This window comes from Alosa pseudoharengus, unplaced genomic scaffold, assembly GCF_046254945.1.
Source record: "Alosa pseudoharengus isolate Yale_2024_CS ecotype anadromous, Long Island Sound unplaced genomic scaffold, YU_APseudo_1.1 YU_APseudo_1.1_scf_19, whole genome shotgun sequence".
In the NCBI taxonomy this organism is placed as follows: Eukaryota; Metazoa; Chordata; class Actinopteri; order Clupeiformes; family Clupeidae; genus Alosa; species Alosa pseudoharengus.
In genome coordinates, this window is record NW_027468657.1 from 22053568 (window position 1) to 22123884 (window position 70317).

At 41.9% G+C, this 70317-nt stretch overlaps 2 protein-coding genes across 2 annotated transcripts; both read right to left on the minus strand.

The window, feature by feature from the left end:
* Positions 1-24425: 24425 nt before the first annotated feature.
* ccdc69 (coiled-coil domain containing 69) lies at positions 24426-39797 on the minus strand. Its single transcript, XM_076292014.1, has 9 exons — positions 39468-39797; positions 34733-34802; positions 33296-33474; positions 30610-30697; positions 26888-26961; positions 26686-26787; positions 26011-26130; positions 24897-24994; positions 24426-24629 (listed from the first exon to the last, which is right to left on the minus strand). The coding sequence occupies exons 1-9, from the start codon at positions 39486-39488 to the stop codon at positions 24446-24448; spliced, it is 936 nt and encodes a 311-aa protein (XP_076148129.1). The 5' UTR covers positions 39489-39797; the 3' UTR covers positions 24426-24445.
* A 5957-nt stretch (positions 39798-45754) lies between these two features.
* Positions 45755-48932, minus strand: LOC143132464 (ganglioside GM2 activator-like). The gene is made up of 4 exons (XM_076292015.1): positions 48650-48932; positions 48392-48544; positions 47376-47558; positions 45755-46605 (listed from the first exon to the last, which is right to left on the minus strand). The coding sequence occupies exons 1-4, from the start codon at positions 48749-48751 to the stop codon at positions 46450-46452; spliced, it is 594 nt and encodes a 197-aa protein (XP_076148130.1). The 5' UTR covers positions 48752-48932; the 3' UTR covers positions 45755-46449.
* Positions 48933-70317: the final 21385 nt, after the last annotated feature.

Below are 70317 nucleotides of genomic sequence, written 5' to 3' on the forward strand. Positions count from 1 at the left end.
GGGGAGAGAGAGAGAGAGAGAGAGAAGGAGGAAAGAAAGAAAAAAACTTTTGATAGGTTCGTCTTATCCACAAAGTGGGATCATTTGAGGAAAAAAACATATGCCCGGGCATCTGTTTCCCCTGACTCCTCGCAAACCGCAAACTCTCTCCCGAGTCTCTCGAAGCGCACCAAGCAGTGTTTTTTAAACACAGCGGCCATCTGTCTTCCTGTTCTTCCCCCTCGCAATAGAGCTTTTCTTGGCACGTGTACATGGACACTTACCTCTTCTTCCGACAAGATTGTCTCCCAAGGCAACTTGGTGGCAACTGTTCCTCCAACTCCCCAAAGTGTCCATATAAAGAGTTTATATAAGCATTGGGCCTCGTTTTTGGTGTGAATCTGTCAAGTGTGCCTTGGATCCGAGATGGATCTCACTCTGAATATTACACATAAGGGTAAATGCCAGCATATGACATGAAGTAAATATTTTCCAGGGCATGTGATTCCACTTGTGACTCCCTTCCAGAAGGTTCTAGGTGAACGAAGGAAAGAGAAGGAAAGAGAAGGAAGAAGAAAAAAAGAACAAAAAATGCCGAAGTGAAGTGATGCAAAGTTTTTCATTGTGAATACCTTTTTTTCTTCTCTCCCTCCTTTCATCCTCAACGCATGCCTCATTTGGAAGTACAAGAGAATGGATCTAAGGGGGACGGGGCGAGTGCGACCTTTGGAGGAAATGAGAGGACAACTTAATTAAAGCTTTCATCTTTCCACTTTTCAATCCCTTCAATGAATGAGACCTTAAGAGGGCTGGTGGAGGTTTTGGGGGGAGTTCTGTGTCGAGGGGCTTAAGTTGAAAACGGGGAGGGTGCGACTGCTGGGATCCCGTCTCCATCGCTGGAAGTCCACTCTGTTACAGGGCTTAAGGTTCTCATTACAGGGCTCAAAGTTTGCAGGCACTAGGCTGACATTCAGGCGTGGGCCAAGCCATTTAAGATTTGAACACATAATTATATAAAGCAGCGCTGAAACTTCATGATAACTTTGAGGCACGTCGAGTTTCATCGCTTTAAGCTTTTTAAGACAAAAATAAATCAGATCTACTAATCATTACTAAACATCACCTAAGGCTACTCAGGGTGTCCACTTAAAGCAGCCCTGCACGAACAGTTCACTTGCCCCCATGGCTTCTTTTCACCAATCTCCTTAACAGCGTTGCAGCGACCCCGCTTCATTCTCATGCAGAGCGGGGTTGACCTCCTGAAGCTTTTAACAGCAATATCTTACTCTGATGAGGTCAACGATAACAATTGCACAAACGCAGGGGGATAGGGGTTGCAGGGGATAGGGGAGAGAGAGAGAGAGAGAGAGAGAGAGAGAGATGGTGAGAGAGAGAGAGAGAGGTGGCGAACGTCAGAGGAAATGACCAGTGTGAGCTTTACTAATTGATGGCTATAATGGCCGCCAGGCCGAGTCACACCGGCACAAATGACTCGGGTATTTGGAGAGCGGAGGCAGACAGGAACTCCCGCCGATCTGCATTGTGGCGACGCCGCATGAGAGGAGAGAGGCGGCCGGTTTGAAAACAGCCGGTAGAAAAGCAGCACGCCGGGATTAGCTCGTTCCCAGCGGTATGGGGCTGTTCGGAGGGTAACGTCATTAGATGGCATTAAAGTGATTCGCTTTTCTTCCCCCATTCTTCTTCCGAACATCCACAATGCCCAAGGGATTTGCTGGAAAGCAGATTTAATTGACAGAATGCGTCCTTTATTGATTTCTCCTGACAAACTGATGTTGTTCTTCAAATCACTTTGAAATGTTGAACATGGGACAGGGTTTATGGTTAGCCTGTGTAAACATCTTCTTAAATAATAATTAAAAAAAAGCTTGAAAGTAAATGTTAAGTAGCAGGTGATAGTGTTTACAGTTGTGATCAAATGGGCCTAAATGATATATTTTCAGTGAGCAAATGACCTGACCGTGGACAAAAGGTCTTTGAATCCATTTGTTCTGTGTATAGCAATTTTCTCAAATTGTGCAAGAACCGCACTTCAGTGAGATGCAGGAATCCCAGTAATACTTAGAACTGAAATAATTAGAGGCTCAGCAGCCGCATCGGAACACAAAGGAACAAATGGCATCTCATTACAAAAGAACAAACTGCCCTTGACTGAAGCAACTCTCCAGTTTCCTCAATGAAATCCCAACATTTCCCCCTCTTTTTTTCTTTTGTAAACTCCTTGTTTTCTTTTTTCTGTCTCTCTTTCTTTCATTGCTATTCCCTCTCTCTCTCTTTCTCTCTTTATCTCATAAAGTGAAAGAAAGGAGCTGAATCCAGCCTCTCATTGCTACCGATCCCTCCTCTTCCTTTCCACCTTAGCCTCTTTCTCTCCCTCTCTCTCTCTCTCTTTAGAAGAGGGGAGAAGGAAGGAAGGCGGGAGAGAGAGAGAGGGCTTAGAGAGAGAGGGAGGGAGAGAGAGAGAGAGAGGGCTGAGAGAGAGGGCCCCCGGCTCCTGAGTCTGCGGCTGCGTTCTCTCTCTCCTCTCTGGAGAGAGCGGGCTGTAATTAAAACGTGATTAAGAGGCCGCTCCTGATGAATGGGTTCCTAAGTGCGCCACACTGAGCCGGGGCCTCGCTCAGCAGGCCGCTTTTAATTGATTCGGCCTAATCAGCGTGCCGAATTAAAACAGTCACAGTTGTTTGAGGATGAAAAGGAGACGAGAGGAGAGGAGGGGAGGGAATGTGTGTGTGTGTATATGTGTGTGTGTGTGTGTGTGTGTGTGTGTGTGTGCGTGTTGAGGGGAGGGGACTGGGGAGGAGGGAATGTGTGTTATTGTTGTGGGGATCCGGCAGAAGGCCTGTGTCTCCCTGGAACCCAGCGCTGTCCTGCATACATTAAGGGCCAGGGCCACACCAGACCCATCAGCGCAGTTCCTTTGGCCAATGCCAATAGCCGTTAGCATCTGAATGTCATGGACCACAGGAGAAACAGAATGGCCTCCATGCTAAACAGAATGGTTTCCACATGCAAAAGTATGCCATTTACAACAGGTAAATTCTCTTAATGACCAACTCTGTTTTGGAGATTGAGGAAATACTTCAACTTAAAATTAAAATAACAGCCTTAAAACACTTGAGTTCAGGGCTACTTGTTAAACAACGGCAAACAACAGCAGTTCATGGCCGTGCCCTCGCTAATGGTCTTGATCACGCTAAGTACGCCTGTCCCTTTGGCATCGCCCTCTATAGGTGTCGCTCTGGGAACACAGTCCTTTTCCTTTACATGGCCTAATCTCTATTGAGAGGGCGACGCTGCACCCCCACTCCCCACCTCTCAGCCCCCTGGAGCTCAAAGGGGGGGGGGGGGGGTTGTGTGTGTGTGTGTGTTGGAGGGGGCTGATGCTCAGAATTGCCCCAGGCTATGGAGGTCTTGACCACCTCTCCACCAGGTCTGAAGGGCTGGACCCAGGCCAGAAAATCAAGGGTTTGGGTAGGGGATGAGGATGGGGGGCACTGGTGGTTGGGTCGAGGATAGTGTGGACACGCATTTATTAAATAGGACAATGAGACAGTGCTAAAAAGCTGTGAGGGGTAAGCGAGATGATTGTCATGGTTAAAAAAAGAAACAGAACAAAAATGAGAGTGATGATAAATGGGAGAAAAAAGTGAAAAAAATAATACTGTCACAGGGTGAGATGAGCCACAAATGAAGTGTTTTCCATTCAGCCTGGAATTATCCTGATTCGATGTTGATCTTTATGGTGTAAATAAATTGGCAAGAGATCAGACGCCCTATTGGAAGGGGGCTAATTGAACACCAGATAATGAGTAGCATTTGATGATACTCTCATTACTGCCAATTAGCATAATTAAAACTATTTTAATCACCTCGTCTCTGCAAAAGAAGGCGATGATTAGCCACAGATCAAGCCAAGCTTCTGCAGTGTATGAAGTCCAGTAGAGACAGATGTTTTGCACTTCGGAGCCCTTTTGCTTGTCCCCAAAGGCGACTGAGGTTTGCTGAATAAAGCCAAGCTGTCTGTGCAGATGGTGGCTGCGGACAGTTTTTATGGTCACTGGAGACCGTCTCGAACACGCAGGCAACAGCCACGCACCACGCTAAGCCCCCTATTAGGCCAGAATGAATATGTCAATTAGCTACTTCAAGCTATCTCAATGGCTTGCCCACTGAACCAGTGTTATACATATGATATGTAATTTTCTCTCCCTTGTGGATCCTGTATTAGGCAGCAGACCTTAGTGACACGTTTTACACACACACACACACACACACACACACACACACACACACACACACACACACACACACACACATTTTTGACACCTATACATACACGCACAAACACACCTACATGTACACATACAGGCAGATACAGACACAAACACACACACACACTCTCACTTCCCTCTCTTCCCCAGTAGGTCTGAGCCTTGTAGCAGACACACTGGGAAACACTGAAGTGATCCTTGTGTGAAGCCTGCATTATGTTAATTGTGACCCACAGGCGCTGTTAGAAGGCTTGGTATAATTATCCGTGTAATTGTCTAGTATTTTGTAAAGTGCCAGATCGTTTAATTCAGGATTAGCACTTCTCAAGTCCAACGGCCGAAAGACTCGGCTCGGGCTGTACCTAGGCTCAGCACGGCTCTCCCAGTGGGGAACACAAGATATTCATAAAGTGGAAGGCTTTTTTTTTTTTAAAGAAATCTCCTTTTTTACCTGTTTTATTTACTGCATTTGAGACATTTTGAAATGAGAAGGGAGGAATACGGATTGGTAAATAGAACAAGATGAAGAGGACATCAAGAAAGAAAGAAAGAAAGAAATATAACAGAGAGGAAGAAAAGCAGATTTAACATCATCGTCTGGCCGTGTTGAACTTGACACCTGGCTTTCTCCACCTGTGCTCATCCAGACTGTGCTGCCTTCCCTCGTGTTTGTGGACAAAAATGACAGATCCTTTTCCTTGCCGCCCAACACCTTAATCTCCTGCCTGCCTTCCTGCCTGCTCAGTCTTGTGCTGGACACTTGGGGTTCCCCTGTCCAGGGCCAGGCTCAGTCAAGCTTCTCTTCATGGTTGTATTAAGGGCATTCACAGACAATATGAGCACTCCCATTCTTTGGCCTTTAAGCCTTTGCCATTGCAGTTTTGTATGTCAGCAAAGTTAAGCAGTGTTTTGAACAGCCATGACAGCTGTCAGCATGCAGGCTCTATGCCGTTGCATTGGTTACATAGATACAAATTAAGGCCATTATTATGGTTATTATCATTATACAATCAGCACACACCCATCCCAAAGCATTTGCAGATCAGAGAAGGTATAAGTATGGATGCTGTTCCATCTCATTCATAGCAGAAGGGCTAGAGCTTTACTGTACTGCCGTGACTGACTGGATCAGGCAAAGAAAACAAAAACAACACTAATATGAAGTCAAGGATTTGTCATTTTTAGTCGTTGTTTATTCAGAGGAAATTGACAGAGCATTAAATGTTTTTACCACAACCGCCTGGGTGGGTATTTAGACAGGTGTGCTTTCACTAAACATTGGATATTAGTAACCACAATAATAACAATAACATGAAGAAAAGGTCAACTAAAAACACATCTGGTAAGTGATGACTGAATATTTTTCTTAAATATAACTTATCTTCCTGAAGAGTAGAATTGGACTTATCCTGAACTTATTAAGCTGAATTTATCATAAACAAATTTAAGTCTTTTAACTGTGATATATATCTGAGACATTACAGACATTGCTATTCATAAATACACTAATATTGCATTCAAATAGGGTATTGAATACTTCAATTTGTAAAACACTTATTTCAGGTATACCATTGAACTTGAGTGTTATTGTACATTCTCTGTGGTTGATAGTGCTTTTGGTGTGAGGCTTTTACAAAAGTTGTTGAGAAGACATTAGTCAAAAGATGTTCCAAATAATGTAGACAAAGAATTAGTCAACAAACTAGCTGTTGGGGGGGGGGAGAACAGCCTCTCTGGGCAGGCAGAACTGAGACAGATACAGAGTCAACTGATATCCGAATTGTTAATCAGGATTAGAATTTGGATTCAACTTAATGTATCTTATCAATATCCCATTCACTGTGTGTTCACAACAGTCTAAAATCCTTTAAATGAGGTTACTTACCAAGTACCAAATGAATGCAGAGCAGCCCAGTCTCAAATCAAGATTACCAAGTAAGCACTAAGTGCTAAACATAATGTTAAGTCTTAAACTATCTGTATCTGTAGTATATAACTTCTGCCACATGTCAGAGCACAGTTGGGAATGGAGGACAGTTGGGAATGGTTTAATGTGCCTCTCTAAGGCAATGTTGTATGTATAGTTTTGTTTATTTTTTTAAGGTGGAGATTACATTAATTGTAATTTAAATGCATTAAATTACATGCTTATAGTGCATTCTATAGTCTGCGTGCTCAATTCTTTGCCGTTCCACCCTTTAATTCCCTACAATTAAACACGTGTTGCATTGTCTGTTCATCCTTTGAATGACAACCCATGTCTGGAGTGAGTTTAACTAGATGTACCGCATAGCGGTACAAAATATGACCGCCGCTCTGTCCTGTACATCCGTTCCGCGAACATAAAACACACTAATCAATTTGTATCCATCTTCTACTCAACCCCCACTCTTGAAACTTTTGTGTATGCTTGTTTGGCATGCCTGTGTGTGTGTGTGTGCGGACCGCACAGCAAGTAGCCTACCGGCGCTGTGAAGGTGAATAGATTTGTAGCACTAGCCAAAAAAGTTGTAGCATTGTTATAAAACCTTTAAAATCTCTAAACAATCACAAGTAGGGCAGTTAATCACAGTTCATCCATTGCAACTGGACTGATGAAAGGTCATGTACACCTGTAGGCTACATTGTATTTGGGGAAAGCAGAAGGTATCAGTTTTACATTTATTTAGTTATTTATTTATTAACAAACAAAACAATACCTGTCATTTCCATGCAGTTTTCAACAGCTATCAAGAAGAGAGGTCATGCCATGGATTTTTGTGAATGTTTCTTCTTCTACATATGCACGATTTTAGTCATCTTTAGTTCATATGATATTCAACTTTATTGTCAATGCACAAATTAAATACCAATAGTCTAAAACGAACCAGAACCAGATTTGTACCATCTAACCAGTGGTACAAATAACTGACATGTCCAAAAGGGCCTTCATGAAATGCGTCGCTAGACTGTTCAGATTTTAACGGGCCAAGTTGAGAGCTGCGTCCGTTATTGTTCGTTGCAACTACTGAATCCATGGTCAGGGACCAGCAGCAATGTCCTCACGGACCACGAGTGCGCCGCGGACCACTGGTTGAAAACACCTGGCTTACAGTATCAAGCGGACTTAAGCTGCCACCTCTTATATTACAACGAAAAGTTGTAATATTTCACCCAGCTGCGTGAATCACAGAAAGCGCAAATGAAGTGGCCACTTCTAAATGGGACCCGCTGTACAGTAGCTGAAGGTCTGTGGCTAAAGCAGCCATAATGAAAGTGTTATCACTGTTTGGATACTTCCCACACACACATTCTTTTTAATCGCATAGACACTACAACTACCAAGCTGGAATCAAAGCACATCGATTCACCTCTCACAGTTACACCCTAAACAAGCACTTCAAACAAACAAACAAGCGTCTCAGTCTCACGCATGTATAGCCATAGGCAAAACTGTATCAGACGTAACGTTAGTAAATCATCCATCGCACAGAATGATTTTTGTAGCACGTGCAATAGGTAGGCTACAGCCCTGCCCTGGATACATCTCTCAAAGTGCGCTCTAAAACATTTGGTTTAAAATGGAGATGTAGCCTAGATCATCACTGGTGCGTTAATAAATCTAGGCTACATTGTGACGAGTTGACACAAATTATTCACTTTGACGAATTTATGTAGTCTAGTCAATTGAGCCATGCTCTTCCTTAACGTTACTTGAAACACCTTTGAAAATAGAGGATTGTTTGGAAATGAACGTTAGCTCAGATGCTTTTTGAGACTTTTTGTGGTCGGCTAATGCAACATTTTACAAAGCACTGACAGGGCCGCCAAGGACTGTGAGCGAATCAACAGCAGAAAAACCTATTTAGCAAGCAGACATTTCCCAGCCTTTTTAGGATGCTTCTTAGACAGGTTATCTTTCAGGTAGGTTAGGCCTAAATTTTCCATTAGAAAACCACATTAGCGAACGCGTTGTGACTAACTCACTTAGCTCCTGTAGGCTATAATGATCAGAAAAGAAGATGACAGTCAAAAGATACATTACAGCGCTGGTATCAATGTGCTTGGTAACCACATTTATGGTTTTCTACAAATACACTGGTCAATAATCAAATTGGCCTCCATCACTCAACCAATGCTAACGGTAGGCCTAGGCCTAACATTATTTTACCTAGGTCGTAGGTAGGCCTATACAACTTGTATAAGATTAACGTACCTGCAGTTAAAACCAAGCATGTCCGATAAACATTTTCAGATTTATTTCGGTTTCAAGAACAAATGGGAATTACATTTCATGTGAAAATCATCCTACCCTTGTAGGAAGCGTCTTTCCAACCCACTTTAGATTAACTTCCAACAAAATGATGTCTCACTGCAACGATGCGCCATCTGGTGGACAAACAACTACGTAACGCCAATACTGGAAATGCAGCCAATGATGATGAATATTTGGTTTTCCTTTAATCCTACTGAATTTGTAATTATGTATCGGCCGTTCTAATTGCCGATACCGATAGTATGTGCGTGCCTGTGTGTGTGTGTGCGTGTGTATGTGTGTGCACCACCATCTACAGGCCAATGACTGTACAGTCACTAAATGTACACATAACTTAACCCTTAGAACCCTAAGCTGTTTTTAGGACATTTTCACTACCTTTATTCATAAGGATTTATTCTGGTCATTGTAAGTGCCACACACACATATTATATATTGTTTTTTTCAGGAGAGTCGAGGCTATTCAGATCTGCCATCATTTCATGTATTAATACTAGCATTTTTTTTTTTTTGATTTTTAAAGAATTAAAATATAAAAATTGTATTATAAAAATTTTTATATTTCGACATGTATCTCACCACAGCAAGCTCACAGCTCTACATGCATTTCATGTGTGTGTAGGGCAGACTGTCCTGAATCGGGCAATATAATTGCCATGTTGGAGGCATACTCTGGGGCTGAGCAATTTGCAGAAATATTTGCTGTGTGATTTACGAAAATAAATGCCATTTTTTATTTAGTGATGAAAAATGACCTTTCTGCGCTCCATATCTGTGACACGAACTGATCTGACCTGACTTGACCCGAGGTTGCGTGTTAGCCTGCATGCCTGTGTGTATGCAGTCATAATAATTCTCAACTCTTTACTGCATTGCCATGAACAAAGTAAAGGCAAAAAAGGTGTTTATTTGTTGAACAAATTGGGATGCAATGTGAGCCTTGAATTGGATGCCATGCAGGAATTTGCTAGGATCTCAAAACCGGAATATGAACATGCTTTGCCATAGAGAAACACATGATAGCATTGGATTATAAACATGCTTTGCCACAAGACAAAAACGTGGGGTAAGTCCAGCTATATGAAGTTATTTTTTTGCTGTCACTTCGTCTGTTTTATAACCCAGAAGGATGTACTTGGTATCAAATGATAGCTCTGAGTCTCCTCTTTCATCTGACATGCGTGTCATATCTATGCGATCACGGGTCCGCGAGTAATTCAAACGAGAGTAATGAGTGTGCAGCGTTGGTTTGTGTACATGACGTTATTATTTTGCAGTCACTTCGTCTGGTTTTATAAGCCAGAAAGATCGATAAACATGGTACCAATGGATAGCCCTGTGCCCCCTCTTTCATCTGATATGCTTGCCATATCGATGCGATCACGGGTTCGCGAGTAATTCAAACTAGAGTAATGTGTGTGCAGGTGAACGCAGAGAAGTATAGACTGTAAATATGATGCAATTTGATTTAATTTCATGATTTTTTTTAATTTTCATACTTGATCGTAGAGACAAGTGTGTAGTCTCGTTGGAAAGCCCCACTTCTGCTCTGTCGTGCAATAAAGGTTTCATCTCGCTGCGATGAACCGTTCTGGAGCAATGTAACAGAGAAGAAAGGGTGTGTTTTTTGACGCACTTTGCGTCAATCGGGTTCTAAGGGTTAATTTTTTTAGACCCCCCCATGGATGAAATTCTACGAAACTTGGCATACCCCCAGAGAATGTCAGGTTAATCATACACATAAAATTTGGTGCAGTTCTGAACATCTTAACTGAAGAGAGGGGCGATTAACCCATTTACTCCTAATATGCCTGCTAAAAACGCCTATAGAATCCTATGTCATTCTAGACTAAATAACCTTATTTCCTGAGGGTTTTCTGAAAAAATACTAAGAATTGTCAACGTCTACCAAAACCTTAATATCTAAGCCTCTGTACACCTAGAAACATGAAATAAAAAGCATGCTGCGCTACGCAGCAACCAGCGGGAGAGTCAATGCTGCGCTATGCAGCAATAGGCGGGAGATGGAATGTTGCGTCGTGCAGCATCCAGCACAAATGGGTTAAAGCAGAATGATATTGCATTTTCATTTTTTACCGGGGGGATGCAAATCACAAATGAGTGATTATAGGCTAGGTTGATGTGGGCCCTTGAGACCAACATACCATAAAAAATTATTCATCCTCGGTGTCACGGTTCAGGTAGTTATTTAGGAAAAAGTGGATTTTTTGGGTTTCGGGGCCTGGGACCAAACAAAATTTCCGTAAAAGTCTAGGGGGGCTACATACCCACCAAATTTCATGTGCCCCGGTGTTTCGGTGTCCCGGATATCGTTGACCAAAAATTCAGGAAGTAGATGACGAAAAAAAAAAAAAAAACTTTGACAATCCCTATATGACCGCTTCATATAGGGATTGCGGCAGTCATAATAACTCATCATACAGGATCATTTAATGTGTCATTTAGCAGTAAATGTGTAAAGAGTATGAGTAAGATATTATTGCAATTCAGGTGTTGTTGTTGCTCAGGGTTGGACTTCTTTGCAGTGTCATCATTAAATTTGACGTTGTTGACTCACCTGGTATGACTTCCCATAACGCCTGACTGGGCATCAGGTACATGCGTCAGAGAGCGGAGATGTTGTTTCAATCGTATTACGACTGTCTGCCGTTGTAATGACAGGTGTAAAACTAAAGTATTGTGACAATTGACAGCATTAATGTCTGGAATTCCAGCGATCCTGGAGGTAAAGGCGTAAGATGTAATCAAACCATTTCAGTGCGGCTGCCTCACCCTGTGAGTCGGATTAATGGTGTGCCACTCAACCATACTTACCGTTGCTAAAGGCATTTTTTTTCGCCTGATTAAATAATTTAATAAAAACAGAGTCTCGCGTCATGCTTTGACAGGCTGGTGGCCACCACTTGACGAGAATGCTGCTGTGTTTTTTTCTTCCCCGTGTTAAAATTAAATACCCTTCATAGTCAGCTAATGTGTCAATAAAATAATGCCAGTATATGCACCAATGAGTTGTGCTGTGGATGGAAAGGACAGGCAAATATTGCAATGGTCTAACCAGGCCATTTCAATAGTCTGTCCAGGGAATTTGCTTGCTGTCCAGTACTAAGGGATCAGCCTTTCAAAGTGTTGAAACATGGTGTCTAATACCAGTCACAGGGGGGGGGTTGTAGAGGTCAGTTTTCAAGGCCCGATGCAAATGTGGAGTGCTCTCTGGTCAGGTTTGAACAAATAGTTTTGTTTGCTTGTATCACCAGGCTTGACATCAGGGTCGACATCCATCACTTTCATTCTATCATTTCCTTTCTTCTCTCTTTTTTCATCAGAGGGCTCTTTTTAGTCCATCTCTCACTCCATCTTTCTCACTCCATCTTTCTCACTCCATTCCTCCCTTTCCCGTTTTCCCTCCCTCAGTCATATTAAGAAGTCTCATTTGTGTTTGATAATTTACATATTTTTTTTTTACTCTTCGCTTAAATGTAACAAAGCTCCATCTCTTGGTATCAAACCCTCACCGCTCTCCCTCACCTCACAGCTGTCTCTCTCTCTCTCTCTCTGACTGCATTAATGAACTGATCTCCATCACTCTGTACACTGAACAAATACATTGAAAAAAAAAATGCTTGAAATGTGTGAATGTAGCCCAGCTGAATGTCAGTCTCGTTGGCATTTGTTAGTGATCTTGTCTGTCTGGTGTTATTATAGCTAAGCCAACAGTGAACTGTCTAGGGAGTGTGTTTGAGTGTGTGTGTATGTGTGTAAGAGAGAGAGAGAGAGAGAAAGAGAGAGAGAGAGAGAGAGATCAAGCCTGGAGCAACAAAGTGAGACAGTTGTGTTTCAGGTGATGCTAATCTGACAGTTATGAATTGTCAGATCCCAAAACCGCCTGACAGTGAAGAGTTTTTAATTCAAACATTAGCTGTTTAAATAGCCTATACACTGTTGACTGTGGTAAACACGACAAGCAAGAACCTGGGGAGGTGACTGGACAAGCTGCTTGCAGTTTCCACAATAAAAGTCCTATGTACACACAACAGCACTGAGTGACTCAGCTGTTCTCAGCCCAAAAAAAAAAGAAAAAAAAGAAAAGACAAATAAAGAATCACTTTCCCGAAAACTGAAGGCAGGTATTCCGGTCAAATGTAGAGTGATTTACTGATCCTTTTTAACATGCATTTTAAGATAGAGTCATCAGCCACTCTATGTGGTCTACATCATTGGGAACCACTGACATTCCAAAACGCTTACCACAAACTGTGCTGACAGATCATTGCTAAGGGATTTTTTCCACTCCAGTTGAACTGCCAATCTGAGAATGCTTAACACATGTGGAAGTAACATGTAAATAGATTGTTCCTTGGTTCTTTTGACAAGGAAGAAAAGTCTTGTTGGTGCAGCTGCAATAAATGTAATTTCCTCTACAACTCTTAAAAATGCGATTTCCTCTAGAACTCTCAAAACAAGCTTAAAACACACACGCACACACACTGCCTCAATGATCTTTACCCTTAACCGTGCAATAATTTAAAAAGTGTCAATGCCATCAGTGTTGAAAGGATAAACTGTGGGTGTTTGCCTGCGTAGAGCCATCGTGTCCTCTTGCCTTTGTTCTAATTAACGCCTGTATGACATTCTTTATGTCAGTTTCGGATGCCAGACCGCTTATTTACCTTGGGTGCAGGCCAAGCGGCCCCACAACAATGTACTTGTGCTTGCAGCTCAGTCAGGTGGCTTGTTTGCGCGCCTTTTAGATATTTGACGGACACCTGGCATCTCATCCGTCTGCACAGTAATGAGCTTAAGTGACACAAATAACAGCTTTGTACAGTTTCATAAAGTGGTGGTTTGTACGCAAGTTAACTCGTCAAACAAGAGCACAAAAGCACTGGCGTACGCCTCAGAAAACTGTAACTGCACCTCCATGTGAATGTAGAAAGCATTTATAATTAAAGCTGACAGCACATCCAGTGTCTGTTTGTACAGACAAGTTATTTTAATTGGACTATGTAAGAGAAATGACAAAATTGTATTACACAATACAACTAATACACGACAGACAGGCAGGCAGACACACACACACATACACTGTGTTTGCCAGAGCTAGTGGGCTGTGGTTTAGATGTTGACCTCAGGCCTTTTCATCCCATGCTGAATCACACTATTAAAGGAACATGTCATGAAACGGCAAAAACACAAAAGGAAATGATCCTCTATCCTCTCCACCTCTCCCCCCAGGGCTTTCATCCACTGCTCTTTGCACACACTCGGTGATTCCCGTACCCCCGTAAGAAACTCACCACCTCTAAGGCTCTAGCTGCAGGTCTGGGTCTCTGTGAGGGATTTATTGGGAAGGTGTGCGTTAAATATATCATTATTTTCACATTTCCTTCCTGCAGTCCCCCCGATCTCACGGCCTTGCCTGGAGCTGGGGCCGGGCGCTTGTGTGTGCGCCTACAGCACCCTTATCTGATCCAGACCACTTTGGAGAGACACCTGTGGAATTTCGGACGATATATTACCACCTAAGTAGTCATAAAAAAGAGATTTAGGATCATACCAAGGCAACGGTGACAGCTGGAAGCAACGCTGTTAAAAAGCCCCTGTAAATAAAGAGAAAAGCGGGGAGGAAGAGTTTTTACGACGGTCCGACGTGAATAGGTGCGGAGCACTCCCCCTCCAGCGTAACCTCAGTGGACACGGAGATGGGAGAGCCAGAGAGGAGACCGCACAACACAAACCCAACGTCCCACTATTATACTATTTAGGGTGCACATAGAGATGGTAGCACCAGAGAGGAGACCGCACAACACAAACCCAACGTCCCACTATTATACTATTTAGGGTGCACATAGAGATGGTAGCACCAGAGAGGAGACCGCACAACACAAACTCAACGTCCCACTTTATTTAGGGTGCACATAGAGATGGGAGATCTAGAAAGGAGACCGCACAACACAAACTCAACATTCCACTATTATACTATTTAGGGTGCACACCAGCTAGACAGGCAAGCATGCCTGAAATCCCCAGGCTCCCTTGTTTGTATTAAACAAAGAGCATAACCAATGGACTACTTTAGTTTTCTTTCCTTGTCTCTCATACAGACGCAAGCACTCAGACAGAGGCACACACACACACTCTCTCTCTCCTCTCCATCTCTGCAGCAACCTCCTTCACCTATTGTGTCTTGGGGGACTTTTTAAACCAAAGACCCATGCTGTCAGTTGGCCTTTGATTTGTTCACTCGTTTCTTCTTTGCTCTCTCTCTCTCTTCTCCTCCTCCTTTACCTGGCAGGCCCAGTTGAAAGCCTGTTTATTTGACACCTAATGTGTTGACAGGTGTCAGGGCAGGGAGCCTCTTCCTTTGTGTGTGTGTGTGTGTGTGTGTGTGCCTGGGGCCAGGACTCGCCTCCCTTGCCCTGGGGGTCTTCCTGTGGTAGAGTGTGTTTCCAGAGCAATCCCTGAAGGTGACAGGCCCTTAAATAGAGGGCTTAACCCGCCTCAACGGATCCCTGGTGTGCACAATTAAGCCTTAAACACCGTGGTACGTCTCCTTTGTTTGTTTTTTTTGTGTGTGTGTTTTTTTTTTATTGTGTTGACATGATATTGGGTTTGTTTTGTTTCAGGAAAAGTCTTGTATATCTGATGTGGCATGTAAGTAATTCATTTGAATGTTAGACATGGAAAAAACAAGTAAATTGACTTTATTTAAATTTTTTTTATCAAAGTGTATCTGACAATATGTATTTCAAAAACGTCATAATATTACAACACACACACTACAACACATGCATACACGATTCACATACACTAGATCATATCATACATAAACTTGATTCACTGGAAATCCTGTCTCACTGAAGTCCTGCCCCATTCTAGAGCACATACATTAAACTAAGCACTTGCACCTGTGGCTGTAGTTCTGCTAATTGATTGCTTGTTGAAAAGCTCACCTCATACATTGTGAGTGACCAGGCAGGAAATACTTTGGTGAAACTCTGCCTTTGAAGAGCTGCTCCTATCGATCATTGGCTTCAAATTTGTTGCATTTCACCAGAGGTGACATGAACTGACAGGATAAGTGAACTAGACCAAAAAAAAAAAAACCTAAAAATGAAGTGGACGGGGGACGACGACGACGACACACACACACACACACACACACACACACACACACACACACACACACACACACACACACACACACACACACACACACACACACACACACACACACACACACACACACACACACACACACACACACACACACACACACACACACACACACACACACACACACACACACACACACACACACACACACACACACACACACACACACACACACACACACACACAGACACACAGACACAGAGAGTCTTCTGCCTTCTGCAGGGTGGGAATGTAGTCAGGCTGCATTTTACATTGCTGGCCTGTCAGAGCCAGTGTAAGCCCCAACACTCACAAACTGCTCTGGCCCTGTGCACGTCTCAGGACTCCAGATGTGGCCTTCACTCTGACCAGACCCAGAGAACACTCGTACTGTAAGTGTTTGTAGACATGCAGTCAGAAAGACCCAAACTGTTCTACTGGTCAGATATTTCATATTGATCTTATTCCAAGAGCATGAACCTGAAGAAGAGATTTCACAACAATCTTAAAATAAGTGGTGCCATGGAGACCCTTTACTGCAAAAAAAAAGTCCCCTCTCCCAAACCAAATTTTCTGAACATCAATAAAAAAAGTTAGTTCACCAAAAAAGCAAACATACAAAGAGGATCCGCTAACAATATCTTCACCATAAGGTGCAGATATACAGGGGACAGGCCCCACCAGAGATGTGATAGTAGGACTTTTTGTCAGCACAAAAAATGTCTTCAATAAGGAGAGAGAGGAGAGAGAGAGAGAGAGAGAGACTTTATTGATCCCCAAGGGGAAATTCAAGGTCTCAGTAGCATACATCACACACAACATGCACTTACAGCAGAAATGGTAAGTATAAACATATAACAAAACTCCACTGTACAATAGAGACAGTAGAAGATAAGAAAAACGAACAAAACTATATATACTATATAAATTAAATAAAAAAATCCACAGTGTGCTTGAGAGTGATCAAGCATGAGACGCTTGCAGTGACAGGGCCGGGACTGGCCTGTAGTTCTGTGTGCATGGTAAGGTGCTCAAGAGAGTGAGTGTCATGGTGAAGGTGCAAAAAGTAGTCCAACAGTAGTCCTGTAGTTCTGTGTGCATGGTAAGGTGCTCAAGAGAGTGAGTGTCATGGTGAAGGTGCATTTATGGGCATGTATTGCAATGCTATGCATGTCCTGTGTCACTGGGCTCAAGAACATTCTTTTCTGCTAAAGTTTTATAGCCATGCACATCTAGCCTGTATGGTGAAAAATGTAATTCTAGTTGGCTACTGCTTTACTTGAAAACACTTTCTTTTTTTTGCATTGCATCTACTAAGTTATGTGCTTCAGAAGTTATCTGCTACTTCAAAAGCAAGTCAAATTGCTTATTTACAATTCTTCTTTACATAAAATAATCAATTTGGTTGTTAATAATGCATAATTCATTATAGTATTAAACCTACATGTAAGATTATGATTTGTATTATTTTACTTTTGACATGTTATCTTTATGCGTCACCCCTCTTTGAGTCTTTGCCCCAACCTGGCCAGCCCATAATTTTCGCCAGTCTCCCTTTCTTAAAAAAAAAAAAAATTGTCCAAAGGAAATTTTGCTGTTTTCTTCAGTGGCATCCATTAGGTCCACACACACATTCACATCTCTTGGGAACTGTGGTAACTACTGAACTATGTGGTAATAATGCATCCATGGTTACGCACAGTGTAACATTCTAACTTCCTGTCTGTTGCCGCAGCAATTAAATGTCTGGTTACGCACTCAGTGTAACATCCTATCTTGCAATGGAGCAGATAACACAGGCCATCACCTCTTGCTCTCTGCATATGACTGGGTCACTTACTATTCCCAGAACAATACACTCTAAGTCATTTGATTTTAAAGTGACATTATGCAAACTTTTTTTTTTTATAACATCCTCAAATTCATGTAAAGAAGAGATAGCCATCCAAGCTATTCACTAGAGTTTTATCCTCTGGATCGGAACAGGCTTTACTTGACATCACCAAAAATACTAATGTAACTCATCAGTTTGCAAATCTACTCATCAGTGGCAGCTATGCGGTTATTGGTGTTGAAAGACAAGTCTGATGCCTATAAGTTAGACAGCTTGCTAGTTTTAAATACTTGACTTGATGACTTTGCCAAAATTATCGTTCAAACTGTTTGAGACTCTTCACTACCAATTGATACCGATCTGTCCCACTTTCTCAACCAACCCCCACCACCATGTCCCCAGATAATGCTATTTGGAGACAAAGGCCCTGAACATCTCTACTGTTAATGAAGCCATTAGACACAGCAACTGAGCCTGCCAGCAAGCGACGCCATAAAACGTCCAGGTGGAAAATCTCAGGTGGCAATTTTACTACCACACTTCCTGGTGGTGTAATTAGTCTGCGCTGCTGTATCTTCGAACAGGAAGAGCCTCACTGGGGATCGCCTCGCCATGATCACCGGAGACCTGTCTAACAGAAGAACCATCCCCACAAGACTGCCGTTTCATGTTTAGGAGTATTTCAGGAATTACTGTTCCAGTGTCAAAAAGAGGGTTTGTTGAGTTATGTGAGGGACACAAGTAAAGTACAAAAGGAGTTATCCCCCTAGCAAGCCAGAGGGCCAGAGTGTTTTTTCAGCATTACAAATAATAATTTATGTGCTTTTTGTTAAGGCCAAATTGCCCTCCCCCTCCCTGAGGAAAAAAAGAGGTGGTGGTGGGGGGGGCACCATTAACCAAACTCTATTTCTTCAACATGTTTATACCTGTATGAGAGCTATGCCAAAAATGCTATGTCTCACAAGGCTCTCTCCCCTGGGCAAGCGAAGAGACACATCTCACTACGTCTGCATGGGTGAGGAGGGTTTTTTTTACCTGGTTTTACAGCACTCACATCAGAGACAGAGAGCACTCATAACTGTCTAATCAGCGCTGTTAATCTGACTGAACCACACATTCCCCATTAGCCGTCATTTCAGCCCCAGCGACAAGCAAATGGCAGGCGTCCTTCTGCCAGATCTACAGATGATAACACATGTGACAGTAGGTTTTCTTCTTCTCTTCTGCCCTCTCCCCCCACAGACTTCTTGATTTATGAAGATATCTAGGTTTGGGTAATGTAAAGACAGGGTTTTTTTTTGTAGGCCTAGACACAGTTTATCATCCTAAAATGTCAAATTTTAAGCCCTGGCTATATTTTTTGAATCAGCTCTTTGACAGAAAGGTGTGGAGTGAAGAGGATAAGTCAGACAGACAGAAATGCAAAGTTAGACACATAAAAAGGCACACAGAGACACACACAAAACAATTTTAAAAATAATAAAAATCCCAGAAATGTCAGAAGAGAATACTCAAACCTGTCAGCAATCCTGTCTGCTTTGTGAACAAATGGCACCTCACACAAGCGTGGAACATGTCAAATCTCGACTATGCCATAGCCCATTCATTTGCGCGACTTGAGTCAATGATTATATTTCAGGAGAGCTCGACGAAGCCTGCACCAGCTCTGATTTATTGAGCCATGAGATACGCAACAGTATTAATCCTGACAAATTTGGTGGGACAGCTGAACAAATACGCCGGAGATCTTATCACACATAACCTGACCACGAGCTGAGCCCACAAATGGGTGCTGTAGGACAAGCTGTGCCATTACAGCCCTCTAGTGGCCTCATGTGGTACTGCATGTGATAGGTCGCAGGCTGCTGGAGGAAGAAAACTGACGCCGGCGTTGGAGAGGCCTATACACTTGACAGTGACAAGTTAACCAGATATATGAGAGTAACAATGTGAAGTTAACTCGACCTGGGCTATGTGAGTGGGTATGGGATATATATGGTATATGGGAGTTGACGCATGGGATATATACGCTATATGGGAGTTGATGCATGGTCGGAAGGAGGCTCACAAGGAGAGGTGTGACTCGGGCCATCTGTACAGACAGCTATGGGCGTGTCTGCATACGAACAGATTCACACACATACACTCACAAACTGCTAGTGGTAATCAGAGAGAGGGAGAGAGTGGATTTCCCCTTTCTTTAATTCCTTCTCCAGGTGTGTTAGTGAACCCCCCCCCTCCCCCAGCACACACTCACTCACACACACACACACACACAGTCCCAAAGACATATCATCCACATACTATGTACGCTATTGTCAAGAGGGTGGCAATGATGACAAAAGACTGTGCTTAAAAGAAACAAAGACTGTTTCTCAAACTCAGCTCCTACACTCCTTTCTCCCTCTCAGGGATTGGGAGCGTGAAGCGAAAGAGATGTTCAAGACTGCTGACATGGAAACTGAGTGCAGTGCACATCCAAAACTCACCCCAGGAAGCTTGAAAATAACACGCTGAAAACGAGGGATGGGGGAAGAGGGGAGAGATGGAGAGAAAGAGAGAGAGATGGAGAGAAAGAGGGGGAGGAGGGTTAACTACACCTTTTAATCAAAGCTGTTTTCCTAAGGGTGCAATTTTCACCTTTTTGTTCTAAGCCAAAGTGACAAAGAACACCTCTGTAGCCACAAATAGCACAAGGCATTCATGCTCCGATTTCCTCCCCCATTCCCTTTACTCCTGAACAGATCTTTTTTTCTCATTTTAATTTCCACCCCTGGCAATTTCAGGGTCATCTTTTCTGTAATAAAATAATGGAAATTGTAATAAATACGACACTAAAATGCATTTCACACATACTGGAGTTGAGGACGAAGGGAGCAGATGTACCAGCAACACATAATTTCCAATGTTGATAATGAATATGGGGAAGATTCTTATTATGGAGCAATTAACAAATTATGAAGCCAAGGAGAGGTATTGTATTATATTCGTGCGGCTAATAGAGCACAGAGGGACCTCTCACAACGCAGGTGTGCCCAAAACAACCCTCTAACCACCACTCCCCTGCTGCACACACACACAAACACACACACACACACACACAGGTACAAGCAACCAGCACACAGACATACACACATGGAGGCAACGGCACAAACACACACATAGAAGTAACAGCACACGGACATGGAAACACACACGTATAAGCAACAACACAAACAAACACACACACACACACACACACGTACTAACAGCACAACCACAAACAAACTTACAAGCAACAGCACTCACACACGTGCAAACACACACACAAGCAGTCAAACTTTCTACTTAACTCTCGCATGCACACACACACAAAAACGAACAAACAAGACAAGGCATAACATCCCCTTCAATTCAGACAGCCGGAAAAGCCAGTGACAAGGAGAAGACAAAAGGAGTATGTGACCTTTTTAAAAGCGCCATTCCCATTCCCATGGCCTCAGAAGCAGCTCTGCAGGCACAGCGAGGACACACAGAGGAAAAGTCAAACTCTTCAATGCACATACTTGCACAGGAAGTCACGCACACGGCGAGTGAATGGTGCAGAACACACAAACACTACAAACGGCTGCAAGCAATTAAAACAGCGGCTCCTAAATAAACACACTGATTAACCTTCTAAAACAAGTGGCTGGCCGTGTTAATTAGGTCAGGCATTAGTGTCATTATGGTAGATTGTTGCAATGTTTTTTAACCTGCTGATAAAGTACTGCAATCAAATCATCATTTAGTCTTGTACTGGCAAATGGAGCAATCAGTAGTTTGATGTGTAATTGTCAAAATGTGTTAGAAAATCGTACCGTTTGATTTCTAAATTTATTCCCTTTAATGACCTAAATGGGGGGTCATTTTGTTCTGCAATGCAAAAAATTTCTAAATGAATCCTTGAGATGGTTGTTGTTCTTTATTTGATTAATTAGTACTAAGGTTGATTTTGTAATGAGGCATTTGATTTACACTTGTTAAGTGGAGCCTCTAAGTAAAAGCACACACTCCATGCTGGTTCACAATCATACATGAAGAGAATTTTTTAACCTACTTGGTTTGGTTGCTGAATTTATATGTCATTAATATTGTATTCCTTTAATACACTGTGTGCTATAGTGTGTGTGTGTGTGTGTGTGTGTGTAATTAGCGGGACATGTTTTTGCACAGGTGGGTTAACATCCAACCCGACACCCAAGAAGCAGCAGGGTACAGCAGAACAGTGATAAGTGATCAGTGCAGACAGGCGCCCCAACCCCCTGCCCTCCTCGCACACACACACACACACAAGCAACAGCGCGCGTGCAATCTCTCTCTCTCTCACACACACACACACACACACAGCAATCTCTCTCTCTCTCACACACACACACACACACACTCACACATGTGTTTGTCCGCCCCATCCCATCCTTGGGCCGGCGTGTGAGGGGATCCCAGGTGGCAGGCAAATGCCCTGGGAACTGCCTGACATCATAACAGGAGGGCTTGACCTGCACTTCTCGGTCTGCTCAGGCAGGTATTGTCTCGACACGCCGGCTGGCCATTGTGAAACGGTGATCTACTTACACACATAGGCAGGCCATGGCTAAAAGGGGTGTGTGTGTGTGTGTGTGTGTACATTTGTATCACTGTGATGGGAGTGTGAGTGTGTGTGTGAGTATATATGTGTGTGTGATGGGAGAGTGTGAATGGATCTCATTGCATCTCAGAGGCAAGAGCTATGGAAAGAGAGGTGTGTATGTGTGTGTGTGTGTGTGTGTGTGTGTGTGTGTGGGGTCAGACAACCTGTCAGTAAATGTCAATCAATCCAGCAGGCTCTCCCCACTGTGCTTGTTACCTTCTGGAGATGAGACAAAGGAAGAGCCGTCTCTGCAGGTCAGTCACACGCCGTCTCCAGTCGACTGGACACAGTGAAAGTGGGGTTAGTTAGGGCGAGGCCCAGAGGTCCATGCGGGGAAACAAAAGCCAAGATGTTAACAGAGTAGTTCTCTCATGCAAAAGGTATCAGTTAGCAGGAGCCAGACCAAAACTGAAGCGAAAATGAACAGACAAAAGAGAGGGGAGATGGGCAAAACATGGGCAACTTATCGTGATGTTCTAAAGTGAAATGGAATAAAACCAGTTCATTTACACATTCTGTAATGTTTTTCTGTAAGGCTCAAGAACAGAACACTGGGGTAAAACAGCACAACTGAATTGATAGTTCTGCAATCTTTTCCTTCAAGTCACTGACCAATGAAATGAACAGTATGTTTGAGGTTATAGACATGACTGTTCTAACGTCGGTTACAGGTTATTATGTAGAAAAAAAAAAGATGATGAATTATACTCAGATAAAAACATGCAAACAACAACATGCACTCACACAAAGCAAACATCCAACAACTCTGTTTAACCTTCTCGTCATAACAACTCAGTGCTGCCCCCTTGTGCTGCTGATGTGCATTTCATCTCACAGCATTACAGGAGTACACCACTGAAAAGGAGGACTTTGCCGTTTTCTGCTAAAGCAGTAACAAAAACATTCTAATGAATTTTCAGATTTTTTTCCCCTCCAGGTAATATCAGCCAAATTGCCATCGAGTTGCTTTTATTTGAAATTCTTAATCAAAACGGCACAACTGCAATTGCATTCATATTACCTAACAACTAAACCCTTTATGAATTTCTATAGGGAACAGGTAATATTGGCAATTGCATTTCTACCAATGGTCTCCCTATTTTCTAAATCTTTAGTTGTGATAATTTGCACAAGCAAAAAGAACATAACCATGGCTCAGATGCAGCCCTTTATTGTGACTTGATTTTCCAGACAAACAAAAGGGTCAAAGGCACCAATTAAAAAGGTAGAACTAGCATAGACAGACAATGGTAAAACTATAAAATAGGGTTAACTAAGGGCAAATGGTCACATGAGCTGTAAGGGACCAAAAAAAAAAAAAAATCTGCATGTCTCCACACACACACACACACACACACACACACACACACACACAAAATACTGATTGGAGAAAGTGCCAGTGCATCTACAATTCTGCATGCTTCAAATTCTACATTCAGAAGTGCTCTTGGCTCTTACAAATGAGTTAAGTACAATTGTTTTTGTCTGCAATCCAACCACAGTGACTGTGGAGCAGGAGTCTCCTACTTAAATCAACAAAAAGAAAAACAAATATACAACTGCAACAGAAAGGAAATACAATTCAAACTAGTTCTAGTTTCTCTCTTGGCATGGTTTTATACACTGCATAGCTCTTTTTTCCATCACTGAGTGGCATGTGCTAAAAAAAAAAATCTTTTCATGGCAAAACGTAAATAAACAACTAGATAAAACAAAACAAAAAAAAAATCTAAATAAATCTGACTAAAAAGTAAAACGTTTAAAAATGAACAAACAGGATCTAAAAACAAAAGTACAGAGTCAAACCACAAACTCTCTTGCTCCTCTGTGAGAGCAAATGTGAACACCAAAACCCGTCAGAGGGAGTCCTCTAGTCTAGGTGACCGCCAGCTTCTAAAGGCACAATCCAGACAGACAGTCAGTCAGTTTTAAAGGCTCATCCATGTTAATGGCTCCACACTCATCACACCAGACATGGCTTTTGAAACAACACCCCCCCCCCAAAATAAATCAATCCAGACCGAAATCACCACACCATGAGGCACCTCACTCTTGTATGTGCATCAGTAGACCACTAGAGGTCAATGTGAACACTTTGGTTGAGGGTTGAGGAGTGGAGTGGAGTGCTGTGATCCAGGGAGCATTCAGTAAAGTGCCCCCCTCCCCCCCCCCCCAACACACACACACACGCAGTGCAGTGGGGCAGTTTGAGGCAGGGGCAGTTAAGCCCAGGAGGGGGGGCGGGGGGGGGGGGGGGGTTATCGAAGTCAGCTGGGGGACACCTCGGAGAGGATGGGAGGCCGATGGAAAGCGGGGTTGGAGGAGGAGGAGCAGGAGTCGTGGTGTAGCAGTTTGAAGAGCAGCTCCTCCTTCTCCTGGCGCAGTTTCTGCGTCTCCAACGACTGCTTCTCCAGAGCCTCCTGCAGGCTCAGCTGGTCTTTAGACAGCTCCCTGCACACACGATTCATTAACGATCATTAGGACCATTATAATCAATCACAATAAATCACAATATGCCCGGCACCACATATCTGTATAAAACAGTAAATAAAACATGCTTATTCTTATTCCTTTTCCATTGTTAGCATTTAAATGTAAGATGCAGAATTTTACATTTCTGATAATTACTATACATCCACTACAGTATTTGACGACTGTACTAAAGAAACTAAAATCCTAGCAAAACTAGTGAATATTGAACATTATAATGCCACGTACTGGATGAGGGACTGGTAGTTCTCTATCCGAACTCTGAGGTCTTCATTCTGTTGTAGGATGTGAATCACCTGGTCCTCCAGTGACAGATTCTTTTCAACCTTTAAAGGCAAATAAATGGCCTAGTTTAACACAATGGATTTATTCCGACGGTCTACATTACACATGCCCAAACACAGACCACACAGCACACTTTTACTGTATGGAAATAAGTACAATTAATGAGTCACTGGACATCTGTGTCAGGTTCCAATTTGTTTATCTGGATTTGTTTACCTATCTAGTGCAGTATCTCAATGAAGACCTTCACTGTGGCAGTCCAGTAATAAGATTATCATTAGGCTACGAGTGGCCTACACAGGCAGATGTAATCCCTTAAACAGTCACGGTTCAGAACAGGAGGTTACATAGTGCCACAGATCCATGCTCACAAAATCCCACAGCAAGATACCTTTTGATTGTAAAAACAAAAAACAGACTGTCTGGACCTTTAAACAGACCACTGTTTAAGTTCAGAGCCCTTGAGATAATTTATGGATGTGTCATGAAAAAAATCCAGTGTTAAACATATCCAATCCAATCCAATCCTATCCTGTGTACGTATACACATGTATACATATTATATTTGGTGAGAAGTCTGAAATGCAAACACATATTGGATTTTTAAGCACACCATCATGACCCTGCTGAACATGTACAGCAGTTTTGCTACACTACAGTAAGTGCAAAGAACCCTAGACATTCTTTCCTGACAAATGCATAAATACATGGGTTGAGCATGCACATCTTAATTCTGACCCTTTTACACACACACACACACACACACACACACACACACACACACACACACACACACACACACACACACACACACACACACACACACACACACACACACACACACACACACACACACACACACACACACACACACACACACACACACACACACACACACACACACACACACACACAGAGACACAGAGAGAGAGACACACAGACAGAGAGACACAGAGAGAGAGACAGAGAGAGAGAGAGAGAGAGACACACACACACACACACACAGACACACACACACCCCTCTCCTGGCTTCCCAAAAAAGGCCAGCAGCACATACCAGTGTGTTCATCTGCAGAAGCTTGCTGCCCAGCTCCTGCACACGCTCAGTCTTCATCTCGATGACAATCAGCAGACTCTCCTGCTCCCGCTCCCAGAATTCCCCGGGGCTGCCGTGAGTCTGAGGGGAAGGATCCGACAAAGAGGAGGAGAGGGCAAGGCAAGTTAAGTTAACTCATACAGTACACAATTCATACACAATGATTTATTCAAAGTGATTTACACTTGAGAACAATAAAGGACTGAGAGGTCCCTCTTCGAGATAGAGATAGAGATAGAGATAGATAGATACTTTATTGATCCCCAGGGGAAATTCAAGATTCAAGTGAATTAAAGAATGAGAGTACGTGCATTTATCAGAGGAGTGTAAGACTACAAGGAAGAAATGTATGAAGATAGAAAAAAGTGAGAGGAAAGAATCAAGTCAAGATCTAATACAGAGGCTGAGAGAGTAGCACCCAGTGTAAGTATTCTTAGGCGGTATTTAACTCCATACAAAACATGCACAATCCATCATCACATAATCACAATATTAACACAGTTGATATAAATCAGGACACTCATGTCAATGTTCTCTGGCCATTAGATACGTCATTGATGAAAGAGGATAAAAATAGAGGTGGCAACCTGATGACTCTGTATGGGTTAGTTATAAGGGCCCATCCTCCACACTCACCTCAATGTTCCGCTGTAGGTCTCTCTTCAGCGTGGACTCCTCTACTCTCCGTTTCACCTCAAGGAACACCTTCAGATCCACCAGCAGCTCTTCTATCCTCTCCTGCAACATGACAGACACAGACACACACACACAATGAGGACGCCTGTTAATTTAAAACACATGATAAATGAACTTCCTAGATAGTGGATAACTGCCTCACCTTCAGCATGTTCTCTGTGGCTTCATGTGCAGCATTTAAGGCAACTTTCTCTTCTCTGTGGAGGCGCTTCAGCTCTATACCATGAAAGAAATGTGTGATTTACAGTTCGTTTTTATTATAGGAGATCCTCTAAGCCTCCAGCAAAGACCAACCAACTGGTTTGTATTAAAAACACATTCCTACACCCTGGTACTAAAAACACTTGATTTAGGGATGTCCGCTCTCCCAAATCATGACCTTCATCTGGTGGGAATAAACAGGAGCGTTTTGACCAGATAAAGCCTGTGGGCTTCCCTTTCAGTGGAAGAAAGCCTCTAAGGCCAGTGTGCACTTGTCTATGGCGTCCACAGCTGCCTTGTGCCCATCCACAAACATGGAGCTGTGGAGATCTAGGGGGCATTGGTGTGTGAGTACTGTAGTTGAGATGATGATAGATAGATAGATACTTTATTGATCCCCAAGGGGAAATTCAAGGGTCTCAGTAGCATCACACACAACATGCACTTACAGCAGAAATGGTAAACATAAGTATAAGTATAAACATATAACTAAACTCCACTGTACAATAAAGACAGTAGAAGATAAGAAAGATAAGAAAACTAACATACTAAATACACTATATAAATTAAATTAAGGAAGTCCAATGTGCTTGAGGGTGATCAAGCATAAGACGCTTGTAGTGACAGGGCCAGGACTGGTAAGGTGCTAAAGGGAGTGAGTGTCATGGTGAAGGTGCAAACAGTAGTCCAACCATAGTCCTTAGTTATGTGTGCATGGCAAGGTGCTCAAGAGAGTGAGTGTCATGGTGAAGGTGCAAAAAGTAGTCCAACATTAGTCCAACAGTGCAACAGTAAGGTCTAGAGACCAGCATAAATAATATGGACAAATAGGGGAGTAAAGTATAATGTAGACAAGGTAAAATAAAAAAAACTATTTCAGTGCAAGAACAGGTTGAGGTAATAGGGTTATAGCCATTCATTCATTCAGTATTGTAGCAGAAGCCTGACCGCAGCCATTGATCATGTGTGCTAATATAGCATAAAAAACAGTGTAGCAGTAAAACAGTAGTGAAAACATTAGGCTGTGTACATTAGTAAAACAGTAGTAAGCAGTAGTGGGCAGTCAGTACTCAAACATGGACATGGAGAGGGTGGAGAGGCAGACAGACTAAGCAGAGAAGTCTATGGGCCCGTCCCAATACCTCCCCTACCCCTAGATTTTTGCCCTAACCCTCGTTTTTGCACGTGCACGTGTAGGGCTAGGGTGTCCCATTACTATAGGGAGCAAGGGGAAGTGCTATTTTGCCCTTAAAATCAACCCTCAAAACATAGCCAGGACCGATGCAGGCTTAAAACGAAGTGGGAGATGAAATTACCCTGGATACCGTGCGAGCTCAGCGAGCCGGCCAAATTTTTCATATATTTTCGCAAATAAGCATATTAAAATTTCGGAATATGTTGGAATATGTTAGCTGGATGCACATCTGATGGACTGTTGAGTTTTGAACACTAATGTTAGAAAATATCTCACGAAGCTATCTGACGATGTTCATGATATCTGCTGAGTGCTTTGAGAGAGTCTGCCCATCAAATAACGTTATATATCTGATCTGGGTAGTTTCGTCAATATTTAAGGTGGGTGTTCTGGCGTTCACATGAACACGAATATCTTTGTTGATTAACTAGACGTAGATAAACCAGCACAGCCCACACAACAACGACCGCTGGAATGGGCATGTTCCTGAATGAAAATAGTAGCAGGCTACTACCGGTAGACACGTCGGCGCTGCGCGTGACGTAGGTGAGCACGTTCGCTACGCTAATTTGCATTTAGTGGTGTCCCAATTTATAGGGAAAGATCTTCACCTCCACTTCCCTTGTCGAGGGGGCTTTAATGTTGAGGGCAATCAAAACCAAGTGGAAGTTTTAAGGGCGGAGAAATGGGACGGGCCCTATTTCTCCTCTTCCCTTTAGTGAGGCATTGAACAGTTCAATGGCCCTAGGAACAAATGACTTCCTCAGCCTTTCAGTTGTGCATGGCAGTGAGCGAAGTCTCCAGCTGATCAAGCTCTTTTGGTTTTTGATAGTACTGTAGAGCGGATGACATTCATTGTCCAAGATGTTGATCAGTTTGTTTTCTGACATCCTTTTGTCAGATATTGAAGTGATGCACCCGTTATGTCCCTGTTTCGGGTGGAGACGGCCCCATCAGTGCTGTAGTAAAGATCAGATCTGGTTTGACTGGGACAAACACCAGCATTGTGCAGTCTGCAGGTGTGAACACAAAATAACTTGAGACTAAAATGGCCCAGAGTTCATAACAATGCTCAAGGTACGCACTGAACAAGGGCCACATTCAGAGAGTATATTCTGACTAAAAGAAACTCAAAATAATGGGCGTCAGTCTCCTATTGTTAGTCCATTAGCTATACAACTAAGCCCCCATGTCTGAGAGATTTTATTAATTTAAATGTATTAATTTAGCAAACATTTTTATCCAATGCAACTTACACATGTCAATTCTATTACAAGTGTCTTGTATTGCTCAAGGGCACAACGGTGGAAGCCGGGAATTGAACCCATAACTTTTCAGATCAAGTCTGGGAGAACTATCAAATAGTCTAGTGGACTCATAACTCCCCAAGAACAAAACAAATGGCAGTTTCTTATTGCACCTCGCAATATTTTGTAACGCAGACACAGAATCACTTAAAAGAAGGTATCTTACTAGCCTGGCTAGCGCCACCACTTCTCAATGAGACGTGGTCTGGGAACCAAACGTTCATTTTCTCGTATTTGAAAAAAATGCCCAGATCCGTTTATTGGGTGCCACGGATGTCTATCAAATGCGTCTGTGCATAGCTCATCATCGTCTTGCTTTCCCCCCTGTTCTGTGATTGGTTCCCTATCTCAGGCGAAAATTTGCTCCATGGTCTTCAGGCTGCCTTAGCAGCGTGAATCAAATCGCGCGCAAGACAGCATGGGAACACCCAGGCTAGTATCTTACTCATTAGAGAATAATATTGGAGTTTGTAAAAGGGTACAATAACATCACCAAACTGAAACAACACATTCATTGCCATAATGTGACTGAATGAAGTGTTGTATTGTACAATTAAACTAGCTCAGATACATTACAGATTACACAGATGCATTTTGAAAAAAAGAAAGCTACTTGGTCTCTGGGTGGCGTATTCTATTGTTATTTAATTTGTAGATTCTAACACATCGTCTCATACAGATACGGTGCATACAGCAGTATACTTGGTGCATTCATGTTAAAAATACCACAGGTGTGTGCATTATTGATGGCTCTTAGTCTTAAGGGGCATTCACACCAAGAAAAATAACTATAACTATAACCATAAGGATAAAAGCGTCTACACTGACCAACGATAAGAAAAGTATTTTCTTGTGTTAATGAATGGGTTCTGATTGGCTGTTAGCTTTTTATCGTTATCAAAATCAGTCTGAAAGTAATCAACAATATCGTTCTTCATGTCGTTATCGTTATAGTTTATGTGTGAATATCGTCATTCATATTAAAGAGAACAATATTTTTTTTTATAGTTATCGTTCTTGGTGTGAATGCCCCTTTAATGTCTAACACAGAACAAGACTTGGATACTGATCAAATAGACAGGTAGCTAGAGCCAACCAGGTGGTAATGCAGGCAGGAAGAAAAAGAGGGGTAGGAAGAGAAGAGGAGATGGTCCCACTGACCTTCAGTCGCGCTGTGATACTCTTCTGTCGTCTTTCTCATCTCCTCCTGGTGGGCTGCATTAAGCTTGGCTGCCGTCTCACTATTTACCTGAGGGAGGGAACACACACACACACACACACACACACACACACACACACACACACACACACACACACACACACACACACACACACACACACACACACACACACACACACACACACACACACACACACACACACACACACACACACACACACACACACACACACACACACACACACACACACACACACACACACACACACACACACACACACACACACACACACACACACACACACACACACAATTCAGTTCACCCTAACTGAACATAGACACCAAGAAATCTATTACTGTACATGCAACATCAATTATTGTGTAGAAACTCTTCTACGAGTAGAGAGAAAAACACACGTCATTATCACATATTATAAAGATGCACTTAAAAAAAAGTTCCCACACTAAGGAAGGCCTGCATGTTTAAAATGGGCAACGCAGGTGTATGAGAGACAGTGACTGATCGAGTCCTGTCTCTGTGATTGACACTAAAGCAAGAGTTTTAACCTTGCCACTATGCCTTACATAAGACATCCTTTATTCATGGGCAAACACCTGCTGAGAGGGGTACTTCAGGTCAACACGGTCTCTTTTGTTCGTCTCGGTGCGTAACTGAGGACTTGTTTGACTATATATTTACACAGATCAGGTCTGTCTCCTTTCTAAAGACCAGGGTGGACGGACGCACCTTCCAAGAAAACAGGTCTGGCCTTGTCAGGTCGGGGTGGTGGGGGACACTTTCAAAAGCAGGCCCGGCATGTCAACGCTTTAGCAGCGTAAACTTGCACACACAGAGAATAGGGGCGGCAAGAGCGGGCATTGTGGAACACGTGGAAACAGAATGGGCATTGAACGCTGCCAATTATTGGGTAATGGAAAAGGCACAGCGTGTTTATGGGCGCCGCCAGCTGCACAACGCATTCCCTGACGTCATCGCTGCCGTTGTGTTATTCGTTTGAGCAGACGGGGCGCTTGAAGCTGCACGTCTTTGGGAGTCCAAAAACCTCTAAGCAGGTGATTCCACACACAGGCCAGGTCTCAGACCAGAGATTGAAGAATGGGTCTTCAAAAAACTGAAAGTTCCTTAATTATTTTCCCAAATGAACCTTCAATGGTGTTACTTCTATGAAATAAAAAAACACTGTCTCAGTAAGGTTCTGCTTTAAATGTACAATACAGGGCAACTTTTAACATTGACAGGCAGTGATGTTGGTCGGCCACTTTCCCATTTGTGTTACAAAACCAGTTGTCATCCATGGGTAACTTGTTGCAATCATCCCATCAGAACACTAGGAACAGGACATGTGATGGTCCAGTGACATTGTTTGCAAAAGGTATCCCATGTACAATCACCCTTGGAGTGCAGTTTATGTTCTGGGATTTCTCCATGCTATTGGCATCTCACTACTCTGGGGACTGGTGACAGTCTCTGTCTCATGCCTTTTTGACCTAATGGCCTGTGGCCTATGGACCATCAGAAGAACATCCTCCTTTCTTTAACCATACAACACAGATGTAACTGCAGCATCTTTAGCCCTTGAGAGCATTCTTAAGGGCTCTGTTATTCCTCAATGTTTGTGGCTTGATACAAAGCAAACAAACAAAACAAACTGAAAAGCTATACATTAATCAATGGCAACTTTTTTCCCACACAATTATTCAATTCAATTTCATCACAAAACATGAAGAGTGAAACAGGAAAAAATGAAAACAAAATGAATAAAATGAGGTAGACTTAATAAAACAATTTTTACAAACAAAAAAACAACTGTTTGCAGAATTCAAATAACACTCAAATCTGGAGATAAATTAAGATTAAAGGGGTGGTTCAGGATTTTGGACATAGGACCTCATTTCCAAGTAAGCAAGTGTGATATTTATCAGTGGAGACCGTTTTCAACACGTTTCATTCAGTCCTTCTAATTGCAGAGTTCGCAGGTGCTAGGCTAGCGCAAGTCAACGGTATGTGCTAGCCTGCCACTAAAAACAGTCTTACCCACTCCAAAGTACACCCGAGGCAAATAAATTATAACGCCAGACTATCGATGTAAATGTCTGTATTGAAAGTGTTATTTCTAACGTTATTCTATCCTTGCATTTCAACGATCGCATTACATTTTGAGGGACTAGTTTCTTAGCAGCGGCGGAATTATACTTGCTCCGGTTAGTAGTACTGCGCCGAAAAGTAAACAGTAAAGCGCACTCCAATGGGGATACCTAGTAGTAGCCTTGGTAATAGCAGTCCGCCGCTGAGTTGCAAAATGACTACTAACAACTTCAGGGACCAAAGTATAACTATTGCAACGCGATGCAAGGGTAGTTGTATTTCTTACACTATTCTATCAACACAGACATTTACATCGATTGTCTGGAATTTGCCTCAGGTGTAGTTTGGAGTGGGTAAGACTGTCTTTAGTGGCAGGCTAGCACATACCGTTGACTTGCGCTAGCCTAGCACCTGCGAACTCTGCAATTAGAAGGACTGGATGAAACGTGTTGAAAACGGTCTCCACTGATAAATATCACACTTGCTTACTTGGAAATGAGGTCTTATGTCCAAAATCCTGAACCACCCCTTTAACTCCATATCCATATGATCATCTGTACCTTCTCAGCGATGCTACAGAGGACCTTGCAGAGCTGGTCGTTGTGGTGGGCTTTGAAGAGTGCATCTCTCTCAGGACCCCCAGGGGCAGCCAGGAGAGCATGGAGGACCTTCAGCTGCTTCTCATACTGCTCCAGCTGCTGCTCCACCCCTCCACCCACCTCAGCCAATGGGACCTTGGCTAGACGGAACACATGGAGAACCAATCAGGGATGTTAGAATGCTGATGACCATACCCAACCTTTAACTATAACTCACAACACTTCATTGACCAAGGCCTGGATTAATTGAAACTGTGAGTAACATAGGACATTGACAAACAAGACAAATTAAAATAAGAATAAGGAACATGCATGAATTCAGATGTAAACATGATGTAGATTCTTTACAAAAAAATGTGAATTGTGAGGCAAAGGTTCAAATGCTAAAATCTAATCTCTCCAACCAGTGGGCCTTTTTTTGACAATCCTTCACCAACCTGGCCTAAACCATGGTCAAAGCCATGTAATATGACCTCACTCAAATGCAATGTGGACATAAACAGTGACCAGCCAGACATGTTAAATAGGACAAGCGGCCTTATCTTGCTTCAGCACTCCCGAAAGGTTAACAAATGACCATGGAAGGCGTAAAGAATTCCAAACTATCTATTTAGTCTAGGTGTCAAAACACCATTGGAGGAAGTAGATTTGCTTTGTTTGTTTCCTTTCTCTCTCTCTCTCTTTTTTACAAGACATACCTTTGGCCAAGGACATGAAATTATACAGTAAGGGTGCCAGAATAGCGTTAGTCAGACAGGATGGAGCTTGTAAATCACAACCGTGACAAGACCATCCATTTTCTCACCGAGATGTGGAATGTGCTCACTCAGTCATTGTTAAATGGGCTCCCAGCTCACCCGACTACCTAGCAATTACAATTACCAAATACCTGAGCGCCTTATCACACACACAATTACGTAATTCATTTTCGATCATGCAATCAGGAAAAATTAGGGGTGTTTAGGTACGACATCACTTCCTGTCTGTTGCTTAGTGTGTTTCAGATACCTCCGGCTGTTCTTGTGGTGAGTGAAGAGGCCCAAGGGAAGTTTATTTATGTAGCGCAATTCATACGCAGACGTGTCAAAGTGGTGTAAAAACACTACAAAACAGAATATGTTCAGTGGACCAAAATGGCTGATTTAAAATAGTGAAGAGTGCATTAGGTTAACATTAGTTAGGTTAAAGGTAGCTTGTATTTTACGTAAAAGGTGACATTTTCTCTTAAGGTCTCATTTTGTACTATAGCTTAAACGGCAGTCCTCATCACGTGTAAGTTGCTCTGGGTAAAAGAGTCAGCTAAATGACAATTCAATGCGATGCAATGTAAATGCAAGTTAACAGAGTAAGAAGAGTTAGCTTGTGAGTGTAGATCTGCCGGAGGAAACCATTGCTCACCACTTCCATCCTGAGTGCTGTTGTTCACCGCCCTCTGCTTCTTCTCTCCCACCTTCGACTTGCTCTTCTTCTGCGGAGACACACAGAGGCAGGGCTTGGGCCTTGTTTCAATGGAAATATGCCGTACACAGCTCAATAGCAGGACAAGCCAGGCACAGGAAGACTTTAAGATGTCAATGAATTGCATCAGGCCATAGATCAAACTCCACTGTTTGTTTGGGAGCTAGTCAATAAGGTTGGGCTGTCAACACCTTTTATTTCATTTATCCCCTGCTAGTTAGGTCACCGTCTTGTGGGCATTACAAAATGTAATCCACCTCCTGGTCAAAAAGTCTCTCTGCTTCATAAGCAATAAAAATGTACACAACAGAACAGGTCACACGCTATTGCAAAATAGGGTCATGAGAAGTTACATAAACCACAGTCATCCTAGCTCATCATGGCCGATTCAGAGGTTGGTCATTAAAAACGGAGAACATGGACCACACCTCAACGTCTCCAGCTGCTTGACTGGGTCATGATTTTTTCCACAGGACCTTCACCCCTTTACCATTTTTAATAGTGTTGTTCAGACTTGTGTCAAATGTCAAAACAAAGCAAAGAAACAAACAAACAAAAAAACTGCCTTATGTAAACAAGCTTGGACAACAAACAAGCTGTTTATTCTGGTTTCAATTGCCAAACAATAGCAACTAGCCTATAATCCTGGAGAGGATATCTGTTTATGGGTCTTAAAACAAGATGCTTTGGTCACTGGCCAAGTTTAGGCTACATACTCATCAAACCAGACTCCTCCAGGCAATACAATGGATTTTGTCCATTGCCAAAACAGCATCACTCAATAACTTGTAGGCTACCTCAGAATTTAGTTTAACAGTGTTTCAACAGCTGAAGGCACTTAAGATTTTATGTTGGACTGGCAGCAAGAGGAACAGTGAGGAAACTACAACAAGTGTAGGCTATTACCTGAACAGTGACATATAACACATACTCTGATAACACAAACAAAGTATGACAACTCTAAACTTTTAGTGTAGCTGATCAATAAAAGTGTGTGTGTGTGTGTGTGTGTGTGTGTGTGTGTGTGTCTTGATACTCATCAAGCCTACAATTTGAAAAGTGCAGCTCACTTCCACCTTATGACACTTGCTTTCAGGAAAGCACTTTTGAAATTTCTGACTCAAAGCACTGAGCTCATCAAACCATCATGCAAAGCCCCTCCCTCCCTATAGCCGTGTCCTTAACTGTGATACGCCACCTCATCACTCACAGTGACAAAACAGATGTAACTCATTTCCTCTGAGCCGGTGCAAAACAATGATGTAAGCCTGAGCACTCCACAGAACCTAGGTCTTATCACAGATTTCTTCATCGATGTCTATCGGAGAGGATAAACAACACTTGGGCAACAGACATGATAAGGTTTACAAGTAGTATGGAATTCTGTGATTTTTTATTTTCATGGTTCTCTAGCCATCTGTTAAGTTTGTGCACTAAAAACAAACAAACAAACAAACAAAAACACCAGTGTCCCTGGTCCTTGCACTCTGAAAATGTGAAACATAGTGTCTCAGATTAAACCATAAACCGTTTCAACCAATCAATGCGTTGTTCAAGGAGCACGGAGGGGAGGGGGTTTCATTAGATTGGCTGTTGAGTTTAAATATAAATAACCCTTCACCAGAATCGTGGTGGACTGCACCTTTAAGTAACAATGTGTGTCAATCTATACCCCAAGTTATTCTGTCTCCATGGGAAAGTTTGCAGCTTATGTTACACTCTGAGCTGCTCTTTAAGTGCAGGAGACAGTGAACTCCCTCTCAGGTATAAACAGAGGCCTTCCATCCGGTGGTCATTACATAAACATGTATAAACACAGCACAGATATTAGACTCAGATGGACATGCAGGACACAGATTAACACACACACACACGGCTGGGTGCTTGCCATGGTAGCCACCATGTTTGTTTGAGGAGAACAGGGAGAGGGGGGTGGGGGGTGAGGTTTGTATGGTTTCTATGGCAACTTGTACAGTTCTCCCTAGAGTATGTGCAAAGTCTAGCCTACTCCCTGTAACATACAGTCTAAAGACAATCTACAGAAATTGTTCAGCTCTTTATCTGAAATAACCCTCCTAAAAGAGACCTGGTGCACTTTGCGTTTTAAATAATTGCATTGAAAAACATAACAAAAATTGACTATAGGCTAAATATTTTCAAAATGTCTGCAAGACACCAAACCTAGGTGATGAAAGCATTTATTTCCTCTTACAGACTTAACCAAAATAATCCCCCCCCCCCCTTTTAATGAGTGAGTGAATGTGTACATAATAACTAGCAGACAGACTGGATGCCCATCTCAGTACATTTCCTAATTGTTCTCAGATTCACAGTAACGAGACATGGTTTAAAAAAAAAAAAAAAAAAACTCCCTCTCTCCTTCCTTGAGTATTTGACTAGGACATCATTCATACTGCCATGCCTTTCCACACATTTTTAACAAGCACGAGACTCCTGGACCCAGCCAGTGTTTATAGTCCTGTAGGGATATATTTGCCAGCCACCTGAGAGAATGTGCCGTTCTACAGCAAAGCTTAAGGCTTCCTCGGTCAGGGCAGCCCTGGCAACGCCAGTGCAGTCATTTAGACTTTTAAAACTCCTGTTAATACTCCTGTGTTAAAATGGTGAGATGTAGGCCTATCGGGGTCACACACAAGAGCTGAGCCACATCCCCTGCAAGATATCACACATACTAGTTTGGGAGGCATAAAACAGACTGGAGACATGACAGGAACATAAGCTGGGCCAGGTGGCAAAAACCACAAGACTCGTCTGCTTTTAGCTCTGAACATTTTTTACAAGGCATTTGTCATCTCCCTGACAAAAGTTGCTTCAAAGCATCAGTTATTTTAAAGAGTGCCTCAATTCATCAAGACTGTCAATGTATAGAATGAGGCCTCTGGATTCCACCCAGTGGCATTTCACCTCTGAGATCACAAAGTGCTCATGAGACAATCCTAGGGCAGTGTGCAGAACACAGAGCACAAAACACCATCACATGAGACGGCTTGCTGTGATTTTAATGTTTTCGCTTCTTTTCATAACTGTATTTTTCACAATAATGTTCCACTGTGTTGTAGGCTACCCTGGTGGGACAGCTATATTTCACAGGCCACATGTGAGCCAGGCTGAGCTGTCCCCTCATCAAGTGTACTTGATCTCCTTTTAAACTTCCTCTGGGGTGTTGCCAGTAGGAAGCTCTGTGGATACAGTTCGAAATACTGAGAATGCCAAAGAGGAACAAACTATCACATGCTAGGCTAACTCCTGTGAAGCAGCAGCTCATTGTATGTCTCCCAGCCATATCAAAACACAATACAGAGTCATGACACTAGTACTGCACTGCACACAACAAACACCCAAACAGACCAACAGTATTGACACATAAGTGGCGTCAGTCCAGGTCACGCCACCTTTGATTGATGCTGTGTTTGTTACATAAAATTTGGCTTTGCCACCACAGAGCTGGCCTATTTCTCTTGGCACTCAGAAGCACGGGCACAACAAATGCCCTTGTCGCCTAATGAACAACTGGCAAGCTCACACGTTTCCCAGACTGGTGCCGGAGTGAGGCTGGCTGGAGGGGGGAAACAGAGCTGCCCTAGGACATGGCCGACGTGAGTTTGTGACCCTCTATTCCTTGCAGAGGTCTTACTATACCACACCACAGTCTACATCTCCAGTTGGTCATGTCTACTTTGGGAACATACTGCTGTGCCTTAGCTGCCACTATACCACACCGATGTGTATTGTGTGCGTGTGGGAGGGGGCAGCACTCTTAACAGAATACAGTGCACAGCTTGTGAGGAGCACAACACTGGCTGTGACATTAAGTCCAACAGTTTCTAAATCCACAAACAATCTGGGCTAATCAAAGCTTTCCACTGACGAGAGATTTAGGACTGTGTGGTCTCTGCGCAAGTGTAATAGGGCTGGTAGTAAATATAAAAAGGGTATGGGTATTGGGTAGAGTAATTAAAGTTCATTTAAATATAGATTTCTTGCAACACATGGAGCTGTGGCCTCATGTGGCACTACAAAGGTATTAATCCATCATTTACAGAAACCTTACCAGACGCCACGGACAAATTAGTTTGTGTATGCTGCATCAAGTGTAGGCGTGCAGGTAGGCGAAAGCTCTTGACAGCACTTTGATCAGAGGAACAAGACATCATGAATGTTAGAATCCTAACTTACACGGAAATGAACTGATTTAGCAATCATCTGGCAGTGTCAAGTTAACGAATAGCTGACATTTGAAACATTTGGTATTTAATTAAATTGCCATTGATAGTTAAGTTGTGAGATTTTAAGAGCCCATGTGTGCCTAATGAACTCACATTTAACGTTAGGCTACACTATTTTTTAACGTGGTAACTTCAAGTGTAAGGGCAATTGTGTGCATACAAAGTCTTGCTAGCCAGCGCTAGTTAACCAACAGCAATAATTCACACTAAATTATAAATGTGAAAAGATTGAGCAGTATCACTAATATTCTGGGTCAGGTTACAATGTTTCAACACTAAAGTTTGCTGTCAAACGTTACAAAGGAAACAAACGTAAGAAAGGAAAGTTAACGTTAGAGTTTAAGTTGAACTGACAAGAGTTGAGGTCTCCGACTCAAAAGAGGGGTCTTCCACCTTTTATATTTTCCAAATTGAATAATGTTACACACCTTGCTCTGGGCACAACCCATTGCTGAGCGCCCGACCTTCTTGCCTCTACCCGAAAGGTGAAGCCAGCAGTATCTTCAGCTCCTGCGTTTGGACCAGTCACAGAGTCCCGCTATATGTACCACTACTACCCTCCCCACGAGCCAGTTTGATTCCTCTCAGCCGCCTCGAATTAAATTAAGGCAACATGAAACCCCTTGCGCACAACTTTGTCAAACTGTGAAGATGCGCCCCGAGAAACCTGTGTTATTGCTGCCTCATTAGTTGAGCAAGGTATGCTGGTATGAAAGCCTAAAATTCAGGAGCCGTCCATGAGTGTTATGAGCATTGTGTTGTCGGTGCGGATTTGCTGGCACGTTATAGAATTTGAACTTTTTGTACCGTAAGTCCCTGTGTAAATGCGCAGAACTGCACGTGCGCAAACGACTAGATACACATCTGAGATCTTTGAAAAACAAAAAAAAACTTGGCTGAGGTCGAGGTTGCTGTAGCCTACTTGAAATGTATACAAATTATGGCATATTTCAAAAGGTAATGGATCATTTACATATCCATATAATGTTAGAAAACGTGCAATATATATTTTTTACTTGATGTTCTAATCAGCTGGGAAAGTTTTGAGGGGATATATGCCTGATTTTACCATATTCACTGTATTATATCATGCATAGACATAGACATCATATACAAGGATAAATAAATAAATCGGTTATCACTTATTTTCTAACTAGCCTCTAGAGGCCTACCTTATTCCCCTCATGGTGACCAACCTCTGGGTCAAGGACTATTGAGCCAGCTTCATTTTGTTGCCTTAACTGTCAGAGGGTGCTAAGAATAACTCTATTGGGCTAATTTAATGATTAACATGCATAAAATAGAAACTAGGCCTACAAACAAATGAACTACATTTTGGCTTTGGGGCATTGTGTGCCTAGATCAAGCTGTTAGGCTATGCAGGTTCAATAGCCTATATTGACCCATTGAACCTTTATTATTGTAGTTCTCTAATATTCATCCACTCATATCAACAAACTCATGTCAACAACTCATAGAAAACCATGGACAAATTATCAGATGCTCTTCTTCAGTTATGTCCACTGTTGTCCACTGAAGGGAGCACATATAGACTAAAATGTTAACCCTGTAGAATGGAGCACACTTGTAATGGCTCCTGCTCTGCTCGTCATACCATGGTTTGGGCCACAGGCTTTAAAGAGCTTCACAATGGCTGCTGCAACATTTATAGCCTATCTTTGCCCTCCTTTGCCATCAGCATGCAGCAGACCTGAGTTAAAGGAAGAGCCAGGAATAGCTCTGCAGGCAGTGAGGGTGTTAGTACTAGTGTGATTCTGTGAAGGGAGTCATTTCAAAATGGCATTGTGCAACAAGAATTAAGTTTGCCCCTGGGAGCTGGACCTGTGTTAGGTTATATATTAACACAAATGGTCTCTGTGAGAAAGGTGAATCTCTAATTCATTAAATGACATATATGTAGAGTAGTATTGACCATTTGAGCTGATATTTTTGATTTTTATTTTTAAACGTAAGTGTCAAATCAGCTCAAATGGTCAATACTACTCTACATATAGAGTCCCCCTGTGTCCAAATCAATGTCCAACATATTTCTTCACAGGGAGCAACATTTCTTGTGTTGGTGTTAACATCAACAGGAGCAGTCTAGCCTTCATCTAGTGCAGAGGTCATTGTTATATCGGTGTCACAGCAGGACTTGGTCTAGCCCAGAACTAGCTGCTAAGTTGGATGCCCAACAACTAAGCCAGAGGGTCTCTCATGCACATAATCAACAAAAACACATCATATTGATATAGTGCTTTTCACAACACTCAAAAGCGCTTCACATTGAAGGGGGAACCTGACTAACCACCACCAATGTGTAGCACCCACCTGGGTGATGCACGACAGCCATTATGTGCCAGAACACTCACCACACAACGGCTTAAGGTGGAGAGTGAGGGAGTGATTGAGCCAATTACACTGCATAGGGGGATGATTAGGGGACCAGATTGAATGAGCCAGGTTGGGAATTTAGCCAGGACACTGGGGAACCCCCTCTTTGCGATAAGTGCCATGGGATGACCACAGTGAGTCTGGACCTCGGTTTAACGTCTCATCCGAAGGAATTAAAAGCATTTGTATGTAATCAAAATGTGCACATAATCAACTTTTCCTTATCAGGATTTAGAAGTGGCATGGGACGTGTGGTCACTGGTTGTTGGATATAACTGCAGAATATCACCTGTAATTAGGTTTCAAGGCTGAACTTTAAATGACCAAAATATCATGGGGTCTAACTGAATTAGATTTTTCCTGGCACAGTGAAGCATTACAGAATTACAGCCCTGTGTGCAGTTTACATGATTTTGATGACATATTCCTATCAGTTATGGCAAAATCTCTCACTTTTTTCTTGATACCTCTCTCCTGCCAACAAATACACGTTCAAGGAATCCTACGGAGCAATCCACTGTGAGCTCTGGTGGGAAACCAGCGGCACATTAATCTGTCATCGCCTATGCCAACCATCCCTGAACGGCATGCTGGGTAATATGCTGGGTGGCAAGCTGAGAATGTAAGCACAGACACGGCATGATAACAGGCCATACACTTCTTTGTTTTCCTTGGCCCCTTGCTATAGATTCTTATCAGGCCAACTGGGGTGACATCATAGCTGACAGTCAAACTCAGGTCAAAACGAGAGATTCTCCCTATTCAGAATGTCCAAATACCATATTGTTACATTTCATATTAGATATCTGTAATAGGAGATGTTCAGTGCTGTGGTGGTGAGGCAGCTTTCATTTGCACTTCCACAGCTACGCTAAAGCTTATGCTGAGTTTGTGATGTTACTGTAGCTGTGCCGATATGAAAGATACAGGCACTATATTGGGCTGTACATCTCTCGGGTTACGTTTATATTAGGCAACAACATGATACCGCCTCAAGTGTGGGTCTTCGGGAGAATTCCAAACACTTTCAATTTTGTAAAAAAAAAAAAGAAGAGAAAACTTTCTATTTATAGGGCGGCTTTAATCTGACATAAAGATACAGTTGTTGCCTGGCACTCCTGTGTGCTTGTATGAGAGAGAGAGAGAGAGAGGGCAGAAAGAGAAAGAGAGAGAGAGAAAGACTGAGCATAGAGTGAGAGAGCATGTTTGTGTATCAGTGAATGTGTGTGTGTATAAGTGTGTGTGTGTGTGTGAACAGGGGAACGTTCCACAAGCTGGCAGCTGTGCAGTCTCAGTTACCCCTCAGGCCCTAACCTCCATAATAAAGTGACAAGCTAATAGATAAATCAGGCCTTGCACCGTTATCTGCAGGAAAAACAATGCTGCAATCTCATAAAACGGTTGGCTTTTGCTAAAGACGTGGATTATCGAGGGAATGAACGCCACTCACTTGTGAAGTCATGGATATTTGAACACAAAGAAAGCCCTAAATATGGTACACCAGTCAAGCTCAAGTAGTTTACTGTTAAAGGGTATTTGCAAATCACAAGTCAGGCTAACATCTTTCACGGTTTAGAGATCTGTAACGTTTTCCTCTGTAGTGTGGAAGAAAGGAAATTACACTGCATAATTCCTTCCAGTATGCTGTACAGCTCCCTCAGAGGCTGATTAAGGAGACTGGCTTTTATACTTGTGGATTTGAGGGTAAAATAAAAAATGCAAAAAAATAATTAACACTAACCACAGCTTTTCACTAATCAGTTTTGCAGCTGAGGTTTGTCAGAGACCTCCCATGAGAAAGCCTCACTTTAAAGCATTTAGGCAACATGTTTAAACAGTAAAAAGGAAATGGCAGTCACCGCAGCAAGATGTTTGCATTTTTCTTCAAGGATATGTAGCTCATGCATGTAGCACTTTCTTAGGCACATTTGAAATGTCAGATGTTCTGTTTTAATAAATAAAACCTTTTAATGTTTTAGCTCAAAAAAGAGCCTGTGGGTGCATTAGAAGAGAAGAGGCCGGAGGTTGGGTGTGTAAATCTGTATAGACCCTTTCAACAATAAAAACAAAAACAATGCTTGAACATTCTATTTGGTTCCCAATCTACTTCCTCTGCATTAAGATAACATATGGAATATTAAAAAACGGAAGCCTTGTGGGGCCAACTATGTTGCTGATAATGGAACTCTCTTGAAAGGGTCTATAAAGGGGGCCCACTTGGAGAGCATGGCAAGGTGGGTAGTGGCACTATAAGCTCCATGAATGTGCCTTGTGCCTCCCTCAGTCTCTTTCTCTCTCACTCACTCTCTCTTCCAAAAAAAGAGTAAGACTCAGTTCAACTTCACAGTTTGCTGTGAGATAACATTCTTTCCACTGGCCTCTGACCATGTGTGAACTCTCAGACATACAAGCACACACTCACACACACTAGCTGACTGACAGACATGTACACACTCACACAGACAAATGTACACAAACGCTGTGCTATATTTTTCACAGCACAAATCCCACCAATATACCCTCCCCAAACAAGCACCCTACACCCTTTTGAACATTTGCACTGGTACAGACACACAAAGTCACACATCAGAGGTGAGACTAAAGGGATATCCAGACACCACAGCTGTTAGAACAATAGCTGGAATTTTAGTCAAATTTAGTCACAAGATGCTTTAATGTTCCTTTAGCTATTGTTTTTTTTTTTTTTTTGGGGGGGGGGGGGGTCCGGTGTCTATGTCACCGGAATTCTCCTTTAACATTGTTTTTAATTATCCGTGTGGTGAAACTAACAAAAAAAAAACCAACAAAAAAACTATTTTAGATACCATCATTTTAGATCACTCAACACTCAAACTCAAGTTGCTTTACATACGACATATAAATAAACAAAACAAACATGCAAACTAGGGAAAAACAGAACCTCCAGCGGAAGAAACATTTTGTGGTTCTCTCTCGCACACACACAAAAGGGCTTTGCACTTTTGAGATGAGTCATACTGTTCTCCTGGCCATCTGCAGGGAAGGGGATGATGGAGCACCAAGACAACCCTGAATCAGGAATGAAAGGAATGGGGCTATTGTCAGAGGTCACGGCTTGAATTTCTTTGACAAAGTTACAGATAACAGCAATGACCCCTTTGAAGAGAAATGATATGGAGAATAAAGTGAGTTCTGTCAGAAAAGAGTTATGCATTATATCTTAATTGTGTCCAAGTTATGAATCACAAAAGATCAATTGGAATAATAATTAGTTTATTCACTTGCATCACATTTTGACAAAATCTTTACTTGTTGGAATGAGGGCAAATGATATGGGGGGGAAGATAAATTCAGATTCTGCCAGCAACAGATGTGATATTGAGACCAAACTGAATTCTAAAAAATAATTTCATCCATGGATAGTGATTGATGAATTTTCAAAGCAACAGAGAATATTGTAACATCTCGTTGTTGACATCAATACATTCATGAACATTATGGACAATATCCATTTACAATAAGATCTGATGATTTTCCAGATTTAACTGTTTTCTATACTGTAAGTTGCGTGGCAAAAATGAGGCCGACATGGTCTACAAGGAAATGGCACCATCAAGTGTGCAAACAGTGCAATTGAACATCTAAACACTCCACATCCTGAGGGCTGTAATAAAAAGTTACTGGCTTAGCCAAGTAGTGTCACAAGTAATCACTGATCTCTAACAAAAACACTACATTGAATATCTATCATTTAAAAAGTGACATACTCTTTGGGATCAGTGGTCACTCCCAGAGAATAGGTCTCGCTTTGTAACCTCACTTTGTAGGACACCCCTCTAAATTCACAGCACTAATGGACCATGGAAACATGAATGTTATAATCAATGGGCATTCCTGAGCCCTGCATTACATTTTCACATTTGGTCTGTTCGTCAAATGTTTGATTTTTACAGGCTCTGATTGCTGCTCCTTCTAGCCAGATGGATTGCCGCCCAACTGAGTAACAACCATGTCACAACTCCTTCCCTTTTGTGCAAAGGGTGTTTTTATGAAACTAGGAAAACTGAACATACCTTTATGAAGAGCCTGTAAAATGTAGCAAGGTCAGAGAGTTTATTAAGACTACTGGCTGTTTAACCTGTACAGACCCTTATGTTGTATCAAAAATATTATCTTTCTTTTACTGAGGTTGTAGACTCAGCCTTAGACACATGCATGCATGTAGCCTACACGCACACATACAGCATGTTTAATGTTCAATATGATGTGCGATACTGTGTGTTATGCATTATGATAATGTGAGGAAATAAATCATTCTGTAAAATACATAATTTAAATCATATTCAACATCCATTTACACCTTTATTCGTCTTTCCACGTGATTAGCAACACCCCTCTCGAAAAGCTATAAAACACTGTGATTTAAAATGTGAATGGAAGACCCATTTAACCCCTGAGGAGCTCTTTTAGGCACTAAACTTGTGTGATTTGGCAAATACAATGTATTCAGCAACACCCACATAATATAACAAATGAAATGTACCTGTTTACAAAGCAGTAAAAAAATACTACAGTAAGTGCTTTTCTGAAAGATAAAAATAGTGATTCAGACAACATTGTCCTTTATCTGTGATCACCTCATATGACCACATGTCCCTTATCAAATACAGGGACAGATTGTTTGTTGTTTGTTTGTTGTTGATGGATTAAGCCTAGCCCCAGACATAAACCCCCTTTTTAATGATTTTAAATGAGACAAATGAGACATACGTAAGAGATAAAATGACAGCTTTTCTGATCATCAACTGCAGATAGTTGTTTTTTTTTTTTTTTACAGAGGTAATTTCTTTGAGCCTGCATCAGAAGAAAAAGAGGAACTTAACAAAAAAAAAACTTCAATGGCATGTGTGAAAATTCTACTGATTTAGAGCCTCCATTTACAGTTAACTGCACATTGAAATGGCTGCCATGACTGTGCAGTCGAGTGACGGTCCCCTGTGCACATGGCACTGCTAGTCCAGCGTAAGACCTGTGGGCTCAGGTCGAGTGGATGGACAAGCTCACTTTAAGGCACCCCAACTCCTTTCCATTTGCTCCCAGAATGCCCTGGACTCTGTAGTCGCCATTGGTGAGCCAGAAGGGCAGGTCAATGTCTGGCAAGTAGAACTCCGACTGCGGCAGAGTGTAGTCCCCCTTTTTAAAAAAGAAGAGGAAGAATGCAGGGAAAAAAGGAAGTGTAAATGTAAATGCATCGCATTTATGTAGCACTTTTCTCTAAAACGCTTTACAGATTCACGGTATGCCTCACAGTTTACCAATTCACACACACACACACACACACATTCACACATATCAATGGTGATGAGTAAAGAGACGGACGTGTTGAAAGAACATCACAGGATAATGCAGGAAATGGATTGTGGACCACAAAGACTTGCATGTTCAATCACGTATCATTAAGACTGGCCTCTCTGAAAGGGATATGAAACTATAAGCAAGCAATGCACATATGAACTGAGAAAGCCCACATGCAGTACAACCATACCATGGGTGAAGAAATGGGTTACAACAGCACATTTTGGCTGGACAAAGATGTTACATAAAACAGTATAAGAGGAACTGTTTTTTTTTCCAGTCATATGGCTGAGAAACACAAAAAGAAGCACTGTTTCTTATTCAACATACCAGCAACATCACAAGAGAAATATGTAACATCATTGCCAACACTGTGCCCCAAAATGTGCAAAATGTTTGATACGTAAAAACACCCACCCCCACCCTTTGTTATCAATGTTCAGTGTCCATATGTGCACTAAACCAAATACAAATGTATGTTCATGTTCAAATAGGCTAAGGTGTTCTTAGCAAACAATTCCCTCAGCTTTATCAACTCGAAACACCTGAGCAAATGACCAGAAAATAATAATAATAAAAAGGACTAAAAGAGTGAATGTGCCACTCACAGCTTTGAAGGGACAATGGCAGGGCAGACCATATGTGTGCAGAGGCTCTGGGCAGTCCTGTCCAGGAGGGACCAGCTGGTCCAGCAAGTCACAGGCGTTGGGGTAATGGCAACTCCCAATCTCCTCCAAACATGGGATCTTGACCCAGAAACCAGCCACTTCTTTCTCCAAGGTCACGTTCACCTTGACAAAAACAAACAAAGATCATTGAATGGCAGAAAGCACTTGTGACTGTGACAAGATATATTATTTTACAGCAGTGTTGCTGCTGGTGTCCTAGTTTAGCGCAGGTTGCATATTTTTAACCCCATGAGCGCTCACAAGAGGTCTTATGAGTAATCATGTGATACAGCCTCCAACCATTCAATTGTAAAATGGTCTCATTTCTGCATGTTATAAAAATATACTGCCGGTCTGTTGTTCCATTCTATAAAGTTTGCGGGAATCAGTCATTAATCAAATGTCCTATTTGCATTGTGTTTTACTGTGGACTTACGCTTACAAGGCTGCTGTAGGTTATTTAAGCAAAATTGTGTAACGGTTAAGCCTAGGTTTTGTTACTGGATTCCTGGCCTGGACATGGTTGCAACAATGTTGACATTCTGAGGTTACAAAATCCTGTTGTCTATTTGAGCTAAGCTATATGTTGCATATCCCCTGAAGTGATAGTGATAGTGATCATGAGTTAGAAGTCAACTGCTGTCTAATTTGGGCAGGTTACTACATGTCACACTTAAGCGAACACAGACAGGAATCCGCTCATCAAACACAACTGCAAACAAACGGCCCCCCGCCCAGAGCCATCTTTGATAGCTTATAAAACAATACGTTAAGAAGTCCAAAAAACCTTAACTGCCTTTTACAGCTTCTGTGAGTTGCCAGTAGCCTAGTCTAGCGCAACAGTAAATCAAGCATTAGGCTACAACCAATTTAGTTAGCCTTTGTTTTATCAATCGCGTCTTGATTTGGTTATCGCACCCAATATGTGATTGAGTAGGCCTAGGCTAGCTACTTACAGACACGGGAGCAATGAGCGCCACTGATGTTGTCCCCGTCGCACTTGCCATTAGGTTTCCTGGGACAGAGATTGGGTCTGGCGATATCGATAGAGTCTTCATGACAGCTGGATCGTCAGGCGATCCGCAGTTTTTCCAGGCAAAGCCCACGAGCTGTCAAACACGCCGTTCATACTTTCAAAACACTGTGATTGCAATATGTGCACGTGCAAAACATTTAAATAGATACACATAAGACCAATGAACTCAGCCACTCACCTGTTTTAATTTCAGACGATGCCTAGAGTGTAAGGTGCAGGCGGGCTGCGCTAAAAGGCTTGCGATGCATAATGACAACAATATGCTCAGGTGGTCTCTCATGGCTGCTTTCGGAGCAAAGCGGTCTGCAAAGGAAACGTCGGACTGGCTAACAGCCGAGATGTTGCTCTCCTAAAATGATTAGACGAGTGTCTGAGGGCGAAGTAATTATCTGTTAGTTTCAAATGCGAGTGTTCAAACTGATGGCACAACTTCTGCATTTGAGTGTTTGGCTGCCGCCTTCTTCCGCATATCTGACTGAACATGCGCATGGGAGACCTCTAAAGGAGGGAGGACCACAGATATGTCTAACTACTAGACCGACTTTATTCAAGAACATCATCTGATTTTGAAAACAAAGGCTGAATAAGACGGCCTAATTTGTGAGTGCGTTTTTTTTAACAAACGTTTCGAGTTGCCCAGGTTCCTTTATTTGGCAGTAGCTAGGCCAGCATCAACTTAGCTCCAGGGTTACCGCTCTTAGCAGATAACTCGCCAGTTGCCTTTCCACTTTAATGTTTGCCCGAGGTTGGTTAAACGGAAATGTGTGTTCACATTTCGTTGCATTATGTAAAAAAAAACGTAAAAGCTTATTTTGCCATTGCAGGCATTAGGCAACCTGTTACCGAGTATGGAGTGATATACACTTCTACACTATGGCCGCTAGATAGAGCTAAAGTTGTATTATTGCCAGCTCTGGGTAGAGCTGTGGTCCTGATTATTGCTTATCCGAGGGGTCCATCATGTGTCCTGTTGTTCCACGATGACTGTTGTTCTTGTTTATTTCTTGCTTTCTACTGTTATTGTCTCAGATTAATTAGCTACTTATGTGTTAGCCTATAGCAGGCTATGGTGTACCTCTTCACAAAGGCTTACATCATGGTCCCCAAACTTTTTCTTCCGAGGGCCATCTTACTATGCCTGGCTCTAAGAGAGGGCCAGAGACTCGGAGTATATCAGTAACCATAAATAGCTTAGTGCTGTGAAGAAAAGCAGTCTACCTTAGTTGAATATTCCATTACATTTAATCTATAGGCTATTGCAATTTAATACCATTGTTAGCTGTGTTTATATTGCCATCATGCCATATCAGTGTAAAATGTAACTCAAATTAAATAATACTAATAAAAAAGACTTTTGCATTCCCAAAAGTATTAGCAGGGAGTCCCAAAAGTATATTTTATTAAACATGTGTGAACTCTGAACATTTAAAATTCTCAAACTATGAGAATTTTATGAAATGAAATGACCACCATTCTAACTTTCACTCACCTGAACTTGTGACCTCTTTGTATGAACATTTGAACGGGTGAATACAAAATAGAAATAATTATCCCAGAAAATCCCAGAAATATGACTTGAATAGAAGTTAGTTAGTTATTAACAATTAATTGATAAACTTTTACAATACTTTGAGCACTGATGCAGTCAGCATAGGCCTCTTACATTGTTTGCAGGTAGGCCTACATTTCCCGTGCGGGCCGGTTGCTATAAACCACGGACATGTTTTGGGGGGCCACTCAAAATGAGGTGGCGGGCCGTATCCGGCCCGCGGGCCGTAGTTTGGGGACCACTGGCTTACATCATTGAGGACTGACGAGGTTGCAACATTATACAATTTGCCATTAGCCTAGGCCTAGGCTACTTGATGGGTGGGAAATGTGGACAGAGCTGTCTCCTTGACTCCATGATGCTGTTAGTTTACCCCTAGCGCAAGATAGTATGTACACATACAGAACTCTTTTTACATATTGGTAGAAAAATTCACATCGAAAATGATAAAAGTCAACCCCACCGTAGGCTACAATTTTCTTTCTTTTTTAATGTTTTATGAGTAGGCCTAGCCTACACTAATACCCATACAATAGTATAAGTATATATACTGTTTTGATCCTGTGAGGGAAATTTTGTCTCTGCATTTATGGTCTCTGCATTTATGCCAATCCGTGAATTAGTGAAACACACTCAGCACACAGTGAACACACAGTGTGGTGAAGCACACACTAATCCCGGCGCAGTGAGCTGCCTACTACAGCAGCGCTCAGAGAGCAGTGAGGGGTTAGGTGCCTTGCTCAAGGGCACTTCAGCCGTGCCTACTGGTCGGGGTTCAAACCGGCAACCCTCCGGTTACAAGTCCGAAGCGCTAACCAGTAGGCCACGGCTGCCCCCACAAATGTAAATATTTTTAAAAGCATGATATCAATTAATGGCAATTATTATATTAAATCAAGTATAAGTTAAATGGAGATTTAATTCAAGATTTTGACAAGGCCCACTTCAGATGGTTTTAGGATGGCTATGTCAGCACACAGGGCTATGTGTCTGTGTGAAGATAATAGACTGACTGTGGTGAAGATGGGTAAGCTATCCCAGAGCCAGGATAATTACATTGCCTACTACAGGCCTTAGAGCACAGGCCAACTCCAGGGGCCAACATAGTTGCAGTATGGTGTAACCTGGATTGCCTGATAAGAGCAATGTAGGTATGGTTTAAAATATGGAAATTGGAGAGCTTCTAGTTAGTTGGTGGCAGCAAAGCCAATCCTTCAGGTGGAGTACTTGTGAGCTGGGACCGTGGAATACATTTTCAATACATTTCCAAGCACTCTGGTTATGTATGCATGGGAAAAAAATGCTGAGATGAAGAGGAAGTCAGAGAGGGGACAGAAGTGAAGTCTTTTCCTGACCAGCATGCCCACTGAAAATGCTTAGTCTGCGCCATCTGCTGTTGGTAATTTAGAAAAACAGATTTGAAAGTCTCATTCGTCATTATCAGTCGTCATGACCCAACACATTTCAGTGATGATCTCTATCCTTCTTATGCAACAGCAGCGGTGTTTAGTTTTGCTTGGTGAATTCTTGTAAACATTGAAAAATAGAAGGAAATACAAACAAGATTATCTTAAAAACACAGATTAACAGAAATCTAAGGGAATCCAGGGAATGAAATCTGGTCTCTCGCCTCCAAAATGTACTTATGATGAACAAGAGCAGACATACACACACCCACACACAGATGCCTACTCCAGAATGCAGCACATATTCTGATTCATTTCCCTGGCCTGCTCTGCTCTGCAGGAGTTTCCCGCGAGCGCTGTGGAGCTCCGGCATGCGGTCCAGCTCAGTCAGTCCGTCAGCAGCGGGGGGTCCCTGGGAAAGTGACGGATCTCTGGGTTGCACTGCAGCTCCTGCCCCCTGTAGCATCCCCCGCTCCCAGTGGGGGTCCGGGAGTTTATGAGGACGTGTTGGTTCAGGTGAGCCGCTCTTGTCCTCTTGTCTTGCTCAGCTCCTTTTAATCGATTACGACCACACCTTCAGCAGGAGTAGGACCTACATTCTCTCTGATACCTGCTGCCTGCTCCTGCTCTTGTGTTTTGCCCTAAGGTGCGCATCCCTCCATCCATTTCATATGGTGGGTAGAGCTTTCCTGGGGTGGGGGGTGGTTCTCATTCTAAGGCAGTGCTTCTCAAACTTTTTCACGAAGGACCACTTTACCAATAAAAAAGAAACGCACGGACCACCTAGCTAAAAAAAAAACCTTCTTCAACAGTATATTAGCCTACACAATTATAGGCCTACTCACTGAACCACCTTGCTTATTGTCTTTGCACTTTGCTTATTGTGTCAGAGGATTCATATCATTTAAATGGGCATATCTTACATAGACAGTGTTGCAGAACTGTTTGGATTTACATACAAGTTGGTTCAATATTGCAAACAACTCATCTTTATTATATTTTACCATGTCTGCTCGCAGACCACTTGGGATAGCTTGTGGACCACCAGTGGTCCCCGGACCACACTTTGAGAAACACTGTTCTAAGGCATCTCAGAGGGTCATGTAAGGTGAGCATTTGGCTGAGCGAATATAAATTGATTTTAGAGAAGCCTGTGTGCCTGTATGCATGATTACCTCTGTTAATTGACCCTAGTCATTGATCTATTCCCCGAGGCAACCTATGACCTTGTTACCTTTTCTCTTGGATTTCTCCTACCATTCACATCAATGTCTCTTAACAAAACTCAATAGTCTGACACCGCAGTAATTAAGATGTCCAATAAGTGATGACTCTCTTTAGATGGATAAAATGCAGGACACTGCCCCTGTACATAGGTCATGTTCTAGCATTCTAGCCTAGTGTTGTTGTCACAGGTAGAAGCATGATCCTTTTTGTCAAATTTAGACAAAAGGAGTACCTCCTTAGGGCTACAGTTAGGGTTGATGAAAAGGGGGATGCCTACACTGTGTTACAGTAAGTCAAAATGTTTCTATTTCAACTATAACTTTCTTCCACTCCAACTGTTTTTAACTCACTGTAGATCGCCAGATTAATGGAGACTGGCAAAGAAAAGAGGGATAAGCAAAAGCTGAAAGTGATTGTTTTGCTGTTTTGCTGTAAGTGATTGCTAAACTATGCAAGTTGTAGTTTGATGTGCTTGTCTAATAATACGAACTAATCATAATCTTTTTTTTTTGCGAATGTCAATTTGAATCAATACAGAATCTGAATTAGTGGGATGGGCCACATATTGCTGTCATAGAAAAGGCTAATACTTCTAGTGCTGTTTGGCAAGGGCCTCCAGGATGGATTTTTGTGTGACACACACCGCATCTACTAACCTGCAAATCCAGAGTTCTCGCGAGATCACAATTTGAATTTGCTCAGCGAGTCACTCTGGCAATCAGTAATGATGCTCATTACCCCCTGCCCTTGGAGCCGAGCTGCACCAATCACATCGGTGTATCTGATATAGGCGGGCCAGAGGTGAGCTAAACAAATGATGACAGCGCTGCAACGTCGAAGTCCGGAATCAGTCAGTAGTAGTGTTGTCCAACTTGTGTGCAGTGATATTTTCAAATGCATTCTTGGTGCCACCCCTCGAGTTGGGCCATTTTCATTACTTATAGCCAGACCCTAAATCTTTCTAGATTTGAGTCTGTATTTCCAGGCTACGCATCTACTTTGATTTAATCGAAAGATTGACTATTGACTATTTACACTGATCTTCATGCTCACACACCCCTGTGTTCGGAAACGAGAACATAAACAAACGATTACACTTTACCTCTTTACTATCTAAATAAGAGGGACATGACACTGTCATGAACGTGTCATAAACATTAGAAACAAGTCAATAACTAGATGTACCGCAGAGCGGTACAAAATATGACCGCCGCCCAGTCCAGCACATTTTTTCCACAAAAAGAAATCACGCTGAAAGGCCTATATGATTCTAACTGTCTCACTAAATTGCATTATCCACACTCAATTCTCACTGGTATCTGCTAGACAACAAGTACCAAAACATGATTAGTTCATAGATTTCACATGTAAAATGAATTTTATACAACCCCACCTCCATCTTGCCTGTTCATAATTCTGAGAAATTCTTGATTGTTTGTGTTATATTTATGTTATGTGTGTGGGTGTGTGTGTGTGTGAGTGTGTGTGTGTGTGTGGGTGTGTGTGTGTGTGTGTGTGTGCGTGCTTGTGTGTGTGCCTGCGTATGTGCCCGTACATACAGTATGTCTACTGTGTGAGTATGTGTCATACGTATGATTACTGTGAATGTATGTGTGTGTGTGTGTGTGTGTATCTGTTTGTGCACATGTGTGCACATGAAATGGGTTATCATGACCCCTGGAGGCAAACATACGGAAAAAAATGGTCATCCTAGGCCCTACAGTTCTCAAGATATTCACAGAGAACTGTGTCTGCCCTACCCCCCTTTCGGGGGGTCCAGTCCAGCGGGGGGGCTACAGATCAAAACGAAAAACGATGGTTCCATGCTATCCATGTGGGGTTACATGCCCACCAAGTTTCGTGTACCCCGGTCTTTCAGTGTCCCGGGAATCATTGACGGAAATTTGGGCATGCGAAAAAGAAAAAGAAAAAAATAATAACTAGATGTACCGCAGAGCGGTACAAAATATGACCGCCGCCCAGTCCAGCACATTTTTTCCACAAAAATAAATCACGCTGAAAGGCCTATATGATTCTAACTGTCTCACTAAATTGCATTATCCACACTCAATTCTCACTGATATCTGCTGGACAACAAGTACCAAAACATGATTAGTTCATAGATTTCACATGTAAAATTAATTTTATACAACCCCACCTCCATCTTGCCTGTTCATAATTCTGAGAAATTCTTGAATTGTGTGCATGTACATGTTTATGTTATGCGTGTGTGTGTGTGTGTGTGTGTGTGTGTGCGTGCTTGTGTGTGTGCCTGCGTATGTGCCTGTGCATGCAAGCGTACATATGTCTACTGTGTGAGTATGTGTCATATGTATGATTACTGTGTGTGTGTGTGTGTGTATCTGTTTGTGCACATGTGTGCACATGAAATGGGTTAACATGACCCCTGGAGGCAAACATACGGAAAAAAATGGTCATCCTAGGCCCTACAGTTCTCAAGATATTCACAGAGAACTGTGTCTGCCCTACCCTTCTTTCGGGGGGTCCAGTCCAGCGGGGGGGCTACAGATCAAAACGAAAAACGATGGTTCCATGCTATCCATGTGGGGTTACATGCCCACCAATTTTCGTGTACCCCGGTCTTTCAGTGTCCCGGGAATCATTGACAGAAATTTGGGCATGCGAAAAAGAAAAAAAAAAAAAAGAAAAAAAAAAAAAAAAAATCTGACTAAACCTATATGACCGCCGCTTCGCTGCGCGGCGGTCATAATAAATGCTAATAAATAATAATAAATGTTTATGACATAACACTTCTGTCATTAAGTGTCATTTGGTTTTTGTCATGACTAGTTAGGGTTTGGGTTCATGTGTCAAGACAGCGTCATGTGTTCATTATATAGATACCCTCAAGTAAAGTGTTACCAAACAAACTTACTCATGCATATTATCACGTTCTGACAATTGTTTTTGAACACACTGTTGCACACACTAGGCTTTCACTAAACAAACTGAACTTAAAAGGGAACTTTCCATCCCAAACATGTTGTGTTGTTTATCCTGCATGTTTTGTGTTGTTTATCCTGCCAATGAACATTGACAAACTAATGTTTCATGTCTATTCTAAATTACGTATTCTGAATGATTCTCAATTATTGAAGGGTATTGTGCAATGTTTGAATGTGCTTTTGATGTGCTATTGGTGATTTGATGCAAATTGACATGTCGTGTTGACGTTGACGTGTCCCTTGTGACATTTTTTGGTTTGCTTGTGATAATCCACAAAAGGGCTGGGGAGATGGTGCAGGGGACGCCAGTAAAACTCTGGGAAACGTATGGTATTTTTTTAGGAGTCAACTACAACAGTGGCTCTCTGAAAAGCAGTCTGCATATTCCACTTTATCAGTCAATATCACAGGGAGATTACACCCACAGGCCGGGATTAATTGGCAGTATCATAGACACCTCAACCACGGCAAAGAGAGTAATTTGATCCACACGAACAACACAAACTGCACAGCCTGAAAAGCTGGCATGAACATAGACCGGTGTGTTGATGAACATCAAAGCAGTGTGTGTGTGTGTTTCCATGTGTGTGGGTGTTTCAGTGATGGTATTGAGAGTCCCATCTAGTTCTCTTGGCACGCTGTGCCGTGGTGGTAGAATGTCCTGCCAAGTGTGTGTGTTGCTCAAACAGATAGGGCTAGGGGCATATTAAGGCATATTAAACACACTCCCCGGCTCCAGAGCCCTGCTCTTCAGCCTGACACACAGACAGCACCACTCACTGGTACAGTGCAGTGCAGGGCCAGCCAGCAAATTGTTGCTGCTGATCTTCAATTGTTTATGGTGCCATTTTGCTTGCAATAATTACCTACATTTTTCGTTAATATATCACATGAATCAATACATCAGGTGCATGCTAATAGCTTTGCATGTGCCATCTGGTCTGTAGCTGCACATAAAACTGATTGTGTCAATAAATTAGGCTGCTAAATGCTAGCATTTTATGTAATCATAGCAGGTTTGAAATATGCAGGGAAATGAGCATGACGAGCTGAGCTGCTTTTAAGTCCCCGTTAGAAAAAACAACCAATCCAAACCAAAAGCATTTTCCAACATGATGCAGCTGCCAAGGAATGCTTATGTGTGACTATTTATTATGACCGCCGCGCAGCGCAGCGGCGGTCATATAGGTTTAGTCAGAATGTTTTATTTATTTTTTTTTTTTTTTCTTTTTCGCATGCCCAAATTTCCGTCAATGAGTCCCGGGACACTGAAAGACCGGGGTACACGAAACTTGGTGGGCATGTAACCCCACATGGATAGCATGGAACCATAGTTTTTCGTTTTGATCTGTAGCCCCCCCGCTGGACTGGACCCCCCGAAAGGAGGGTAGGGCAGACACAGTTTTCTGTGAATATCTCGAAAACCGTAGGGTTTAGTAGGACCATTTTTTTTTTGTATGTTGATCTCAAGGGGCCATGTCAACCCATTCCATAACCACTCATTTCATGTATAGCGCCACCTAGTTAAACACAAAAAAGTAAAAATGAGGTGTTGTAATCACAGGTATCTGTGACCTAACATAGTCAAAACTGCACGAAATTGGAAGTGTAGGATCATTATAACACCCTCTGTATGCACGCCAAATTTTGTGGAATTCCGTTCATGGGGGGCCACACAATAAATTAATTTATGTTACTATACACCAACTGGCCTGTAGGTGGCCGGAGACAGTTTTCTGTGAATATCTCGAGAACCGTAGGGCCTAGGAGGTCCACCTTTTTTATGTATGTTGGTCTTAAGGGGGCATGTCAACCCATCCCATTACCACTTATTTCATGTATAGCGCCACCTAGTTAAAAATTAAAAAGCAAAAAATTAGGTGTTTTCATCACAATATCTCTGGCTGACAAGGTCAAAACTGCACGAAATTAAAAGTGTAGGATCATTATGACACCCTCCGAATGCATGCCAAGTTTTGTGTACTTTCGTTCATGGGGGGCCTTACAATAAAATAATTTATGTGTTCATTTAGTGACATACACCAACAAGGATTCCCGGGACACTGAAAGACCGGGGTACACAAAACTTGGTGGGCATGTACCCCCACATGGATAGCATGGAACCGTCATTTTTCGTTTTGATCTGTAGCCCCCCCGCTGGACTGGACCCCCCGAAAGGAGGGTAGGGCAGACACAGTTCTCTGTGAATATCTTGAGAACTGTAGGGCCTAGGATGACCATTTTTTTTCCGTATGTTTGCCTCCAGGGGTCATGTTAACCCATTTCATGTGCACACATGTGCACAAACAGATACACACACACACACATACATTCACAGTAATCATACGTATGACACATACTCACACAGTAGACATATCATCAAATTCAATCTGATGATTCAATTTGACTTCAATCAGCCAAAGAGGACACATGTAACTCCTCTCCTAGTTACTCTCCATTGGCTCCCTATAGTAGCCAGAATTAAATTTAAATCTCTCACTTTGGCCTATAGGACACTAACTAGATCTGCTCCTAGTTATTTTAATTCAATAATCAAGCCTTACATGCCCAACCGCCCACTGCGGTCTTCTGGTGAGCGTATGTTGTGTCGACCAGTCATAAAAACTGGGTCTAATTCCAGACTCTTTTCTTCAGTGGTTCCATGTTGGTGGAATGAACTGCCCAGTGCTCTCCGTTCCTGTGGTAGTTTTGGGTCGTTTAAGAGGGGTCTAAAGACATTCCTATTCAACATATACTTAGTTGTTTAAGCGCTTATGTGTTATGGTTTATATAATGTTGTTTTTATTTTAATTGGGCTGTTAATTAATTTGACATTATTGTTTATTATTGATATTCTCCTTAATGTAGTCTTAGCATGTTATTGTTTTTATATTATTGATTGAATTGACATTATTGTTTTATTATTGCCTTTCCCCTTTTTTTACATTGCTTTTTTTATTAGGCTATTGATTGAATTGATATTATTGTGTACTACAACTATTCTCCTTACTATATTTGACCTAGATTTTAATCTGTTCCCTGTTCATTTTTAAATATTATTATGTTGTTTTGTATTTATATGTCGCTTTGGACAAAGGCGTCTGCTAAATCCATAACCATAACCATAACCATAACATATGTACGCTTGCATGCACAGGCACATACGCAGGCACACACACAAGCACGCCAGGGATGGAAATTAACCACCCGCCCCCCGCCAAATGCGGGTAGTTTTGTGCGCTGGCGGGTGAATTTGGTCAATTTACCAGCCACTGTGGCGGGTAGAGCTAGCGTACCACAAATAGTCAGATCCGGTCTAATTTTCATACTTATTGACGGTTAAAAATAAGAAAGTGTCTGTAGGGATCATGTAGCCTAACGTTACCAGCCTATAAGGGTAAATCGCGCTGATTTGAAGTTCTACAACTCGTAGTGAGCCGCCACCGCAGCATAGCCTATAGGCACTGGTGCAACGCTTCACTTTCACTTCACTACCATTAAGAAACTGTCACTATGCTTTCATGTGCCACTGCTAGATTATTTCAGGATGACTGCATAGACATAAATCTAGTGAGATCTGTGGATCTGCGTTATATCTTCACAGGCTAATATTCTCACGTAAATAGTTCTCTTTTGAATTGGCCCGTAGGCCTAGGTATTTTAATCCGGCCCGCGACACGCTGCTATTTAGACCTATGAGGCAGACAGACGGACATCTCCACACCCATTCGTCGTGATGGAATATCTCACAAACTTTTCATTCAAAGAAATTACAAACCGTATCAGAATAAACAGCAGAATTTACCGAACGCAAAGGTGTAAAGCATTCCCTTATACAAGTTATAGCCGTTCCCGAGTAATCCGGTTTTGAAATTGAAGCAAATGTCTACACGGTCTCCAACGTTGGGCTTTTGTCATATATGATAAGGCCAAATACAAAAAAAATGTTAATAATATCGCCTAGGTAACTGTACAACCAGAGTTTTTCCAATGTAGTTTCACAAAATGCTAAGCAGCATGCATATTACGTTTCTTAAAGCTGAGCTGTGCTTAAATTGTTCAGTGCATGATTTCATTACGGGCCAAATAGAAAATAAATGCTAAATGTTAAATATAGCCTTGATACCTGTAAATATTTAAATCAGATGATGTACACTATAGTTAGATCAAGTTGGAGAGTTGGATTATAGGATGCTCCAGAACTCACACAAACGGAGTCTTAAAGGAGCCACACCACTTTTATGACAAGACACTATAGCATATGAATGTGGTTCTGTTGACCTTTAGTTTTGTTGCTACTGTGCTTGGAGGACAGGTTTAGGGCAAAACTCAGCATATTTTAGTCATATTGCAATAATGCCGATTACCGTAATCATTTTGGGTAGCCTACTATAATCATAGTATCACATTTTCATGCCGTTTCTCTAGTGGCTGGTAAAAAAGTTGAGTGGCTGGTAGATTTTGGAATCCACCAGCCACAGTGGCAGGTAGAAAAAATATTTAATTTCCATCCCTGAAGCACGCACAGACACACACACACACACACACACACACTCACACACACACACACCAACACATAACATAAACATAACACAAACAATCAAGAATTTCTCAGAATTATGAACAGGCAAGATGGAGGTGGGGTTGTATAAAATAAATTTTACATGTGAAATCTATGAACTAATCATGTTTTGGTACTTGTTGTCTAGCAGATACCAAGAATTGAGTGTGGATAATGCAATTTAGTGAGACAGAATCATATAGGCCTTTCAGCGTGATTTCTTTTTGTGGAAAAAATGTGCTGGACTGGGCGGCAGTCATATTTTGTACCGCTCTGCGGTACATCTAGTTTTTGAAAGTGGTAACTTAAGATAATAATATACACAAACACCAATACACAAGCAACTTTCAAGTTCAAACATGATGCGCCTTTACAATACACTACACGCCTTGATATGTGTTGACATACAAAGCTGTGATCCTAGCTGCCTATTTGTCTGATCGTGCTGTTCAATCGTCACTGAGCAACTTGGCCTTTGTAGGGCCAGAATAAGTCAATTGCTATGCTGAGTTGAAGCGGTGGCAGTGGCATATCAAGATATTAATCACAGAGTCAGGTTCTCAGTCATGCAGTCAACTACAGAACAGACTGTTCAGAGCAGCGTTCGGTGTTGTGCTGCTAGCTCTGACTTGCATATCTGAACAGAATTATCCCCCTTGGCAGAGGAGCAGAGGAGAAGAGAGCAGCCTAAATGTTTTACACTTTGCCTGCTCTTAAAGTTGAAACGTATTGTTCACCCCTTTTTGAAGTTGAAGCTTGTTTAAAAAGAGCCAAATCGACATTGATTGGCAACTTTTTAGGGTGAAACAGTTGAGGGTATGTTTGTAACAATATCACTTATACTCAGTTCATTTGAGTTTTGCATACTAAATGCAGTTCTTCAAATACTCACAGCAAGATTATATTCATGAGTTTATAGATACTTTTCTTAGCTCAAATCGAGGACAACTTTCATTTTTAAGGAATATAATTTTTTGTTAAAACCTAAAAAACTTAAATGAGCCTGAGGATACTTTTGCTAGTGTTTCCTGTCCCATATGTGATAATAGCTGGGCTACAAGCTTTTAAAAATCTTGGAGTCCCTAAGCTGAAAATAACTAGATGTACCGCAGAGCGGTACAAAATATGACCGCCGCCCAGTCCAGCACATTTTTTCCACAAAAAGAAATCACGCTGAAAGGCCTATATGATTCTAACTGTCTCACTAAATTGCATTATCCACACTCAATTCTCACTGGTATCTGCTAGACAACAAGTACCAAAACATGATTAGTTCATAGATTTCACATGTAAAATACATTTTATACAACCCCACCTCCATCTTGCCTGTTCATAATTCTGAGAAATTCTTGATTGTTTGTGTTATGTTTATGTTATGTGTGTGGGTGTGTGTGTGTGTGTGTGTGTGTGTGCGTGCTTGTGTGTGTGCCTGTGCATGCAAGCGTACATATGTCTACTGTGTGAGTATGTGTCATACGTATGATTACTGTGAATGTATGTGTGTGTGTGTGTGTATCTGTTTGTGCACATGTGTGCAAATGAAATGGGTTAACATGACCCCTGGAGGCAAACATACGGAAAAAAATGGTCATCCTAGGCCCTACAGTTCTCAAGATATTCACAAAGAACTGTGTCTGCCCTACCCTCCTTTCGGGGGGTCCAGTCCAGCGGGGGGGCTACAGATCAAAACCAAAAATGACGGTTCCATGCTATCCATGTGGGTGTACATGCCCACCAAGTTTTGTGTACCCCGGTCTTTCAGTGTCCCGGGAATCCTTGTTGGTGTACGTCACTAAATGTACACATAAATTATTTTATTGTAAGGCCCCCCATGAACGAAAGTACACAAAACTTGGCATGCATTTAGAGGGTGTCATAATGATCCTACACTTTTAATTTCGTGCAGTTTTGACCTTATCAGCCAGAGATATTGTGATGAAAACACCTAATTTTTACTTTTTTGTGTTTAACTAGGTGGCGTTATACATGAAATGAGTGGTTATGGAATGGGTTGACATGGCCCCTTGAGATCAACATACAAAAAAAAAATGGTCCTCCTAAACCCTACGGTTTTCGAGATATTCACAGAAAACTGTGTCTGCCCTACCCTCCTTTCGGGGGGACCAGTCCAGCGGGGGGGCTACAGATCAAAACGAAAAACGATGGTTCCATGCTATCCATATTGGGTTACATGCCCACCAAGTTTCGTGTACCCCGGTCTTTCAGTGTCCCGGGAATCATTGACGGAAATTTGGGCACGCGAAAAAGAAAAAAGAAAAAAAAAATCTGACTAAACCTATATGACCGCCGCTTCGCTGCGCGGCGGTCATAATAACTGACCATCAAGGCTCTAACACAAACCTGAATCTGTCGCTAATAGCTAGCATTCTAGGCCTTCAGAAATTATTACAAATCATGAATGAATGTTCCAGCCTCCATCCCACCTTGATTGCAGAGGTGTAAAAGTAAAAGTCCTGCAAGAGTTTTGTTCCAACCTTCACTAAATCAGCTGATTCTAATAAGCACAATTCTAAAGCAGAGACTTTCAAATGACGAGACAGAGCACTCAGAGAATCCATAAGGCATGGAGTTAGTTTATAACGCCAATATGGCCGCTGTCTAGCCCATAGATATTAGAAAGCTAGATGCATTGGGCTCCAGAACATACGTAAATAGCGCCGCCATCATGTTGGGGGCAACGATCACTGGAGGCCAATGGAGAAACAGGTGTCTCTGACTGGAAATCAGAAAGGTGTCTCTGATTGCAGGCAAGTGTTGCCCATAGACAGTAAGGTGTTTGGCCCCAGCAATATGGCGGCCGCGTTCATGTATGCCACCTAAAAGAACTCGACGGACAATGCCCTTCCTGTATGCTTCCCCATTCACTTGAATAGGAAAATAACTTGCCCAAAATGCGTTGCAAGATGGCCACCGAGTTGGGGGGACTTGCCTAAAAGGACTTTGTCAGGGATGGGCAGCATTTCTAATACATGTATTTAAAATATGTATTTCAAATACAAAATACTATTTTGTAATTTGTATTTTATTGAGATGATGAAAATGCCTTTGTATTTTGTATCAAAATACTTCAGTGTTGTGTATTTTTGTATTTTCAAAATACTGTAAAATACTTTTTGTGAAACACTGTGATGACATCTATCTAACTATCTATAAAGCACAAAATCTTTGTCTCTGTGTTTGGCACCCTCGCATGATCTAGCCCCTGTGATACCGCTCTCGGTCACTATTTTTTAGAGGACCAAAGGAAGGACTTGCCATCCTTGGAACATTATCCACTCATCAAAAACCTTTTTGTAAGGTTCAATACCATCATTCCGTCTTCTGCTCCAGTAGAGTGTTTATTTTCCTTTGCTGGACTGAATGCAACACTGTTTGAGAAGTTAGTTGTGCTTAAAGGCATCAACTGAGAAGACACCATTATGATTTTGCTCACACAAGGACAGCACAAGGACTTGAGTCAAAAACGGTTTTTGGGCACTTATCGAGCATTTATTTTGGCAGAAATGCGCTTCACAACACCAACCTTGCTCCAGCGGCGAGATCACAACACATGATTGGCACGATGTCTTCACAACACACCATATGATTGGCTCAATGTATTCACATCACACCAAATGATTGGGTCAATGTATTCACATGTCAACATTTTGCCGTGGAAGGGGTGGGATATGTATAGATAACTGCCATATTGGCGTTACAAACTAGCCCCATACATTTCTATGGAGGATTTTTTGAGTGCTGTGTCTCCTCATTAGAAAGTCTCTGCTTGATTTCACAAGCTTAGATCACAACATTTGAGTTTGTTATTTTCCTTTCTTTTTTCTGTTTTACAGTTTTTTTCTAGACTTTAAGTTTGTCTATGTTCTCTGATCTGTGAAATATTTCAGTGCTATGGTGACTTAAGATAATGTCCTACCTCAAACAAGGACTTTTCCAACCTCTTGCACATTTTACATAAGAAATGATTGATAATGTCTTAACCAGAGGTGGGCAGTAACGAAGTACATTTACTTAAGTACTGTACTTAAGTACAGATTTTGAGTATTTGTACTTCACTTGAGTTATTTTTTTTAAAAATACTTTCACTTTCACTTCACTACATCTGAATGACAAAAATCGTACTTTTAACTTCACTACATTTCTGTTAAGGCCCTCGTTACTTTTAACTTTCAATAAACTAGGTCTAGCCTATATCGAAACTCTGTCCCCCCCTCCCCTCTCTTCTAAAATGTGATGGTTTGTTCGCAGGTGACAGCCTATCACTAATCAGGGTTGCGTCACATCTGTGCGCTAGGCTATAAAATCAAGTTCAACGTCTAACCGTTCTCTATTCCTAAATCGACAGCAAGATGGAGGTAGACGGAGACGGAGATGAAGGCGGATGCCCTGTCGAGTACTCGCACCCATGGCCGTATCTCGACAAAATGTTTAAGTTTACTGAACGGATAAACGATTCCTATCGTTTTAAATGCGTGCTTTGTTTGCCGAAAGTAAACCACATCACTGCATACAAAAATTTTAATAAAATAAACATTTTCTTTCTGTCAGTTGGGTTTCTTCATTCTGTAACATTCTATAATCCCTTATTCTGCAGCTTATACAAGCTAGTCAGGGGCATGCATTTAAGTGTTAAACCTTACACATGTAATTTCAAATTGTACTTTAATACTTAAGTATTTTTAAAATCAAGTACTTCAGTACTTTCACTTAAGTACAATTTTGAATATGCAACTTTTACTTGTATCGGAGTAACATTTGACCAGTAGTATCTGTACTTTGACTTAAGTACTGAAATTGAGTACTTCGCCCACCTCTATTCTTAACTCAGTCACACAACTTGCACAGAACATGGTTGTGATTTGGCTCATATGCAGAAGATGTTTTGTAAAACTATGATTATGTCTCCCAAAAGAGGGGTTGTAGCAACTTGAATTATATTTATGATGTAAAAGCATCTGGTTAGCATCTGTAAGTCATTCAGTATATTAAAAATGTTAGCATGCCCCTAATATGAATACTGTTACAATTTAGGGGCTTCAGGAGAAATGAGGCATTTTGAAACAATCATTTGACCATGAGATGGCTACACCTCCAGGTTATTATTGGCAGAACAAAAACAGTGTGAGAAAAATCTTATGCCTGCCCATATTTCATTCCGCTTCAATATATGCCACCAAAAGTTGTCTGTTTCATGTAACGGCTTCACGTCTTTTGATGTGACCGGATAATATATCATTTGGGAAAAAAACATAAGCTCGAGACAGTTTTCCTCGGTGGAAATAAACACATTTGTGCAATATCCCACATTTCCTACAGCTCAGTGCCGCATTTTCAAGGTATTCACTGTAGCCATGACCAATAATGGCAGCGCCTATATTGGCAATCCATCCAAAAGGTTGTCATGCTACATCACTCTCTGTCAGTAATGTCAGTAATTCTAGACCCACACAGATAATGGCCTGCATGTATATTGGCTGTCATTGTGACAGGGGCATTCATACAGTATATGGCAATATTGTGCGGGTCTGCTGAAGAGCTCTTTTCCTGCCTGATACATATCATTAATTTCAGCCATGTGCATTCCTGTTGGGATTTCACGCAGAGGCAAATCTGTAACAACATAATGACTGTTTACCACAATTATGACGGTGTTAACCATGAACAATGCATTTGCTTGTGTGTGTGTGTGTGTATGTGTGTGCGTGTGTGTGTGAGTGTGTGTTTGTGTGTGTGTGTGTGCGCGCATGTGTGCATGTGTGCATGTGTGCATGTGTGCGTGTGGGGATGGGTGACTGAAATTTCATAGCTTGAGGTACAAAACGACAGCTGACAGGTCAGCGTATATGTTGAGACCTGCTTTGGTTTGTGGGTGTGTGTGTGAGAGAGAGAGAGAGCGACAGAGAGAGAGGGAGAGAAGTAGAGAGAGAGAGGAATAGACAGAAGTAGAGAGATAGAGAGATCAAGGCATAGAAGCTTAAGCTCACCCCCCCCCCCCCCCTTAACCTGTAAGTCACATCACATCGGTAGTAAAAGCTAGTGAAAAGGTAGTGAAAGCACATTCACTAACGGCAGAAAAAGTAATTAATATAAAAAACTAAGCAATAAGGACAGTAGAAGATAAAGAATATACTAAATATACTAAAATACAAATTGTACTAACTAACACTTAATCTGAATCAATTCTAAAAACAGTATTCACATAGTGGTTGATTAATCAATCAAGAGGCGCTTGCAATGACTGAGGCAGGGACTGAGCCTGTGATTCTCTGTGCATAGTAAGGTAAGGTAAGGTGCTCTGTGTGAGTGAGTGTCATGGTGATAGTGCAAATGAGTAAGTCCAACAGTGCAACAGTGCAAGAATAAAGTCTATATATCTATATCTATAACTATATTAAGAAAAGGTATAAGTGTGGCCACTGTTCGGCTGGAGGGAGGGGTTATGCATATGTGCTAATATAGCATGCAAACAGTGAGGCAGAAAGACAGTGGTAAAAAGTGGCTAGTGGACAGACAGTATCCAAACATGGAGGGGGTGAAGAGGCAGACTCATCCATCTCTCCTCTTCCCTTAAGTGAAGCTAGTATTAAGCTGAACAAAATCTCACCTCTTCCCTCCCAAATGGCTTCTTCCACGTCACTCTCGGTCCTATAAGTGGTTTATAGATCAAAACACCTGTGAATGCCATTGACAAAAATGATTGTTGCCATAACTCTGCAGTGGACATTAAGGGAGTTATGACTTGAGATACGTATCTGACGTCTTAAAAGGAAGTTGTCAGTTTTGGGCCCCTAACATAAATTCATCACTCACACAGGAGTGCGGGAGTTATGGATCATCTGAATGGCTTTGGGGTTCCAGGGAGAGCAGTAATTACGTAAGTAGATTTAAAGCCAACTCACACACAATATGATGTTCGATACTTAAAAGATAGGTTGAAATTTTATTGGCTTCCTGGGGGGGGGGGTTATCATGATTCAAAACCACTTGCATCTGAATGGATAGAAGTATAAGTATAATTTGGTCTCTGCATTTATCCCAATCCGTGAATTAGTGAAACACAAACAGCAAACAGTGAGATGAAGCACGCACTAACCCGGAGCAGTGAGCTGCCTACTACAGCGGCGCTCGGGGAGCAGTGAGGGGTTAGGTGCCTTGCTCAAGGGTACTTCAGCCGTGGATGTGGGCATGGGGGAGCAGTGCTCAACCACTAGCCCTCCCACATTTTTCCTACTGGTCGGAGATCGAACCGGCAACCCTTTGGTTACAAGCCCTAAGCCCTAACCAGTAGGCCACGGCTTCCCCAAGAAAGTAACTTTGCTGAAAGTAAGTCATTTAAAGATTAGATTAGATTAGATTCAACTTTATTGTCATTGTGCAGAGTACAAATACAAAGCCAACGAAATGCAGTTGAATAGCTTAGAAGTAACATCTCAAGATGGTATTGCCTGCATACTTAAAAAAAAAACCATGTCAAATATAGGAGTTAAATATTAAGAGATAAGATGAAATCCTTTTAGCATCATTTTTAGCAGTGTTTGTGGGGGCAAATATCACTGAAAGAGAAATATTTAAATAACTTACACAGTTTAACGTAACTTGAACAGCTATTTCTATGTGTCGTGCAAGTGATGTAAGTGAATACTGGCTGCTTTGTCTAGTTCTTTTCTACACCAGCACAAGACACAGAGTGCATGGCTTCATGCATTTGGATACCATGTTACTAGATACAGACTGTAGCCTACTAAACTGAAAACATTGGTCAATATGTAGCACTAGAGAAGTCTATTAGCCTGTTCATGTTGACAGTGGAGAAATCCATATACCTTTGTCATTTTTTGTTTTGTATGACTCGCTGGCTTAATGTGTCCTCTTTGTCAGTCAAGGCGTTCAAGTTCTGAGAGCTGCATATAAGTGGCATCAGTGATATTTTTAAGTGATTAGCACATTTTGAGTCATACTGGAAAGTTGTTGGTGCAAATCAACTTTTTAGGAGTGTAATTTCTGAAGAATGCTATATTCCGGTGTTTTTGTTACACTTTACTGACTTCCTTTTAAATGAGAACATTTTGTCTGCATCCTGAAGAGCTTAAAAGTATCAAGCATGGCAGTGTTCTTTATCAGTGTAACAAATGCACATTATTTAGGAGTGGATTGGAAATTCACTGAACCACTTGGCTGAACAAATCCACAGTGTATTTTGTAAAACAGAGCGGAAAGAACAATGGCGCCTGCATTCTCTGAAATTCAGAATGATGAATGAGACTGAAGAGTGCTCAGAGGAATAATAATAAAAAAAAACTGCTCTCTGCTCTCCATCTCTTATGCAGAACACATTCTTCAATGAGGAATTTGACCCAATACTTAACAGAAGCTGTGGTTGTGTTGCTCAGTATGATATAAAGTTGTTAATAAGCGTGGTTCTCCTGAGAGTCATGGCCTGCAGCACGTGTTGTGCAACAGCGTGGTGAGCTGTGGGGGCCGTGCCCGCATGCACAGGGCTGCTGCTGGGACTTGCTGGGACACGGCGGCAGGAGGAAACAGATACACGACTGTGCCTGGCCTGTGATAAGAGGAGACTGGGTGAAAGGTTGACAAGGTTGAGGAACATGCGAGGGGTTTCCACATAGCATATTTCAGTGATGAATGTGTGTGTGTCAGTTTAGATGGGTGTGCGTGTGTCCGTTTATGTGTGTGTGTGGTGGTGTGTGTGTGTGTGTGTGTGTTTGTATGTGTATGTGTGTTTGCATTTATATGTGTGGGTACAGTATGTGCTTTTCTTGAGGGGTTTGTGTTTGCAAAGGATGTATGTATGTATGTGTGTAAAACTATGTGTGTGTCTGTCTGTGTCTGTGTTTGTATGTGTGGGCCTCTAACTGTAAATGCAGAAAAAGTTTGAGTGTGTGTGTGTGTGCATGCATGTGTGCATGTGTAAGCATGTAAGCATCTCTGCATGTGCATATGCATCTGTGTGTGTGTGTGTGTGTGTGCATATGCACGCACATGTTTATATAGACACAGTATGTATACTCATGCTGTCCTGCGCTGTGCTGGTGTGTGTGTGTGTGCATATGCACGCACATGTTTATATAGACACAGTATGTATACTCATGCTGTCCTGCGCTGTGCTGGTGTGTGTGTGTGTGTGTCTCCAGGTCTCTGTGTGCACAATGCCTTACAGGATGTCTCGTAGAAACATCACTGGAATGCATTTCCTGAATTGATTCGTCACCTGTGACAGATTTACATCGATACTGTGCCTTATAACCGAGAAAAATTTATGAGATTTGAGAAAGTAAAAACTTTCACTGAATTAAATGGGCCCATTAGCTCGTATCATAATCGATCGTGGTCCGGCTATGTAAGCTCATCTCCATCGAAATAGAGCTGTAGCTGTGTTAAGGAGGGATGATAATTAATTATCCTGGGACAGGATGCATATTCAGAGCTGGACCTTTAGCCCTCAATGAAGCTGGAATGTGTGTGTGTGCATGTGCGTGTGTGATTTAGTTATGATTTTGGATGACTGGATAAGTGTGTGTGGATAAGTGTGTGTGTGTGGTTATATTACAGTTATGATGGTGTGAGTATGTATTTAAATATATTATTTATGTTGAATATGGGGTAACACTTTACGGTAAAGGTACATGAATTATCATGAATTCATGCATGAATTAATTCATGATTTATGCACTACTTCTTTCCTTTATATCTTATGAATCATCAGGAATTGACATGAGTTCATAATCTCTCATTCATAACCTCATGCAACACATCAACTAAAGCATTAGGTACAATGGGTACATCATTATGATTTATGATTTCTTAAGCATGATCATCATGATTATATGAATTAAATGTTAATTGTTCATAAGTTCATGTCTGTGGCCCCTCAATTAAAGCGATGAATAATGACGTGTTAAGAGAACTGCAAAGTTGTGTTCAAATCAGAATTTGAGGAATTTTTGGCAGAAAAAGAAATAATCCTGATCATGCTTAATACATCATAATTCATAATGATGTACCCATACCGAATATGGTGCATTAATCAGGTCAATGGTTCTTCAGTAGTCTTCATATCATTAGCACAATGAAACGCTCCCAGTCTGGTTTGATTAC

Bases quoted from the DNA above. Each gene is read 5' to 3' on its own strand.
- ccdc69 (XM_076292014.1), bottom strand. From the start codon at position 39,488: ATGGGTTGTGCCCAGAGCAAG. The intron at 34,803-39,467 runs GTGTGTAACATT...GTGTCTCCGCAG, and splicing joins TGGGTTGTGCCCAGAGCAAG to AAGAAGAGCAAGTCGAAGGT. The intron at 26,962-30,609 runs GTCAGTGGGACC...TTCATGGTATAG, and splicing joins GTATCACAGCGCGACTGAAG to AGCTGAAGCGCCTCCACAGA.
- LOC143132464 (XM_076292015.1), bottom strand. From the start codon at position 48,751: ATGAGAGACCACCTGAGCATATTGTTGTCATTATGCATCGCAAGCCTT. The intron at 47,559-48,391 runs GTAAGTAGCTAG...GTTTTTGTCAAG, and splicing joins CGCTCATTGCTCCCGTGTCT to GTGAACGTGACCTTGGAGAA. The intron at 46,606-47,375 runs GTGAGTGGCACA...TTTTTTAAAAAG, and splicing joins GCCATTGTCCCTTCAAAGCT to GGGGACTACACTCTGCCGCA.